Genomic DNA, 52,500 nt, shown 5'->3' on the forward strand with positions numbered 1-52,500 from the left:
AAAGTGGAGTCCCTTATAGAGATGGGGGGGTGGGGGGGAGTGAAGAAAGCTTCTGGTATTTTGGCCTTCAGAAATGAGAGGATTGAGTGCAGGAGGTGGGAGGCCACGAGGAAGTTGGACGAGGCATGGGTGAGGCCAACTTGGGAACATTGTGTGCTGTTTGGGTGGCCGGAGGAGAGGAAGGATAGGAATGAGACAGCGTGTCGAGGAGAGGGAGAAGAAGGTGGTCTGGCTTTCGGGGTTTGAGTTCCAGTGGAAGGTTGGACAGGCTGGGACTTTATTCCCTGGAGCGTAGAAGATTGAGGAAGATTTGAAAATTGGGAGGGGGGACGGATCGTGTCCATGGGGACAGGCTGTTTCCAAGGAGAGTGGGAGAGATTCAAAGAGGAGGACATGGATTGAGATTGAAGGGGGATTTTCTTCCCTCAGAGGGGGGTGGGAACGTGGAATGAGCTTTGGGCCAAGGTGGTGGAGGTGGGATGGACTGGAATCTTGGGGGGAATGTGGGGCAGGTCCTGGTGTGGAAGTGTGCAGCCTGAAGGGGAGATGGACTGGAGGCCCGAGGCAGCTCTCGGACCCTTCCCCAGTGGGATGAGGTTCTCAGGAGAGAGGGGGCTCCAAAGGGCTGGACCTCGAGCCCTGGGGCTCCATCCAGGGGCTCAGGGTGGTGGAGAGGAGATCCCGTGGAGGGGTGGATCAAGCTCTCGCGAGAGCGACCCCTGGTGGCTGCCATGTTGTTGATCTTTCCGGCCTTTGGAGGAGTTTGTCACGAGCGGGAGGGAGGTTCGTGTCGGTTCCTCACGGGCGGGAATCGGGGCATTTTGGGAGCGAGACCAGGGAGGACGGAGTTTCCACGGGTCGCCCTTTGGGTCTGGAGCGGCCGGAGCTCGCAGGGGAACGGGCAGGGGGATGGTTGTGAGGTGGGGCCGGGGTACCGTGAGGGAGTTTGGGTCGGGGTGGCGTTAGGGTGTGTGGTAGTCGGGGACCCGCGAGGCTGAAGGGAGGGGGGTCGGGGGTCGGGGTCCGTGAGGCTGTGGGGGGGAGGGGGATCCGCGAGGCTGAGGGGGATCGGGGACACGCGAGGCTGAGGAGGGTCGCGGCCCGCGAGGTTGAGGGGGGTCCTAGCCCGCTAGGCTGAGGGGCGTTGCGTCCCGCGAGGTTGAGGGGGCTCGGGGCCCGCGAGGCAGAGGGTGCTCGGTGCCCGCGAGGCAGAGGGGGGAGAGGGACGGGGACACAGAAGGGTGAGGGGGTCGGGGACCCAGAAGGGTGAGGGGGTCGGGGACCCAGAAGGGTGAGGGGGTCGGGGACCCAGAAGGGTGAGGGGGTCGGGGACCCAGAAGGGTGAGGGGGTCGGGGACCCAGAAGGGTGAGGGGGTCGGGGACCCAGAAGGGTGAGGGGGTCGGGGACCCAGAAGGGTGAGGGGGTCGGGGACCCAGAAGGGTGAGGGGGACCCGCCAGAGGGGTGTGGTAGATCTGCCAGAGGGGTGTGGGAGATCTGCCAGAGGAGTGAGGGACATGCAAGGCTGTGGGTGGCGGGGATCCTGCGAGGCTGAGGGGGACGGGTATCCAGAAGGTTGAGGGACACGCAAGGCTGAGGTTCTCGTGGAACCAGAAGGGTGAGGGGAATGAGGTCTCAGAAGGGTAATGGTGATCAGGACACAGAAGGGTGAGGGTGATCAGGACCCAGAAGTGTGAGGGTGATCAGGACCCAGAAGGGTGAGGGTGATCAGGACCCGGAAGGGTGAGGGTGATCAGGACCCAGAAGGGTGAGGGTGATCAGGACCCAGAAAGGTGAGGGTGATCAGGACCCAGAAGGGTGAGGGTGATCAGGACCCAGAAAGGTGAGGGGGGACGTGGACCCAAAAAGCTGAGAGGGGACAGGGACCCAGAAGGCTGACGGGGACCCAGAAGGCTGAGGGGTAAGTGGGGACCCAGAAGGCTGAGGGGGGAAGGGGACGTGGACCCAGAAGGTTGAGGAGGTACGGGGACCCAGAGGGCGGAGTGGGGGACCGGGACGTGGACCCAGAAGTCTGAGGGCACCTGCGAGGCTGAAGGTGGGGGTGGGAACCCGCGTGGTTTAGGGGATCCGTGTGGTTGAGGGGATCGGAGCACTGCGAGTGTGAGGGGGACCCGTGAGGGTGAGGGAGTCCCGGCCCCATGGATGGGAATGAGCAGGAAGGGGTGCTGGTCAGTGGGACGAGAATATCAGTTCACCACAGACTGTAAGCTTTCAGTTCTGTAATTAGACGTCATTAACTATGACACCGACAGCCCAACCCTCTTTCTCCCAGTTCCACTGCAGACATTGGAAGACGGTCCTGTTTAAAATAATCCAAATACCCCTTGGCGCGGACCCGCCGAAGCCACAGATTAGAATCTGCACCTCAGATGGTGATGTCTTCAGATTTTTCTTCAAAATATTGTTTACATTGTAAAACCATTTGGAAAGTGCGTTCACATATATTGTAATGTTCAATTCAAAAGGAAAAACTAGCACTAAGCAAGGTTCAAAAAAAACACACAGGAATAAAGTGCCAGCATCCTGGAGATGGATTTCACAGTGACTAAGGACAAGATTTGTTCTTGTCTCTAGGTGTGCACACACGAGGATGAGAGCAGTGTTTGAGATGCTCTAGCCAGAAAGAATTCCGATCCATATCCCCACGGTTTTATTCCTCGGGCTGACGGCAAGGTTCAGACTGAAATAGCAGAGAATGAGAATCCAGGTAAAAGGACAGAAGCCCAGATCAAGCAACAATTTGAGCAGAAGGATTTAGTTCCACCGGTAGAGAGAGAGAGAGAGAGAGTGTGGAAGGACACTGTCAGAATGCCCATAGGATTTAACCTGTTTAAAAGCAGGTGGCACAAATCTGTGCAGAGGGGCACAATTTAAAGGCGATTGCAGATGTTTGATTGGGAAGCTGCAGGAATTCAGCCCATCAGAATGAAGAAAATGCAATATCCAAAGACAGAAACCTTGGGCTTTTCTCTGGAGTGATGCAGGAAGCTCATAGAGTGAATGGATTTGAGGCAGAGCTTTGTGGAGGAGCAGTCAGTGCTGAGGAAACACAAGGCTGCTGAAGGACTTGTAGAAAGAGAACGTGCAGAAGGCTGCGGATGCCTGGAGCGCATGGCCGGGCAGGATGGTGGAGTCTGGAATAATAGGGACCTTTAACATTTAGACAGGCACATTGATGTGAGAAAAATAGTGGGTTATGGGTGTGAGGGGGGAAAGGTTCAGTTTGTAATAGGTTTGAGCTATTGTCTTGTGACACCAATACCCCTGAGCAAAAAACTCTGCAAAAGTATGGACACCGCCCTGGACATCTCAGGTAAAAACCCTCCACCATTGAGAACATTTGCAGGGAACGCTGCTGTCAGAGAGCAGCAGCAATCAAGGATCCACATCACCCGCTCTGTTCTCACTGCTCCCATCAGGAAAGAGGTATAGCCGGGTTCAGGAACAGCTGCTACCCCTTCACCACCAGACTCAACACACATTCAGAGACCCATTTAAAGACTCTTCCTTTTGCACTTTGAATTTTTTCTCTCTCTATTGCAGTTTGTTTTCATATCCACATTTTCAGAGATTACAAGTAGATGAGTCCAGTTGGGGAGACTTGGTTTTGGTCTATATAATGGTTACATTCATCCCCTTTTATTGTTCATTTATATTAGTGTCTGGGCCCCTATGTGGTCCAGGTACAGTTGACAGACCTTTACCAAAGGGTCACGTTTATGTGATTTTTTTTTTCCCCGTAGGTAACAGCAGTTCATTTCCACAGCCCAGCGTGCTATCGGACATCCAGTTGATCGTGATACATCTTTTCGCGAAGGCCAGTGCTATTTTTATAAATGAGATTAGATATTTGGTCAAGTTGTCGCTTGTTTCCATGAAGATACCTGGAGTATCACGTGGAGGCCACTCCTGTGATCGTGGTTAATTTTTCTGCGCTTTCTTGCCAAAATGGCCTCACTTTCACGCACGACCACGTAGAAAAGTTTAATGAAGCTCATCATCCCATTAGCCTTCATTTCGGTTGAAGCACTGCATGCAGATTTTACAAAGCAGTCTGAAACCCTTTTTCCACGGGAATCCCAGTTCATTGGCCATGCAGTGTCTCAGGTTAGGAAGCCCATGGTGCCATTTCCACTGGGACACAAGACTGCTTTTCCACTGAACACAACTCATCCCCGGGGAGCGGAGTGTTCTGCCTTCGACTAGAAACAGGTGATTCTCTGCTGTCTCTGTTCCACTGGTTTTACCATCAGGCCGACATCGGCAAACGCCGAGGATATGAGTAGGGTTAGAGGTGGCGTGAAATGACATCATTTGACACTGGCATTTGGACAGTGTACCTTTTCCACTGGACCCTGTCCCAGTAAATTCCCGGGATTGGCCATGAGGGGCTGTACTTTTGAAGTTGAAACACTTTGCAGAGCAAAGTCTTGGAATTTAATTTCTTCAACTATGTACGCTATTCTGGCGCTCCATCCTGTAGGATGTAGATGGTTTCTTTCATAGCACCTGAATCAATCCCTGACTAATCACAGAGCACTTCTGGTGCAGGGATTGCTTCAAGTGGAATTTGAGTTTGAGAGCATTTTGAAAACCACAGGTCTAAGTTATAGGGAAAGGTTAAGCAAGATTTTTATTCTGCGGAGCATAAAAGGTTGAGGTTGGATTGGGTTGAGGTATTTAAAATTATTGGTGTATAGATTTGAGGTGGGTTGAGAGAAAGGGGCAGAAGTTTAGAGGAAATGTGAGGGGGGACTTTCACTCAGAGTGGTGGGTGTGTGGAATGGACTTGCAGATGAAGTGGAGGAGGCAGGCTCAATATTAGCACTTAAGGAGAAGTGGGATATGCATTTGGACAGAAAAGGAATGGAGGGTCAAGGGGCGAGTGTAGGTCAATGGGATTAGGTAGGACAAAGTGTTCGGCGTGGACTCGAAGGGCAAAGTTGGCCTATGCGATGCTGTAATGGTTAGAGAGGTAAAAAGTGTATGTGAACATTTTGGGTCCAGTGACCATAGATTAGTTTCCAATCAATTATGGATAAGAGTGGGGTCTGCTGCAACAGCACCACTCAATCAATGCACCGGACACAGTTAATCAGGAAAGATGTTTATTCAGACTTGTTCCTCTCTTAGGTCTCTTGCCCACGACCTTACCAGAGAGAGGGGGATCTTTTTCTCTTCTATCCATTAGTGACTGGTGTCGCCCTCTATTCTGCTAATATTTCAAAACAGCACTGAGCCCACGTTAAATGTTCCACTTGAAACTCAAACATGTTACAGACTAAACCAAGCCAGTCATCTTTGCTAAAATTAATGATGAGGGAGAAAATGAAGGGAATAGAAAGCAAGGGAGTAACAGGGAGAGGATGCAGAAAATAATGCAGGCTGAATGAGAGGGAAAAGAAATCAGGCTCCAGATGATTAAGGAAGACGAGGCGAAAGAAGGAGACCCTAGGACACTGCCACCCTATGCTGAGAATGAGGACTCAAAAGATTCCTTGTGGGCAAGGCTATCTGCATGTGCTCCCCAGCAGCCACCGTGACCAGTCCTGCATCTCGCTTGGTTCAATAAAAGGTGGTTTCAGACTTGGCTCTGACGTAAACAATTTGCTCATTTTCAAACCAACTTTCCTCCCTCCGTCATTGACGGCCGTGACACTGTGCACGAGTGAGGAAGATGGGGTGAAAGACCTTGAACAGAAAGTTACCTGCAGTAATTGGAAACCTGCCTTCAAGACAGCTTCAATCATGTCAATGTTTCACCAATTGTTGGACTTTACCAGCGATGAAACAGCGTCCCACTCCCACAGTGTTTCCTGTTACTAACTTGGACAGGAGTAAAAAAATGATTCACACAAAGAATTATAAACCAGGGGAAAGATATACTCTGAAAACAACAAGAAATGTTGTTCATATCCCACTGTGCTCCCGATAGAAGTCAAAATCCAATGGGCTTTATGAACTAAAACACAAATGGAACTTAACCCAAGATTATTCCCCCACCTCCCGTCCTATTAAATGTTGAATCCTGTTGTGTGAAGAAGGAGTTGCCTGGAACGTTAGCCCATCCCAGAAAGCTCACCAGACTTGGACTGCAGATCAACACTTAAGGATGACCATCTGCAGCTTCATTTAATGCAATGCTTATTTCCCCCCCCACCAAAAATCTTCAGCATTGCTTAATTGAAACTGGTCTAATTCCAAATAAGATCAGCAATACTTTTGGACCGAGTACAAAAGAGAGAGAGCTGAGGTACCTTCGAAACCCAGAACCAAATACATGCAACATTCAGTGGCAGCTCTCCTTGCATCTAATCAAGCACTTTTGAGCCACTATGAACTCTTCCCCAAGAGAATTCATCCGACCATCCATGACTGTTTTACTGTCAACTCGAAAGCCGAGAGGGGATTTGGTAGAGTATTTAAAATTACAAGAAGGATGGATAGAGTTGATGTGGATAGGCAATTCCTTTGCAAGTGGGAGAGATTGAAACAAGAGGTCTTGTTAGAAGTAACATGAGGGGGGAGCTTCTGGGAGAAATAGTGGCAGCAGGGTCCATTTTGTCATTTCAGAAAAAATTGGAGGGGAGGGGAATGCAGAGAGGTGGTACTGGAGGAGAGTATTTAGTTCAGAGCAGACGAGAAGGGCCAAATGACCTGTTTCTGTGCTGTAATTGTTATAGGGGTAAAATGTGTGGCAGTAACTTGGAAGTTCGATGCGTATTTGGGAATGGGTCGATGGCCACACTGAAAGAGGTCATTGTATCCAACTTTTTTTTTAAGTTTTTTTTTATTTTTCACACCATAAATCACATTAGCCATGATATACACTATTTCTTTTTCACACATATATAGTGACTTTTTCTCCCCCCCCCCTCCTCCCAAGCCACCCCCCCCACCCCCACCTCTCATCCATTTTAGGTATACAATCTAGGTTGCATTAAGCCAGTCAGACAATGTTGTCATTCAACAAAAATACACGAGAAATTCTACTGAGTCCATTCTTTTCTTTCCTTCTCCTTCCATCAACTTAGGTAATGTTTGTCCCCGGTAGGTTTTCGCTATTGTATTTAATGTAAGGCTCCTATACTTGTTCGAATATTTCAATATTATTTCTTAACCTATATGTTATTTTTTCTAATGGAATACATTTATTCATTTAAATTTAGTAGTTTCTTCCTTTTAATTTGGTTTTGTATTCCATTAATATTTAAAGTCATATAGTTCAGCGTAGCCCTTTTATATTTTGTTTATCTTCTCTTTCCGTTTTTCCATCATTACCTTTCCTCCTTTTCCATTTCTGTTTTCTTATTTTCAACTCTTTATAAGACAACATTCCTACAACAACCAACATTTTCCTTATTCTCCTATTTCTATCTTATTTATCCCCAATCTCCCCTTCACCTCCTGAGTTGTCCTTTATCCCTTGTCGGACAACCACATCTCCCCTCTCCATTTGGATTTGCGAATCCACTCGCAAGCGTCAACTGATTTTGCAGTGACCGCTATTTCCCCCCACCCCGCCTCCCCCAGAAAAGATTTCACTTTTCATATGTCACAAAGGTCACTCTTTTAATTCCCTCCTTATTCTCTCTATTTCATTACCTTCCCTTATTAATTCTTGTCTATACTATCTATATTTTCCTCTAAGTACAGATACATTCATGTATGCTCATTGTCTCTATTCACTCTTATACCTCTTTACCCGCATACATATCAATCGTGATCATTTTTACTCTCATTACCCGTCTTCATCCCTCAGTCTATTTTTGTCTTTACCCACATACATATCAATCGTGATCATTTTAACTCTCATTACCCGTCTTCCTCTCTCAGTCTATTTTTGTAGTTGTTCTGCAAATTTTCGTGCTTCTTCTGGATCCGAGAATAGTCTGTTTTGTTGTCCTGGAATAAATATTTTCAATACCGCTGGATGCTTTAGTATAAATTTATACCCTTTCTTCCATAAAATCGCCTTTGCTGTATTGAACTCTTTCTCTTCTTTAGGAGTTCAAAACTTATATCTGGATAAATGAAGATTTTTTGCCCTTTATACTCCAGTGGTTTGTTGCCCTCTCTTACTTTTTCCATTGTCTTCTCCAGTACCTTTTCTCTTGTAGTATATCTTAGGAATTTTACTACAATAGATCTTGGTTTTTGTTGTGGTTGTGGTTTAGAGGCCAATACTCTATGTGCCCTTTCTATTTCCATTTCTTGCTGTAGTTCTGGACATCCTAGGGTCTTAGGGATCCACTCTTTTATAAACTCTCTCATATTCTTGCCTTCTTCATCTTCCTTAAGGCCCACTATCTTTATGTTATTTCTTCTGTTATAATTTTCCATTGTATCTATTTTTTGAGCTAGTAGTTCTTGTGTCTCTTTAGTTTTTTTATTAGATTCCTCCAATTTCTTTTTTAAGTCTTCTACCTCCATTTCTGCTGCTACTGCCCGCTCTTCCATCTTGTCCATTTTCTTTCCCATTTCTGTTAAGGTCATCTCTATTTTATTCATTTTCTCTTCTGTGTTGTTTATTCTTTTTCTTAAATCCTTAAATTCCTGTGTTTGCCATTCTTTAAATGACTCCATGTATCCTTTAATAAGAGAAAGTATATCCTTTATCTTGCCTTTCTTTTCTTCTTCTATTTCACTGTACTCTTCCTCTTCTTCTTCCTCTGGGTTGGCCATCTGCTGTTTCTTTGGTGCCCTTTCCTTCTCTTCTTTCTTGTTTCTATTGTCTTCTGTGGTCTCTTCTTGCTGCAGGTGTTCTGCAGCTGTCGTTGCCGGCTGTGGAGATTGACTCCCCAGCTGGTCCCCCCCTCCCGTCGGTGTGTTTTTTTTCATTCGCATCGCGCATGCGCGGTTGCGCACTTTTACTCGGCTCAGCGAGCCATTTTTGTAGTCCATTATTTACCGACCTGAGGGAGCGGGTTTCTCTCTCCGCAGCGGGCCTCTTCGGACAGGTAAGGCCTTCACCTTTTTCCTCCTTTGTCTTCTCTTCCTCTCTTCTTACCGTTGCTTTCGATTTTTCTTTTTTTGTCGCCATCTTCTTTCCACCTTTATACTCACTTTTCTGTAACTTTTATTTCTGTGCCTTTGTGTTTTCCTTTGTTTTTCCCGACTTTTCTGGAGAGGGCTGGAGTTCACCGTCCGGCCACTACTCCATCACGTGACTCCTCCCGTCATTGTATCCAACTTGAAATAATTACATCGAATTCATGGAACAAATTTGAATTTCTTTGAAGATTTCGGATGTGTATTTACCAATTGTAGGAATTAAGTTGTAATCACCCAACATGAACCTTCCGACTCCTAAAATCAAGAAAATTAAGATGTTAGATTTTATTTGAAAGGTTTGGTAAATTTTTATAAATACTATCCAGATATATTTTCTTTTTTTCTTTACATCAGCAAAAATTAAATGAAATGCTTCTTGCAGTCAAGAGCAAAAGAATTCCCTGCAGCCTCCAAACCAGCCCTTGCCCACAAATACCCCCCCCCCCCCCCCCATTCTGGGATCAACCCATCAACAGCCTTCACTTCAGAGCCAAACCTCAGGCACAAACATCCCAAAACCATCATCCCAAGACAAGAGGTGAATTTTTTAAATCACTATGCATTCATTTGATGTTATTTCAAATAAAACAATTTGTTTTAAATGCAAATGTGAAATTAAATAATTTTTTTAAAATAAGATAAATGAAGAATTGTTTCAGGAATTAGCAATCTTCCACTACTCCCATGAACCCCAGACACCAGAATTGAATGAAAAACTAAACTGGCCAGATTGACTGAGTAAACACAGCTAAAGTTGGCCAAAAGGTGCTGATGCCATCATTGATTTAAATGCAAGTGACACTGTGGACTGCATTGGGACAGAGATGGTCCATGGACAGCCAATACGGACGCCTTGGGGAACAAAGCCTGCACTGCCAGTTGGGATGAATGAGATGATGACATAAGCAAATATTAGACACCCCCCCCCAAAGAGAGACCCAGCCTTGATTTTTATTTTTTATATTGAGAGAGAGATCCCAGACATCACCAAATGAACTGAGACCCCACCGCATGTTATCAGTTAAAGGCAACGTATTCCTCTCTAATGGAAATTTTACTACCTCTATTACAGGAAACAACCTCCCTGCCTCATTTGCCATTGGAACGTTAGGCCCGCTTGTCGTCACAGGGCCAGAAAACGCTTGAGTCAGAATACTGATCATCGTTTGAGGAGTGACGAAGGAATTTGTGAGCACGATAAGAATCCTGTTTCCCTCTGGTCAGAGATTGGATGGAGAGTCCTCAGCTCCACATCCCTGCAACACACTCCCCTTCGCCAACAACTGCCTCACACTCCTATTCACCCCACCAGCTCTGTGCATGCCCCCTCATTCACCTGCGATTTTCCCCCCCACAAACCCCTGTTAACCTGCCACCTCCACTGAAGAGTGGGTGAACACACAAACCCCTTGCAGACGGGGCCAGATTTGATCCAGAGTCATTGACTTAACAGGACCATAACACCACCTGTGGCATAAATATTCCCAAACCAATGCTCTAGGGCACTGGGAGAGCAAACAGCTCAAATTCTGCATTTGAGAAGTTTGAACTGCTGCACAACCATCAGGATCAAAGAACTTCCCACTCCGCTTCGCTATCTTATACTTACTCCCTTTGGATTTGATATTGCACTTGATTTCATTAGTTAGCCACGGCTGCCATTTGCATCTCCTAGAGCCTTTCCTCCACTTTGGAATAAATTTGTCCTGAATCCTGTGAAAAATGTCCAAAAATACCTGCCATTTTTCCCGAGTTTCCTCCCAGCTAGTGTATCTTTCCATTTTATTTTGGCTAGCTCCTCCCTCATAGCTGCATAATCCCCTTTATTTAACTGCAGTACAGATGGTTCCGACTTCCTTTCCTTTTCCCTTTCTAATTGCAGCTCAAAAGTAACCATACCATGGTCACTATTCCCTATGGCTCCCCTACATCGAGGTCACTTATTAACTCTGTGTCGCTGCACAGCACCAAGTCCAGAATCGACTTCCCCCTGGTATGTTCCTCCACTAGCTGCTCCAAGAAAGTATCTCGTAGACATTCAATAAACTCACTCTCTTGTGTTCCTGCCCCCGTCTGATTATCCCAGTCCACCTTCATGTTGAAGTCCCCCATAACTACCGTATTGCTACCATTTTGACATGCCACTCTTAATTCCTGATTTATACTGCCACCGATATCTGAGCTACTTTTCGGAGGCCTGTAAATGACCCCCATTATGGTCCTCATGCCTTTACAATTTCTTAATTCTATCAAAACAGACTCTACCCACCTGTTTCAATGTCTTTCCTTTCAAACGCCTGAATTTCATTTCTTACCAACAGAGCTACCCCACCCCCCCTTCCCAACTTTCTGTCTTTTCTATAGGACGTGTACCCGGGAACATTGATTTCCCAATCCTTTCGTGGGAATTCGGTCGTGTCCACAGGAAAAAGGGAATCTCAGGGTTGGATGTGATGTCGTGTATGTTCTCTGCCAATCAATGGGAAATCTCCAAATCTTCAATCTTGGTGCAAGAGCCCACGAGGTACAAACCAACCATCTCCTGTCCAAGCTGCAGATTGCAAGGGCTGTAAAGTGCTGCCACCGCCTGTTCACACTGAGTACTGCATGCATGAAGCTAGGGAGAGAGAGAGAGAGAGAGAGGTATAATACCACCACCTGGTGTCCAGACTCGCGAACTACAGGATACATGATTTTTATTTTTCATGGGAGTGTTGGAGAATGAGAGGAGACTTGATTAAGGTTAACAAAATAGAGCAAGATGGATAATATGGAGCTCCAATGAACAGGGAGGTCTCACCTGTGAAGGAGCAAGTGTGAGATCTCCCAGTTCATTCTTGCTCAGGCAGTGGTGGCCAATTCAAGACAGCTCCAATTAGGGGAAGAGAATATGCTGTTTCAGGTCATGGGTTTGAAACGGTTTCCCCAGTTGTGCCATTCAGACTCAAGAGAGCAGATGCTTGCAGACAGGAAGGAAACCTAGTTTTATTGTGGAGAATTGCTTGTTTTTTAGGGTGAAGGTTGTTTGTGGTCTGAGATTCCTAAATATTTTACAATGGAAGCAGCACTTTTCCTTGTGCCTGATTGCTACATAGCGGGTAAAATGTCTCAAATCTATCGCTCAGCCAGTACTTTTGGTCATTGATTTGGAGAGAGAGTGATGGCTTGGCAATATTTATAGCATGGTGAGTCCAAAGCTCTCAAAGTGACAGTGTGGAAGGAGTTTGTCTGTTCTTTGTGTTTTCTGCCACCCTTGAGAACTTAAAAAGTGTCCGTGAATTGTGGTATTGGTGAGACACAAGCTTGTTTTGCCCTCTTTTTGTTCTGTATGTCTATAAAGTTTCAGTTTAGGGATAAAATGTCCAGACACTTCTGTTCAAAAGTCTAGTAACCAAATCAGATTCTCTCGAGTTCTTGTCATGGATATGCATCAAGAAGCCTGTTTAGCAGCAGTCGTGCTGCATTAGAGGTGCACTTTTCAAAAATAATGAGTTTGAAACCAGAAAAAGATCAGGTCGTGCCCAAAGGTTCATCTGTGCTGTTGAATTGAATTGATGCCCCCAGGTCCAGAATGTGCACTTCCACCCCATGGTCTTGAGCTTCCCAAATCGCCAATGAACTTACGGCCCCCTTGAGCTGTGGAGTGTGGGAGGAAATCCACACAGACACCGAGAGGATGTAGAAACTTCTTGCAGTCAGTGCTCACTTGATCCTGGGGTGACTCGTGCTGGAGAGGTGGGACTACTGTCCTGCCTTCACCTTGTGATGGCTGATTTTTGTCTGTTGGTGGATGGACATCTGACATGATATTCCCTTGGCCTTGAGGGAAAGAAGAGTAGAAATTGCAAGGGCTCTGACAGAAATATTTAAAACCTGTTTGTCCACGGGTGAGGTGCCAGAGGAATGGATGTAATCTAATGTTCCTTTGTTGAAAAACGGCTTCAAAAGCCAACCAGGTGAGCCTGACAGTGATAGGTTAATTATTGGAGGGTAATCAGAGAGTACCTCGAAAACAATCTGTTCAAATAGCTGGCCTTGATCAACCATAGCATAGAATACGGGAGTCGGGCAGTGAGGTTGAGACTAGACAAGATATTGGTGAGGCCCTGTTGAGAGTACTGTGTGCAGTTCTGGTCACCAAATGAGAGGAAAGCTATCAACAAAGTCGAGAGGGTGCAGAGAAGATTTAAGTCAATGTTACCTGGATATCAGCAACTAGATTACAAAGAAAGATTGAGCAAATGAAGTCTTTATTCTTTGGATTGTAGATGGTTGAGAGGGGATTTGATCGAGGTCTTTAAATTACTAGGAGGATAGAACGAGTTGATGTGGATAGACTTTTTTCATTGCGGGGAGCAGGGATTGAAACAGGAGGTAAAAGTTTGGAAGTAACATGAGGGGGAACTTCTTTACTCAGAGTGGTGGCTGAGTGGAGTGAGCTTCTGGGAGAAATAGTGGCGGCAGGGTCCATTTTGTCATTTCAGGGAAAATTGGAGGGGAGGGGAATGCAGAGAGGTGGTACGAGAGGAGAGTATTTAGTTCAGTGCAGAGAAGAAGGGCCAAGTGACCTGTTTCTGTGCTGTAATTGTTATAGGGTTAAAATGTGTGGCAGTAACTTGGAAGTCCGATGCGTATTTGGGAATGGGTCGATGGCCACACTGAAATAGGCCGTTGATTCCCACTTGAAATAATTACATCGAATTCACGGAACAAATTTGAATTTCTCTTTTGAAGATTTGGGATGTGTATTTACCAATTGTCGGAATTAAGTTTTAACCACCCAACACGAACTTTCTGTCTCCTAAAACCAAGAAAACCAAGATTTTATTTGAGAGTTTTGGTCAATTTTTATAAATACTATCTAGATGTTTTCTCTCTTTATTGTTTTCTATTGGGCAGCTGTGGGAGGGGTTACTTTTGAAATCACTATGCATTAATTTTATCTTATTTTCAAATAAGAAATTTAAGTTTTTAATGCATATGTTAAATTAAATGTAAAAATGTAACAAATAAGATGAATGAAGAATTGTTTCAGGAACTGGCGATCTTCCACGAGTGCCGTCAACCCCAGGAAGCAGGAATGTGTGAATGAAACACAAAACTGGCCAGAAGAACTGAGGAAACACAGCTAAAAGTGTCCAAAAAGGTGCTGATGCCATCTTGATTTTAATGCAGGTGACACCGAGGAATGCGTTGGGGCAGAGATGGTCTATGGACAGCCAATACGGACGCCTTGGGGAACAAAGCCCGCACCACCAGTAGGGATGGATAATGGTGGGTAATGAATAAGCATATATTAGAGACACCGAGAGAGAGCGACACACACATACCCAGACAGACAGACAGACACAGACACAGAGAGACAGATACAGACACACAGAGAAACAGACAGAGACAGAGAAAGAAACACTGACAGTGAGAGAGAGACATACAGAGACACAGACAGAGACACAAACAGACAGAGACACAGACAGAGACACACACAGAGACACACACAGACAGAGACACACACAGACAGACAGATAGAGAGACACACACACAGACAGAGAGAGAGACACGCACACAGAAAGAGACAGAGAGACACACATAGAGACAGAGACAGACACACACACGACACAAAGAGACAGACACACACACACAGCCAGAGACAGAGACAAACACACGACACAGAGAGAGACACACACACACAGATACATACACACAGACATAGATAGAGAGAGACACACACACAGAGACATAGACACACAGATATAGAGACACACACAGAGACACAGACAGAGAGACACACAGACAGCGACACAGAGAGAGAGACACACACAAACAGAGAGAGAGAGACACAGACAGAGAGACACACACACGGACACACACAGATACAGAGACACAGAAAGAGACACAGACAGAGAGAGAGAGAGACACACACATACAGACACAGAGAGACACACATTGTGACACAGGGAGAGAGAGACACACACAGACAGTGACACACAAAGAGACACAGACAGAGACACACAAACAGACACAGAGACACACACACAGAGGGAGATACACACAGAGAGACGCAGAGAGAGAGATAGACACAGAGAGAGACACAGACACAGAGAGAAACACAGACAGAGAGACACTCAGACACAGAGACATACAGACACAGAGACAGGCACAGAGAGACATACAGACACAGAGAATCACACAGTCACAGATACACACACAGACCGATTGACAGACAGAGAGACACACAGACAGAGAGAGAGACACACACACAGAGACAGACACAGAGAATCACACACAGACACAGAGAGACACACAGAGACATAGAGAGAAACACACAGACGTAGTGACACACGCACACAGACAGACAGAGACCCCTTGGTTGTGCCCTTCACCTTCGCACTTAACTCCCTCATCTCTCCTGGCAGGATCTCATCACCTTTCCTACCCGTGGACTATGACATCTGTCTGCTCATCCTCCTTCCTGAGAATGGTGTGAACTCTACCCTAGAAACCCCACAGCAAAGAAAAGGGACCCTTCAGCCCTTCTCGTCCATGGTGAAATATCATTCTGCCAGTCTCATCGACCTGCACCCAGTCCCTAACCCTCCTGACTTCCCACATCCATGGATCTCTGCAATTGATTCTTAAAACGTAAGAGTTTGAATGTTAAATGGTACACCATTGAGGAGTGTTGTCAAACAAAGGGATTGAGGAACTGTGGTACAGACCTGCCCGAAAGTGGAGTCCCATGTGGAGATGGGGGGGTGGGGTGGGGGGAGTGAAGAAAGCTTCTGGTATTTTGGCCTTCAGAAATGAGAGGATTGAGTGCAGGAGGTGGGAGGCCACGAGGAAGTTGGACGAGGCATGGGCGAGGCCAACTTGGGAACATTGTGTGCCGTTTGGGTGGCCGGAGGAGAGGAAGGATAGGAATGAGACAGCGCGTCGAGGAGAGGGACAAAGAAGGGGTTGGCTTTCGGGGTTTGAGTTCCAGGGGAAGGTTGGACGGGCTGGGACTTTATTCCCTGGAGCGTAGAAGATTGAGGAAGATTTGAAAATTGTGAGGGGGGACGGATCGTGTCCATGGGGACAGGCTGTTTCCAAGGAGATTGGGAGAGATTCAAATAGGAGGACATGGATTGAGATTGAAGCGGGATTTTTTTCCCTCAGAGGGGGGTGGGAACGTGGAATGAGCTTTGGGCCAAGGTGGTGGAGGTGGGATGGACTGGACTCTTGGGGGGGAATGTGGGGCAGGTCCTGGTGTGGAAATGTGCAGCCTGAAGGGGAGATGGACTGGAGGCCCGAGGCAGATCTCGGACCCTTCCCCAGTGGGACTGGGCTGGCAAGAGATCCCGTGGAGGGGTGGCTTAAGCTCTCGCGAGAGCGACCCCTGGGGGCCGCCATGTTATGGATCTTTCCCGCCTTTGGAGCAGTTGGTCGCGAGCGGGAGAGGTTCGTGTCGGTGCTTCACGGGCGGGAATCGGGGCATTTAGGGAGCGAGACCAGGGAGGAGGGAGTTTCCACGGGTCGCCCTTTGGGTCTGGGGCGGCCGGAGCTCGGAGGGGAACGGGCGGGGAGATGGTTGTGAGGTGGGGCCGGGGAACCGTGAGGGAGTTTGGGTCGGGGTGACATTAGGGTTTCTGGTAGTCGGGGCCCGCGAGGCTGAGGGGGGGCGGGGGCCGCGAGTCTGAGGGGGGTCGGGGCCCGCGAGACTGAGGGGGGTCGGGGCCCGCGAGACTGAGGGGGGTCGGGGCCCGCGAGGCTGAGGGGGGTCGGGGCCCGCGAGGCTGAGGGGGGTCGGGGCCCGCGAGACTGAGGGGGGTCGGGGGCCGCGAGACTGAGGGGGGTCGGGGGCCGCGAGACTGAGGGGGGTCGGGGGACGCGAGACTGAGGGGGGTCGGGGACCGCGAGGTTGAGGGGGGACGGGGACCCCGAGCTTGAGGGGGGTCGGGGCCGGCGAGGCTAAGGGGGGTCGGGGCCGGCGAGGCTGAGGGGGGGCGGGGCCCGCGAGGCTGAGGAGGGGCGGGGCCCGCGAGGCTGAGGAGGGGCGGGGCCCGCGAGGCTGAGGAGGGGCGGAGCCCGCGAGGCTGAGGAGGGGCGGGTCGGGGCCCGCGAGGCTGAGGGGGGGCGGGTCGGGGGCCGCGAGACTGAGGGGGGACGGGGACCGCGAGGTTGAGGGGGGACGGGGACCCCGAGCTTGAGGGGGGACGGGGACCCCGAGCTTGAGGGGGGTCGGGGCCGGCGAGGCTAAGGGGGGTCGGGGCCGGCGAGGCTGAGGGGGGTCGGGGCCCGCGAGGCTGAGGGGGGTCGGGGCCCGCGAGGCTGAGGGGGGTCGGGGCCCGCGAGGCTGAGGGGGGGGTCGGGGCTCGCGAGGCTGAGGGGGGGGTCGGGGCCCGCGAGGCTGAGGGGGGGTCGGGGGCCGCGAGACTGAGGGGGGTCGGGGGCCGCGAGACTGAGGGGGGTCGGGGGACGCGAGACTGAGGGGGGTCGGGGACCGCGAGGTTGAGGGGGGACGGGGACCCCGAGCTTGAGGGGGGTCGGGGCCGGCGAGGCTAAGGGGGGTCGGGGCCGGCGAGGCTGAGGGGGGGCGGGGCCCGCGAGGCTGAGGAGGGGCGGGGCCCGCGAGGCTGAGGAGGGGCGGAGCCCGCGAGGCTGAGGAGGGGCGGGTCGGGGCCCGCGAGGCTGAGGGGGGGCGGGTCGGGGGCCGCGAGACTGAGGGGGGACGGGGACCGCGAGGTTGAGGGGGGACGGGGACCCCGAGCTTGAGGGGGGACGGGGACCCCGAGCTTGAGGGGGGTCGGGGCCGGCGAGGCTAAGGGGGGTCGGGGCCGGCGAGGCTGAGGGGGGTCGGGGCCCGCGAGGCTGAGGGGGGTCGGGGCCCGCGAGGCTGAGGGGGGTCGGGGCCCGCGAGGCTGAGGGGGGTCGGGGCCCGCGAGGCTGAGGGGGGGGTCGGGGCTCGCGAGGCTGAGGGGGGGTCGGGGCCCGCGAGGCTGAGGGGGGGTCGGGGCCCGCGAGGCTGAGGGGGGGTCGGGGCCCGCGAGGCGGAGGGGGGGTCGGGGCCCGCGAGGCGGAGGGTGGGGTCGGGGCCCGCGAGGCGGAGGGGGGGGGTCGGGGCCCGCGAGGCGGAGGGGGGGGTCGGGGCCCGCGAGGCGGAGGGGGGGGGTCGGGGCCCGCGAGGCGGAGGGGGGGGTCGGGGCCCGCGAGGCGGAGGGGGGGGTCGGGGCCCGCGAGGCGGAGGGGGGGGGTCGGGGCCCGCGAGGCGGAGGGGGGGGGTCGGGGCCCGCGAGGCGGAGGGGGGGGGTCGGGGCCCGCGAGGCGGAGGGGGGGGGTCGGGGCCCGCGAGGCGGAGGGGGGGGGTCGGGGCCCGCGAGGCTGAGGGGGGGTCGGGGACCCGCGAGGATGAGAGGGGTGTGGGAACCCAGAAGGGTGAGGGGGACCTGAGAGCCTGAGGCAGACCCGGGAAGCTCAGGGGGTTGAGGACTCAGAACGGTGAGGGGGTCGGGGAACATTGGATGGGAATGAGCGGGAAGTTTGTGATGGATGTGAGGGGGCTGGGGATGGGGACCTGCATGTGGAATGGGTGGTGGGGCCAATAATAGAAAGGTTCCACTTTTCCACAGGACTCTCTGTTCCTCAAGTAGATGCGGCAGTGATGTTCCCCCCACCCCATCGAGCGCCAGGATTCCAGGCGTGGGGGTCGATGAGGGATCAGGGATGCTATGAGGGCGGTCGACAGTCTGACCCGTTTGGCGACCCCTGACCTCAACCATCATGTTACTAAAAGGAATGGATGAAGGTCTGGCAGAGGATGAGGTTTGTCTTCATTTTGGTGAGGCATTTGATAGGCTCCACAGACTTAGTCATAAGGCTTGGGATCTATGGATGTGTGGATTCAGAAATGGCTTAACTGCAGAAAGCATTTGGATATGGGCATGGATGGGAGGGGTATGAAGGGATATGAAATGGGTGCTTGTCAGTGGGATGAGAAAATCAGTTCACCACAGACTGGAAGGTTTCTGTGCTGGAATGAGACGTCATTAACAATGACACCGACAGCCCAATCCTCTTTCTGCCAGTTCCGCTGCAGACATTAGAAGACGGTCCTGTTTAAAATAATCCGAATAACCCTGGGCGCGGACCCACCGAAGCCACAGTTTAGTTCCTGCACCTCAGATGGTGAAATCTACAGATTTTTCTTTAAAATATTGTTTACATTGTAAAACAATTTGAAAAGTGCATTAACTTTAGTGAATACCCACACTCCTGTTCGGCTCCGAATCATGGGTCCTCTACCGGCATCACCTACGGCTCCTAGAACGCTTCCACCAGCGTTGTCTCCGCTCCATCCTCAACATCCATTGGAGCGCTTTCATCCCTAACGTCAAAGTACTCGAGATGGCAGAGGTCGACAGCATCGAGTCCACGCTGCTGAAGATCCAGCTGCGCTGGATGGGTCACGTCTCCAGAATGGAGGACCATCGCCTTCCCAAGATCGTGTTATATGGCGAACTCTCCACTGGCCACCGTGACAGAGGTGCACCAAAGAAAAGGTACAAGGACTGCCTAAAGAAATCTCTTGGTGCCTGCCACATTGACCACCGCCAGTGGGCTGATAACGCCTCAAACCGTGCATCTTGGCGCCTCACAGTTTGGCGTGCAGCAACCTCCTTTGAAGAAGACCGCAGAGCCCACCTCACTGACAAAAGGCAAAGGAGGAAAAACCCAACACCCAACCCCAACCAACCAATTTTCCCCTGCAACCGCTGCAACCGTGTCTGCCTGTCCCGCATCGGACTTATCAGCCACAAACGAGCCTGCAGCTGACGTGGACTTTTTACCCCCTCCATAAATCTTCGTCCGCGAAGCCAAGCCAAAGAAGAATGTTCAATTCAAAAGGAAAAAATAATGAAAAAATCTTAATTCAAAGCCCGAGCGCTAAGCAAGGTTCAAAAAAAAACACACAGGAATAAAGTGCCAACATCCTGCAGATGGATTTATCAGTGGCTAAGGACCAGATTTATTCTCGTCTCTCGCCGTGCACACACGAAGATGAGAGCAGTGTTTGAGATGCTCCAGGCTCCGTGTTACAACGTATACCCAGCCAGAAAGAATTCCGATCCATATCCCCACGTTTTTATTCCTGGGGCTGACGGCAGGGTTCAGCCTGAAATAGCAGAGGATGAGAATCCAGGCAAAAGGACAGAAGCCCAGACCAAAGCAAAAATTGCAGCAGAAGGATTTAGTTCCACCGGTAGCGAGAGAGGGAGAGTGGAAGGACACTTTCAGAATGCCCATAGGATTTAACCTGTTTAAAAGCAGGTGGCACAAATCTGTGCAGAGGGGCACAATTTAAAGGCGATTGCAGATGTTTGATTGGGAAGCTGCAGGAATTCAGCCCATCAGAATGAAGTAAATGCAATATCCATAGAGAGAAACCTTGGGCTTTTCTCTGGAGTGATGCAGGAAGCTCATGGACTGAATGGCTTTGTGGCAGAGCTTGGTGGAGGAGCAGGCAGTGCTGAGGAAACAGAAGGCTGCTGAAGGACTTGTAAAAAGAGAACGTGCAGAAGGCTGCGGGTGCCTGGAGCACATGGCCGGGGAGGATTGTGGAGTCTGGAATAATAGGGACATTTAACATTTAGACAGGCACATCGATGCAACAAAAATAGTGGGTTATGGATTTGAGGGGTGAAAGGTTCAGTTTGTAGTAGGTTTGAGCAGGTGTCTTGTGACAGCAATACACCTGAGCAAAAAGCTCTACAAAAGTATGGACATCGCCCAGGACATCTCAGGTAAAAAGCCTCCACCATTGAGAACATTTGCTGGGAATGATGCTGTCAGAGAGCATCAGGAATCAAGGATCCACGTCACCCGCTCTGTTCTCACTGCTCCCATCAGGAAAGAGGTATAGCCAGGTTCAGGAATAGCCCTTCATCACGAGACTCAACACACATTCAGGGACTTTTCCTTTTGCACTTTGAATTTTTTCTCTCTCAATTCCAGTTTGTTTTCATATCCAAATTTTCAGAGATTACAAGTAGATGAGCCCAGTTGGGGAAACTTGGTTTTGGTCTATGTAATGGTTACTTTTATCCCCTTTTATTGTTCATTTATATTAGTGTCTGGGCCACTATGTGGTCCAGATACAGCTGACAGACCTTTACCAAAGGGTCACGTTTATGTGATTTTTTTTTTTCCGTAGGTAACAGCAGTTCATTTCCACAGCCCAGCGGACATCCAATTGATCGTGATACATATTTTCGCGAAGGCCAGTGCTATTTTTATAAATGAGATTAGATATTTGGTCAAGTTGTCGCTTGTTTCCATGAAGATATTGCTCCAGGTCTCACGCGGAGGCCACTCCTGTGATCGTGGTTAATTTTTCTGCGCTTTCTTGCCAAAATGGCCTCACTTTCACTCACGACCACGTAGAAAAGTTTAATGAAGCTCATCATCCCATTGGCCTTCATAACTATCCTATCAACCTGAGCGGCAACCTTGAGGGATATTTGGATTTGAACCCCAAAGTCCCTCTCTTTATCCTCACTCATGTAACCGACTGGTAACCTTGTACCCAGCCTTCTGGTTTGTCCTTCCAAAATGCATCACCTCACACTTACCTGGATTGAAATCCACCTGCAACTTTTCTGCCCAAATCTGCATCCTGTCTGTATCCTCTTGTATCCTTTGACAACTTTACAGACCCAGACTTACTGACCCAACTTCTGCCTCTTCATGCAGGTCATTTATAAAAATCAACAAGAGCAGGGGTCCCAGAACAGATCCTTGTGGCACTCCACTCCTCTCTGCTTTCTTCCAACAAGATAATTTTTTATCCACAGCCAAAGTTACCCTGATCCTTTGCCAAATTACTTTCTGATGAGTCTCGTCAAATTCTTGCTAAAATCCATGTAGACCACATCTACCACACGACCCTCATTCATTTCCTTTGTTACCCCACTCAAATAAAACTCATTTAGACTCATGAGGCATGACCTTCCCATCACAAAGCCATGCTGACTGTCTTTGAGAAGTCTGTACTTCTGCAAATGCTCATAGATCCTACACTGGTCTATAATTCCCAAGATTCTCCCCATTACATTTTCTAAACAAGGCGACTGCATTTGATGGTTTGCGCTGGATTTTGGGGGCAGGGGGCTGGGTGTTTGTGGGCAAGGGCTGGGTTTGGGGGCTGTAGGGGACTCAGGGAATTCTCTTTTCCTCTTGACTGCAAGGAACACTATGTCTAACTTCCTGCTGATGTGACTCTGTCTGCTTTATGACTGACTGAAGTGAATTTTGTGTAATATTGCACTTTATACCATGACCATCAATTGAATTTTGATCTTGGCATGTTTGGAAGAATGTTCTTAGTGACAGTGACCCAGGTTCAAATCTGTCACCATGTAAGGGGTTTGAGTGTTTTTTTTTCTCACCCTTGTTGAAGTCGAGTTCCTGTCAAGGTACAAAAAGGTACAGAAAAAACCACAAACTCTAAAACACAGTCTTTATTGAGTCATGCCAGCAGGAATGAGGGGTACCAGTGGTGGGTGAACAGACTCACCTCACTATCAATGTTTGAACGGCAGTTAAAGAACACAGTCACATGGTAGAGCTTTTAAGACATTTTCCTGCCAACAAATTGGATAACATTTCTTGGAAGGTATTAGTACAGCTTCTGCTTTACATTTTGCACATCCTCTTCCTCAAGACATAGAAAGGATTTGTTGTTGGCAATTTAATCTCATGTGCCCGTTATAATTAAGAACATCCTTCTGGTCTACAAAATTTCAACAGAAATCTGGAAGGGTTGCTCACAGTACCCATTGGTAATCATTCTCTGCCTGTCTGATTTCTGGTTTACAATTTACACATGTAAATGTCTAGTTTCATAGTAATTTTTAATTCTTGAAGTTGACAATGGTGGCTAACAGTTCAAAGCAGAAACTGCCATTCTGGGACTGAGTGGTGCTCAAGGCTTCTTGCAGCCTTTGGATCAGGCCTGATGAGCCTCCTTCAGGTGGCCAGAATACCCCCGATGTAAAGTCACATATTCTACCCGAATGCGGCTGTATGGAGGCCATGTGAAAGAGCCTGATGTGGATCGGAGGAGTACTTACCAATCTTCCTTCGGGAGGTATGATCTCCGTGTCTGAGCAATTCCCCCGAGGACCCTGAATGCAGCCGCCTGATGATAATCAGCCAGGGACCCAAATCCCCGCGCCTGACAGCCCCCCTCCTCGTGCCCGACAACCCACCCTTCCCGCGTCCGACAGCCCCATTCACCTCACCCGAGAGCCCCCATCACCGCGCCCGACACCACCCATCACTGCTGCCTGACAGCCTCCCCTGCCCCAACATCCTGAGCCAGCCGCACCTGCCCTGATGCCCTCCGCTGACAGGAACTGGAGTGCGCTCTGAGGCGCCTCTCCGACAGCTGTCCCTTTCAGGCTGCCACCTGAAAGAACATTCCATAGGGCTGTTTTTGCTTCTGCAGACTGATTCTTGACGTAGAATGTAGCTGAAAGTGGCTCCAGCTGTAGTCAATTCGCACTATTGTTTTAGAGATGAGGCAGGCATTAGGATATGAGACTCAGTCGAGGAGTTGAGAATTGATTCCTGTCTGAAATGTCCTTGGTCACTCTCTCTCCTAGCTTCCTGGCAAAATCTGTGTGATGATGTCTTCATCAGAATTATCAGAACAAGATCCAGCTAATATTCTGCACCCTTCATCAAATTGGAAAGTGAATGGGGGGATTTGTGTGGTCAGGGCTTAGTATGACACAGAATGATGCAGACACAGGAAATGTGAGCAGGCTCTTACCACTTTAATGAGGAGATATATATACAAGAGGATGTGACTTTAGGGTGAAAGTGGAAAGGTTTAGGGGGAACTTCGAAACTTAATGAGTGGTGGGAGTGTGGAACAAGCTGCCATCTGATGTGGTGGGTGCAGGCTCAGTCTTCAGTTTGAAGAATAAATTGGATAGCGACAAGGATGGAGAAGTCTCGAGTGTTATGGAAATGGGTGCAGGTCAGTAGGACGAGTGGAATGATGTCTTCAGCACAGACTTGAAGGGCTGAATGGGGTGTTGTCTGTGTTTTTCTGGTTCTAATTAATGCCAAGACATTTTGGGCACTAACTATACATCCACACAGAGGGAACCCTGACTGAATCTTTACATTTAAACATAGAGCAGAGTAATTGGCCAAAGGAGCTCTGACCACATAAATAGTCCCATTAACCACCCACCACCCCCCCCCATCCCCCCCCCCCCACACACACACACGTGTCCAGAGTTTGAAGGGTGGGTGAAAAGCAATGTTGGTGTGGGGTGAACATACAAGCAGACCCGTGCAGACGGGGCCAGATTTGAACCAGGGTGACTGACGTGGCAGGACCATTGCACCACCTGTGGCATAAATATTCCCAAGTCATTGCCCTAAACCAATGCTCCAAGGCACTGGGAGAGCAAACAGCTTAAAGTATACCCAATTCTGCATAGTTTGAACTGCTGTACAACCATCAGGAACAAAGAAAACCCTAGTTGGTCTTTTTGAAATTTTCAGCTATCATAGAGCACAAAAGGCTTTCAAACCCACAGTCAAAGAACAAGTCCCCAAAACAAACAGATCTCTGTCATGAGTCAAGGCTCCTCCGACACTCCCTGAGCTGGAAGCATTGGTTACTGTTTTGACCCCACGAACTAATAAACAACATTGATGTTGTCTTGACCACAATGACAAAGGTTGGAGCCAGCCCTTGTTTCAATGTCCAGCAATATTCAGCATTGATACCTCACACCTGAAGGATCAGCCAATTAACTGTTGGCCAGTTTCCAGCTCAGGCCTGGCTCCTGTCTCCATCAATGTGGCCAATAGCGAGAGAGCATCAATTCAGGGGCTGTTAATCAGGTGACAGAAATTCATGGGTTTAAAGCAGGTGAGTTTCTTTCTTCCCCTCCCCCCCCCCCACTCTTCTCTCTTTCCCCTTCCCCTGCTGCCCTCCTCCCCCCCGTGTTCTCCTCCCACTTTCCCCTCTTCTCCCCTTCTCCTATTCTCCAACCCTCTTCACCCCCCTCTTCTTCCCCTCTTCTCCTCCCCTCCTTCCGCTCTTCTCTCTTCCCCTCCCCCCCACCCCGCCCCCACCCCTGTAACCTGTGGCTTTCATCCTGAGATGATGCTGCCATCAGAGGAAGGTAGGAAGCCTGGTTTTACTGTGGCTCCTTTTTCTGGGGTTATTTGAGTTGTTGGAATTTGAAAGTTGAAAGGAATTTGGTGTTCGTGGAAGCCACCGTATGTGGGTAGTTTGCAATCTGGTGTTTTCCATGTGGCTCAGAACGATGGAGCTAGAGAAATGTGTTGGTTTCGTGTGTGTGGTTTACGGTGCATGCAACTTCAGCTCTTGTCTTGGGATGATGGTTTTGGAATGTTTGTACCTGATTGTGTCTGAGGTTTGCCTTTGAAGTGTCGGCTGCTGATGGATGTAGGTGGGCAAGAGCTGGGTTTGGGGATTGCATGGGAAATGGGGAATTCTCTTGCTCTTGAATGCAAGAAGCACTTCATTTAACTTTCTGCTCATGTAACCCTATCTGCCTTATGCATGAATGAAGTGGTTTGTGTAATATTGCACTTTATTACAGGACAATCAATTGAATTTTGATCTTGGCATGTTTAGCAGAATGTTCTTAAAGTGGCAGTGACCCAGGTTCATATCTGTCCCCGTGTAAGGAGTGTTTTTATCTTACCCTTCACAAAATGGGAAGGTGAATGGGGGTATTTGTGTGGTTCTGTTGTGTATGTTTCAAGTTCCTGTCCCTGTGGATGTACATTTTTTTGTGTTCACTCGTAGTAACTCAACCAATTTCTGTAGCGACGCAAATGCTGGAGAGGCTCAGCATGTCAAGCAGAGAACTTTATATAGTACAGATACTTGCCTCATAAAGGGCTCAAGCCTGAAATGCTGGTTGTGTGTTTATCTGAATACTGTCTGGAGCAAACAAACCAGGGTATCCAATCAGAATTGGGTGGGGAGTTTTGTGCATTAAAGTCCTATCAATACAACATTTAAAAAATTTTAGGTTCATCTGTGTCTTAAATCTTTAACGTTATACGTGCAGGACAATAACAGGCCCTTCACCCCCAATTAACCTCCAGTCTCCAGAGAACAGTACAGCACAGAAACAAGTCCTTTGGCCCTTTGAGTGTGTGCTGAACTATTATTTGGCCCATTCCCACTGACCTTCAACCACTATACCATTGCCATTCACATCCCCATCCAAATTCTTCATAATTAAAATTGACTCCTCATTCACCATCACCCAGCAGCTCATTCCATATTCCCTCTACTCTGAACAAATTCCTCCAATTTTCCCTCTCAACTTTTCCCATTTCACTCTTATCCCAAATCCGCTAGTTTGTCTCTGAGTGGATAATGCTGACCTACATTTACTGTCTATCCATCTCATAATTTTAATTTCTGGTCGAGGGCCCAGAAAGGGGACGAGGGCCCAGAAAGGGGACGAGGGCCCAGAAAGGGGACGAGGGCCCAGAAAGGGGACGAGGGCCCAGAAAGGGGACGAGGGCCCAGAAAGGGGACGAGGGCCCAGAAAGGGGACGAGGGCCCAGAAAGGGGACGAGGGCCCAGAAAGGGGACGAGGGCCCAGAAAGGGGACGAGGGCCCAGAAAGGGGACGAGGGCCCAGAAAGGGGACGAGGGCCCAGAAAGGGGACGAGGGCCCAGAAAGGGGACGAGGGCCCAGAAAGGGGACGAGGGCCCAGAAAGGGGACGAGGGCCCAGAAAGGGGACGAGGGCCCAGAAAGGGGACGAGGGCCCAGAAAGGGGACGGGGCCCAGAAAGCGGACGGGGTCCCAGAAGGGTGAGGGGGGACGGGGACCCAGAAGGGTGAGGGGGGACGGGGACCCAGAAGGCTGAGGGGGGACGGGGTCCCAGAAGGCTGAGGGGGGACGGGGTCCCAGAAGGCTGAGGGGGGACGGGTTACCCAGAAGGCTGAGGGGGGACGGGGACCCAGAAGGCTGAGGGGGGACGGGGACCCAGAAGGCTGAGGGGGGACGGGGACCCAGAAGGCTGAGGGGGGACGGGGACCCAGAATGCTGAGGGGGGACGGGGACCCAGAAGGCTGAGGGGGGACGGGGACCCAGAAGGCTGAGGGGGGACGGGGACCCAGAAGGCTGAGGGGGGACGGGGAAGGGGACCCAGAAGGCTGAGGGGGGACGGGGAAGGGGACCCAGAAGGCTGAGGGGGGACGGGGAAGGGGACCCAGAAGGCTGAGGGGGGACGGGGACGGGGTCCCAGAAGGCTGAGGGGGGGACGGGGACGGGGTCCCAGAAGGCTGAGGGGGGACGGGGACCCAGAAGGCTGAGGGGGGCGGGGACCCAGAAGGCTGAGGGGGGACGGGGACCCAGAAGGCTGAGGGGGGACGGGGACCCAGAGGGATGAGGGGGGACGGGGACCCAGAGGGCTGAGGGGGGACGGGGACCCAGAGGGCTGAGGGGGGACGGGGACCCAGAGGGCTGAGGGGAGACGGGGACCCAGAGGGCTGAGGGGGGACGGGGACCCAGAGGGCTGAGGGGGGACGGGGACCCAGAGGGCTGAGGGGGGACGGGGACCCAGAGGGCTGAGGGGGGACGGGGACCCAGAGGGCTGAGGGGGGACGGGGACCCAGAGGGCGGAGGGTGGACTGGGACGTGGACCCAGAGGGCGGAGGGTGGACTGGGACGTGGACCCAGAGGGCGGAGGGTGGACTGGGACGTGGACCCAGAAGGCTGAGGGCATCTGCGAGGCTGAAGGTGGGGGTGTGAACCCGCATGGTTTAGGGAATCCGTGTGGTTGAGGGGATCGGAGAACTGCGAGTTGAAAGGGGACCCGTGAGGGTGAGGGAGTCCCGGCCCCATGGATGGGAATGAGCAGGAAGGGGTGCTGGTCATTCGGACGAGAATATCAGTTCACCACAGACTGTAAGCTTTCAGTTCTGTAATGAGACGTCATTATCTATGACACCGACAGCCCAACCCTCTTTCTCCCAGTTCCACTGCAGACATTGGAAGACGGTCCTCTTTAAAATAATCCAAATACCCCTTGGCGCGGACCCGCCGAAGCCACAGATTAGAATCTGCATCTCAGATGGTGAAGTCTTCAGATTTTTCTTTAAAATATTGTTTACATTGTAAAACCATTTGGAAAGTGCGTTCACATATATTGTAATGTTCAATTCAAAAGGAAAAACTAGCACTAAGCAAGGTTCAAAAAAAACACACAGGAATAAAGTGCCAGCATCCTGGAGATGGATTTCACAGTGACTAAGGACAAGATTTGTTCTTGTCTCTAGCTGTGTACACACGAGGATGAGAGCAGTGTTTGAGATGCTCTAGCCAGAAAGAATTCCGATCCATATCCCCACGGTTTTATTCCTCGTGCTGAGGGCAAGGTTCAGACTGAAATAGCAGAGAATGAGAATCCAGGCAAAAGGACAGAAGCCCAGACCAAGCAACAATTTGAGCAGAAGGATTTAGTTCCACCGGTAGAGAGAGAGAGAGAGAGAGAGAGAGTGGAAGGACACTGTCAGAATGCCCATAGGATTTAACCTGTTTAAAAGCAGGTGGCACAAATCTGTGCAGAGGGGCACAATTTAAAGGCGATTGCAGATGTTTGATTGGGAAGCTGCAGGAATTCAGCCCATCAAAATGAAGTCAATGCAATATCCAGAGAGAGAAACCTTGGGCTTTTCTCTGGAGCGATGCAGGAAGCTCATAGAGTGAATGGATTTGAGGCAGAGCTTGGTGGAGGAGCAGGCAGTGCTGAGGAAACACAAGGCTGCTGAAGGACTTGTATAAAGAGAACGTGCAGAAGGCTGCGGGTGCCTGGAGTGCATGGCCGGGCAGGATGGTGTAGTCTGGAATAATAGGGACCTTTAACATTTAGACAGGCACATTGATGCAAGAAAAATAGTGGGTTTACGGGTGTGAGGGGTGAAAGGTTCAGTTTGGAGTAGGTTTGATCAGTTGTCTTGTGACACCAATACCCCTGAGCAAAAATCTCTACAAAAGTATGTACACTGCCCAGAACATCTCAGGTAAAAACCCTCCACCATTGAGAACATTTGCAGGGAACGCTGCTGTCAGAGAGCAGCAGCAATCAAGGATCCACATCACCCGCTCTGTTCTCACTGCTCCCATCGTGAAAGAGGTATAGCCAGGTTCAGGAACAGCTACTACCCCTTCACCACGAGACTCAACACACATTCAGGGACTCATTTAAAGACTCTCCCTTTTGCACTTTGAATTTTTTCTCTCTCTATTGCAGTTTGTTTTCATATCCACATTTTCAGAGATTACAAGTAGATGAGTCCAGTTGGGGAAACTTGGTTTTGGTCTATATAATGGTTACTTTTACACCCTTTTAATGTTCATTTATATTCGTGTCTGGGCCCCTATATGGTCCAGGTACAGCTGACAGACCTTTACCAAAGGGTCACGTTTATGTGATTTTTTTTTCCCGTAGGTAACAGCAGTTCCTTTCCACAGCCCAGCGTGCTATCGGACATCCAGTTGATCGTGATACATCTTTTCGCGAAGGCCAGTGCTATTTTTATAAATGAGATTAGATATTTGGTCAAATTGTCTCTTGTTTCCATGAAGATATTGCTCCAGGTCTCACGTGGAGGCCACTCCTGTGATCGTGGTTAATTTTTCTGCGCTTTCTTGCCAAAATGGCCTCACTTTCACGCACGACAACGTAGAAAAGTTTAATGAAGCTCATCATCCCATTGGCCTTCATTTCGGTTGAAGCACTGCATGCAGATTTTACAAAGCAGTCTGAGACCCTTTTTCCACGGGAATCCCAGTTCATTGGCCATGCAGTGTCTCAGGTTAGGAAGCCCTTGGTGCCATTTCCACTGGGACACAAGATTGCTTTTCCACTGAACACAACTCATCCCCGGGGTGCGGAGTGTTCTGCCTTCGACTGGAAACAGGTGATTCTCTGCTGTCTCTGTTCCACCGGTTTTACCATCAGGCCGACATCGGCAAACGCCGAGGATATAAGTAGGGGTGGAGGGGGCGTGAAATGACATCATTTGGCACTGGCATTTGGACAGTGTCCCTTTTCCGCTGGACCCTGTCCGAGTAAATTCCCAGGATTGGCCATGAGGGGCTGTACTTTTGAAGTTGAAACACTTTGCAGAGCCAAGTCTTGGAATTTAATTTCTTCAACTATGTACGCTATTTTGGCGCTCCATCCTGTAGGATGTAGGTGGTTCCTTTCATTGCACCTGAATCAATCCCTGACTAATCACAGAGCACTTCTGGTGTAGGGATTGCTTCAAGTGGAATTTGAGTTTGAGAGCATTTTGAAAACCACAGGTCTAAGTTATAGGGAAAGGTTAAGCAAGATTTTTATTCTGCGGAGCAGAAAAGGTTGAGGTTGGATTGGGTTGAGGTATTTAAAATTATTGGGGTTAAGATTGGACGTGGGTTGAGAGAAAGGGGCAGAAGTTTAGAGGAAATGTGAGGGGGGACTTTCACTCAGAGTGGTGGGTGTGTGGAATGGACTTGCAGATGAAGTGGAGGAGGCAGGCTCAATATTAGCACTTAAGGAGAAGTGGGATATGTATTTGGACAGAAAAGGAATGGAGGGTCAAGGGGCGAGTGTAGGTCAATGGAATGAGGTAGGAGAAAGTGTTCGGCGTGGACTCGAAGGGCCAAGTTGGCCTATTTCGATGCTGTAATGGTTAGAGAGGTAAAACGTGTATGTGAACATTTTGGGTCCAGTGACCATAGATTAGTTTCCAATCAATTATGGATAAGAGTGGGGTCTGCTGCAACAGCACCACTCAATCAATGCACCGGACACAGTTAATCAGGAAAGATGTTTATTCAGACTTGTTCCTCTCTTAGGTCTCTTGCCCACGACCTTACCAGAGAGAGGGGGATCTTTTTCTCTTCTATCCATTAGTGACCGGTGTCATCCTCTGTTCTGCTAATATTTTAAAACAGCACTGAGCCCACGTTAAATGTTCCACTTGAAACTCAAACATGTTACAGACTAAACCAAGCCAGTCATCTTTGCTAAAATTAATGATGAGGGAGAAAATGAAGGGAACAGAAAGCAAGGGAGGAACAGGGAGAGGATGCAGAAAATAATGCAGGCTGAATGAGAGGGGAAAGAAACCAGGCTCCAGATGATTAAGGAAGACAAGGCGAAAGAAGGAGACCCTAGGACACTGCCACCCTATGTTGAGAATGAGGACTCAAAAGGTTCCTTGTGGGCAAGGCTATCTGCATGTGCTCCCCAGCAGCCACCGTGACCAGTCCTGCATCTCGCTTGGTTCAATAAAAGGTGGTTTCAGACTTGGCTCTGACGTAAACAATTTGCTCATTTTCAAACCAACTTTCCTCCTTCCGTCATTGACGGCCATGACACTGTGCACGAGTGAGGAAGATGGGGTGAAAGATCTTGAACTGAAAGTTACCTGCAGTAATTGGAAACCTGCCTTCCAGAGAGCTTCAATCATGTGAATGTTTCACCAGTTGTTGGACTTTACCAGCGATGAAACAGCGTCCCACTCCCACAGTGTTTCCTGTTACTAACTTGGACAGGAGTAAAAAAATGATTCGAACAAAAAATTATAAACCAGGGGAAAGATGTACTCTGAAAACAACAAGAAATGTTGTTCATATCCCACTGTGCTCCCGACAGAAGTTAAAATCCAATGGGCTTCATGAACTATATCAGATCAACTCAAAACACATACGGAACTTAGCCCCAGATTATTCCTCTGCCCCCCGTCCTATTAAATGTTGAATCCTGTTGTGTGAAGAAGGAGTTGCCTGGAACGTTAGCCCATCCCAGAAAGCTCACCAGACTTGGATTGCAGATCAACACTTCAGGATGACCAGCCGCAGCTTCATTTAATGCAATGCTTATTCCCCCACCCCCACCAAAAATCTTCAGCATTGCTTAATTGAAACTGGTCTAATTCCAAATAAGATCAGCAATACTTTCGGACCGAGTACAAAAGAGAGAGAGCTGAGGTACCTTCGAAACCCAGAACCAAATACATGCAACATATAGTGGCAGCTCTCCTTGCATCTAATCAAGCAATTTTGAGCCACTATGAACTCTTACCCAAGAGAATTCATCCAACCATCCATGAGTGCATTACTGTCAACTCGAAAGCCGAGAGGGGATTTGGTAGAGTATTTAAAATTACAAGAAGGATGGATAGAGTTGATGTGGATAGGCAATACCATTGCAAGTGGGAGAGATTGAAACAAGAGGTCTTGAGTTAAGAGGCAAAAGTTTTGAAGTAACGTGAGGGGGAACTTCTTGACTCAGAATGGTGGCTGAGTGGAGTGAGCTTCCGGGTGAAATAGTGGCAGCAGGGTCCATTTTGTCATTTAAGAGAAAATTGGAGGGGTGGGGAATGCAGAGAGGTGGTACTGGAGGAGAGTATTTAGTTCAGAACAGACGAGAAGGGCCAAATGACCTGTTTCTGTGCTGTAATTGTTCTAGGGGTAAAATGTGTGGCAGTAACTTGGAAGCCCAACATGAACCTTCCGACTCCTAAAATCAAGAAATTTAAGATGTTAGATTTTATTTGAAAGGTTTGGTAAATTTTTATAAATACTATCCACATGTTTTTTCTTTTTTTCTTTGCATCAGCAAAAATTAAATGAAATGGTTCTTGCAGTCAAGAGCAAGAGAATTCCTGCAAACCAGCCCTTGCCCACAAACACCCCCCACCCCCCCCCCCCCCCCCCCATTCTGGGATCAACCCATCAGCAGCGTCCACTTCAGAGACAAACCTCAGGCACAAACATCCCAAAACCATCATCCCAAGACAAGGGGTTAATTTTTTTAATCACTCTGCATTCATTTGATGTTATTTCAAATAAAAAATTAGTTTTTAATGCATATGTGAAATTAAATAATTTTTAAAAAAATAAGATGAATGAAGAATTATTTCAGGAATTATCAATCATCCACTACTCCCTTTAACCCCAGACACCAGTACTGAATGAAAAACTAAACTTGCCAGATTGACTGAGTAAACAGAGCTAAAATTGGCCAAAAGGTGCTGATGCCATCATTGATTTAAATGCAAGTGACACTGAGGACTGCATTGGGACAGAGATGGTCCATGGACAGCCAATACGGATACTTTGGGGAACAAAGCCCGCACTGCCAGTTGGGATGAATTAGATTATGACATAAGCAAATATTAGATACCCCCCCCCTCACAGAGAGACCCAGCCTTGATTTTCATTTTTTATATTGATAGATCCCAGACATCACCAAATGTACCGAGACCCCACCGCATGTTATCAGTTAAAGGCAACGTATTCCTTTCTAATGGAACTTTTACTACCTCTATTACAGGAAACATCCTCCCTGCCTCATTTGCCATTGGAACGTTAGGCCCGCTTGTCGTCACAGGGCCAGAAAACGCTTGAGTCAGAATACTGATCATCGTTCGAGGAGTGACGAAGGAATTTGTGAGCACGATAAGAATCCTGTTTCCCTCTGGTCTGAGATTGGATGGTGAGTCCTCAGCTACACATCCCTGCAACACACTCTCCTTCGCCAACACCTGCCTCACACTCCTATTCACCCCAACAGCTCTGTGCATTCCCCCTCATTCACCTGTGATTTCCCCCCCCCCACAAACCCCTGTTAACCTGCCTCCTCCACTAAAGAGTGGGTTAACACACAAACCCCTTGCAGACGGGGCCAGATTTGATTCAGAGTCATTGACTTAACAGGACCATAACACCACCTGTGGCATAAATATTTCCAAACCAATGCTCTAGGGCACTGGGAGAGCAAACAGCTCAAATTCTGCATTTGAGAAGTTTGAACTGCTGCACAACCATCAGGATCAAAGAAAACCCTAGTTTGCTTAGTTTTCAGCTGTCATAGACCACAAAAGGCTTCCAAACCAAAATTGAAAGGACTAGCCCCAAAAACAAACAAATCTCTCATAAAGCTCTAACACTCCCCTATCTAGAAGTATCATCTCCTCAAACATCTCAATGCCACAGGTGAGAAAACTGTTTTAACTCCCATCTCCAAATTAAAAAGGTGCTATTCCCTTAATTGCAGCTCTCTTGAAGGGTGGAGATGGGCCTTGTTTAAAGGGCCAGCCACAATTTACTGAGATATTTCACACCTGAATTAATTGTCCTCCTGATTCCAGCTCAGGGTTTAAAACAGGAGAGTTTCCCCACTCTCGTCACTTGCAGGTTTCAGGCAGAGATGAGGTGATGCTGCCATCAGAGGAAGGTAGGAAGCCTGGTTTTACTGTGGCTGCTTTTTCTGGGGTGGTTCTTTGAGTTGTTGGGGTGAAAGGAATCCGGTGTTTGTGGAAGCCCCTGTTTGTGGGTAGTTTGCAAACTGGTGGTTCGTGGGTATTGAGCCAGAGAAATGTGTTGCTTTAATGTGTGTGGTTTACGGTGCCTGCAACTTTAGCTCTTGTCTTGGGATGATGGTTTTGGGATGTTTGTGCCTGAGGTTTGGCTCTGAAGTTGTCGGACTCTGGCTTTCCCTTACTCTTAATTTAGTCTGTATGTGGTCTGAGTCCAGCGTGTTCTTTGAATGAAGTGATAGGAGAAGGTATTCGGTTCAACAGTCAATTTATTACACAGCACAAGAATAAAACTTAACAGAGCTCTGGGTCAGTCGTTAGTTCATAGGTCACCTGCACAGTGAGCTATTCCCCAAGACTGACCCCTATTGTCCAGTTGGCTCAGTTTATATAGATCAACCTTATCATACAGAACAAAAGTTGGCTTCCTTTGCTAGATCTTTTTGCATAAGGGTAATCACAAGTCATCTCCTGTTTTGCAGATACCTGGGGTGTAGCGCTCCCATCTTGATCCTCCAGGCCAGACTATCCTGTTGTTTTGATCAGAAATTAATTCATCACCCGATATTTCTAATCACCTTTCTGTTCTTGTCTGGCCAATTTCTGCTGTTCTCTTTAACACCTCCTCATGCCTTAATCTTCCTCCTAGACTGGTTTTCCATTCCCTTGGTTTCTTGCAGGCCATTCTTTGTTCTGGTCTGGCCTGTGTCTCCTGTGCTACTCACCACCTCCTTCAGTTGGAGCTTTCCTCCTAAATCGTTTTATGAATTTTCTCTCCCTGTATTTGGGAGCAGACAATTTTGCTCAGCCAACTTCGCTCCATGCTGTGATTGCCACTTAATCACATTCCTCTTTTTCCCTGAACCATGCAGTACATATCAACTTATTAATTAATCATTTCTTTCATAATGTTTTAACCCCTAGATTCCAACAAAGTGTAGGCTGCTGATGGTTTGATCCCAGAATTGGGGTGGGGAGGGGGGCGGGGGATGTTATTTGTGGGCAAGGGCTGAGTTGGAGGCTGCAGGGAATTCTTTTGCTCTTGACTGTAAGAAGCATTTCATTTAATTTTTGCTGATGTAACCATCTTACCTTACGTGTGTGTAATATTGCAGGACAGTCGGTCGAATTTTGACCTTGGCATGTTTAACAGAAAATGACAGTGACCCAGGTTCAAATCTGTCCCTTGTGTCAGGATTTCCCCCCATCACCTTTTACAAAATGGCAAGGTGAACAGGGGCATTTGTGTGGGTCAGGGTTTTTTTTTAAATTAATTTTTAAGAGTTAGTTATATTCTTGTTAATTTTACAAGAATATAATTCAAATCCCGATACATGTGGTTGATTAATACAAATTGAGATCTACCCAGACCCACCCTCTCCACATCCCATATGAGGGACCAGAGATCTTCAACAGATGTTTTATTTAACCATAATATTGTGAATATTTCAAACCTTCACTTCAACCCACCTTTAGGAAATGTGGGGTCCAAAGATAGAATGTTCATCTTGTGAACGATACATTATTTTCCTGTGGTGAACAGTTCCGAACCTCAGCCAGTTTGCAAGATATGGCCACGCACTTTCTAGCTGTACAATTTGCAGCAATTTAAACCTGGTAAATATTCAGTTTTAATTTAAATTTAATTCCTTAACGTCTCTTTCTAATGGATCCTGTGGGAATTTTTTAAAAAATACTTATTTCAGCCAAGCTGCCCAACTTGAGGACATTGCCAAGTCAAATGCAGAAAAGTACAAATGACTTGTTAACATTTGAAACAAATCCGATTCCATGTATTTTCTTTTGAGGTGTCTGGTGAATAAAATTGTATTGAACCAGTCTATCTCATTTATAATGATCAGTCCATTTTCTATGTTCAAATCTCCATCCCATCTTTGCCTCAGTTTATGAATTCCTAATTTCTCAGCTTTTGCAGTCATTTCTACATTACTGAATAAATTTATATTCCCATGACCTGTTTCAGATGGTCAGGGCTTGTTATGACCTGTTACTGTTCTATCTGCCACTGTATTTTACATTTTGCATATCCTCTTCCTAAAGACAAGGAAAGGACTTCTTGTTGGTCATCTAATCTCATGTACCAGTTAGGGTGAGGGAACACAAAAAAAATCAACAGGAGTCTGGAAGAGTTGCTCACAGTTCACGTTAGTAATCATTCTCTGCCTGCCTGATTTCTGGTTTCCAATTTACCCAAATGTCTGAATTTCATAGCAGTCTTAAATTCTTCACTTCAAAGCAGAAACAATGCCATTCAGGGTCTGAGTGGTGCTGGGGGCTTATTGCAGCCTTTGGATCAGGTCTAACAATTTGCACCATTGTTTTGAAGATCAGGCAGGCATTTGGATATGTATGGCTCAGTAAAGGAGGTGAGAATTGATCCCTGTCTGGAATGTGCTTTTTAGCTCTCTTTCCCAGCTTTCTGGCAAAGTCTGTGTGATGGTTTCTTCATAATTCCCAGAACAAGATATTCTACAGCTAATATTCCACACACTTCACCAAATGGGGGTAGTTGTGTGAAAAAGAAGTTCCTGTCTGTGTGGATGGACAGTTTAAGGGTGAAAAAATGACCTGATGTCCACATATAGTAACTCAACCAAATTCTGTAAGGACACAAATGCTGGAGAAGCTCATCTGATCAAGCAGTGAACCTTTATAGAGTACAGATACTCGTAGCCCTGTTAAAAGGCTCAAGCCTGAAACACTGGTTGTGTATCTTTTTTTAAACTTTATTTATGAACATATAAAATACATAGTAAATAAAATAAACCAACTTCCCAAAAAAAACTATATTCCATCCCCCCTCCCCATAATTACCCCCCCCCCCCAAACTCCCTCGACTGAGGGAGAGAAAAATCATATCAATTCGTTGCGGCTGAATGAAAACACCAAACCTAATTTTCCACGTCATCGCAATGCATTTACTGGCCACTGCTAATACTAACTGAATAAACTCAATTTGAGGTTTATCCATTCTTAATCCCGTTGTTCAAGTTGTAATATACCGCATTAGAAAAAGCAGTGGATCGAACATAAAAAGAGTTTCTTTAAAGTAGTTTCAAATAAATCCTCAAAGGCTTAACTTTATCACACAACCAGACAGACAAAAAAAAGTATTAATTTGAATCCCACAATGAAAACATTAGTCTGAATTACTAAATCCTTATCTTTTTTTTTCCTGGAGTTAAATACAACTGATGTAAAAAAAAATTATAATTCACCCAATTATATCGCACATTCATCAATTTAATCCACCATCTTCACACATAGTAAGTAGTCCGTTCTTCTTGGGTTAATTCTAAAGAAGAATCTCCCATTTAATCTAAAGTTGGTTTAGCCATTTTCTGTTGTCACAAACATTTCTGAAATAGATCCCTTTTTTTGCCCCATTTACAATTTTCAATTTTAGTTAACTTGGGTATCTTCAATTCCCGCCCAAATCCACCTGTGACAGCACTTGCATGGAATGACACCCGTTTACCATGTCCCTCTGTTCAACCTCACTCCTCAGTGCCCGACCGTTCACCGTGTCTATCTTTTCTTGGTTTGCCCTTCAAAATGTGACACCTCACACTTGTCTGCATTAAATTCCATCTGCCCTTTCTCCAGCTGGTCCAGATCCTTCTGCAAGATGTCCTGGCTGTCCACAACTCCTCCGTTCTTGGTGTCAACTGCCAACTTGCTAATCCAATTCACCACATTATTGTTCCAGCACCTATCCCTGAGGCACATCTCTCATCACAGGCCTCCAGTCTGAAGAGCAATTGGTCTCACCAACTCGCTGGCTTCTCCTGCACAGCCGTTGTTTCACATCCAAAATACAGAGGACATAAGGATGGATGTTAAAATTCTCAAAGGTACATTAGTTAAAATGGTGTCAAATCACAAGGAACAGAAGTTGGCCATTCAGCCCACTGTGTCTGCTATCCCCTGATCTAAACAGTTCTCTCCTCTCATTCCAAGTTATGGCTTTTTCCCCTGATCCCTTGATACCCTGACTCATTAAACATCTATTAATTCCGCCCCCCCCCCCCACCACTTAAACTCTCTCAACAATCCAGCAACAAATTCCATGACCTTCTGGTGAAATAAATTTCTCATCTGCTTTAAATAGGTACCTTCCAATTCTAAGACAATGTCTTTTTATCCAAGGGAAACATTATTCACATCTTCTGTCCAATCCTTTCAGCATTGGAAAGGTTTCTGAAATCTCCTCTCCTTCTTCTATACTCCAATGAAGAGTGGAGATATATCATCCTGGTAAATCTCTGCTCTCTCTCCAACATCAGCACATCCTTTTTAAGATAAACTTCGCAGTTCTCCAAATGAGGTCTCTCCCATGCCCCATCAACACCTCCCTACCCTAGAAACAAAGGCCAACATAGAATTTGCTTTCTTTTCCTGCCGATCCAACCTGGTGGTTCCCCATTCACTATGTTTTCCTGAACGAGAACCCCCCAAGTCCCTTGACACTTGAAATAATTACATGTAATTTCTGTAACAAATTTGAAATTTTTGGAAAGATTTGGGAATCCTATTTATAAACTGTAGGAATTAAGTTGTAATCGCCCAACCTGAACCTTCTGACTCCTAAAATCAAGAAAATTTGTTAGATTTTATTTGATAGTTTTTTAGTAATTTTTTTATAAATACTTTCCAGATGTTATCTTTCTTTTCTATTGGGTTGTTGGGCAGGGGGAATTAAAAAAAATACTATGTATTAATTTTTCATTATCTTTGAATGAGAAATTTACGTACGCATTTAATGCATGTGAAATTAAAATTTTCAAAGAGAAGCTTAACATAACGTAATACATTTTGCTTATTTTCAAGAGTTGTGGAGAGTGAGGAGGGTTTTCATGGAGTAGAAAAGGATTTGGACTGTTTGGAAAGATGGCAGATGGAGTTTAATGTAGGTAAGTGTGAGGGGCTTTATTTTGGTAAGAATAACCAAGACGTATGCAGTGAAGGGGAGGGCATTGAAGAACAGAGGGATCTTGGAAGAATGGTTCAATGGACAATAGGAGCAGGAGTAGGCCCTTCTGCCTGTCGAGCCTTCAGTGACCGCCATTTCACAGGTCATGGCTGATCACTACTATCAGTACCCCTTTCCAGCCTTATCCCCATAACCCTGAACTCCTTTGCCCACAAGAGTCTTATCTAACTCTCTTTTGAACATAATCAGCGAATCTGCCTCTACCACTCTCTGTGGCAGAGCATTCCACAGATTCACACTTCTCTGGGTAAAACAATGTTTTCTCATCTCCGTCCTAAAGGGCCTACCCTGTATTCTTAAACTATGGCCTCTAGTCCTCGTCTCCCCCATCACTGGGAACAAGTAATCCGACTTCACCCTGTCCATCCCCCTGATAATTTTGTATACCTCAATCATGTCCCCCCTCATCCTTCTAAACTCCATCGGATACAAGTCTAGTTTTTCTAGCCTTTCAGCATATGTCAACCCCGCCATTGCTGGAACTAACCTTGTAAATCTGTGCTGCACATCCTCTATAGCTAGTATGTCCTTCCTCAAAATTGGAGACCAGAACTGGACACAATACTCCAGGTGGGGTCTCACCAGGGCCCTGTACAACTGCAGAAGGGCGTCTCTGTTCCTATACTCCAATCCCCTCTTTATGAAAGCCAACATGCCATTTGCCCATTTCACAGCTTTCTGAACGTGCTTGTTAGCCTTCAGTGACCGGTGAACAAATACACCCAGATCCATTTGCTCCTCCCCACTCCCTAGCTTGTCTCCATTTAAATAATACTCAGCTTTCCTATTATTGCCCCCAAAATGGATAACCTCACATTTGCTCACATTTAACGTTATCTTCCATTCAGCAGCCCACACCCCAAACCTGTCCAAGTCCCTCTGCATTTTCCTGACATCCTCCTCACACCCCACACCGCCACCCTGTTTAGTGTCATCTGCAAATTTGCTCATGTTATTAATAATCCCCTCATCCAAATCATTTACATAAATTACAAACAACTGAGGACCCAATACCGATTCCTGCGGCAATCCACTCGTCACATCCTGCCATCCTGAAAAAGACCGGCTTACTCCAACCCTTTGTTTCCTATTTCTTAACCAATTTCCTATCCATGTCAGCACCTTACCTCCAATACCATGCTCCCTGATCTTACCCACTAGTCTCCCGTGCGGTACCTTATCAAAGGCCTTCTGGAAGTCCAAACACACCACATCCACTGGCTCTCCCAAGTCCACCCTCTTTGTCACATCCTCGAAAAATTCCAGAAGGTTAGTCAAGCATGACTTACCCTTAAGGAATCCATGCTGACTAGCGCTTATACTATTATTTCTGCCTAAGTGTTCTGCTATGACTCCTTTTATGAAAGATTCCAATATCTTCCCCACCACTGACATCAGGCTGACCGGTCTATAATTTCCCGTTTTCTCCCTCCCTCCCTTCTTAAAAATCGGCACCACATCAGCTACTCTCCAATCCTCAGGGACCTCCCCCGAATCTATTGAACTTTGGAAAATGTCGACCAGTGCCTCCACAATTTCCATAGCAACTTCTTTCAGCACCCTGGGATGCAGCCCATCAAGCCCTGGGGATTTATCAGCCCTCAGTCCCAACAATTTACTCACAACCTCCTCCTTCTAGATCTGGATATGCATTAGATCCCCTACTTCCCCAGGAAAGTTCCCCAAGTCTCTTGATACCGCATGACCACTACCCCCTAACTGACCATAACCTATATTCTCCTTGGTGAAGACAGATGCAAAGTATTTGTTAAATTCCTCAGCTAACTCATTGTTTCCGGTAATAATTCCACCCTTTTCCATTCTTAATGGGCCAATTTTGGACCGAACCAATTTCTTCCTCTTCACATATTTAAAAAAACTTTTGCTATCCTCCATTATATTATTTGCTAATTTCCTCTCGTACTTCATTTTCCCCTCTCTTATGACTTTCTTAGTTACCCTCTGATGCTCTTTGAAGGTTTCCCAATCCTCTAACTTCCCACTCCGCTTCGCTATCTTATACTTACACCCTTTGGATTTGATATTGCACTTGATTTCATTAGTTAGCCACGGCTACCATTTGCATCTCCTAGAGCCTTTCCTCCACTTTGGAATAAATTTGTCTTGAATCCTGTAAAAAAATGTCCAAAAATACCTGCCATTTTCCCCAGTTGTCCTCCCAGCTAGTGTATCTTTCCATTTTATTTTGGCTAGCTCCTCCCTCATAGCTGCATAATCCCCTTTATTTAACTGCAGTACAGATGCTTCCGACTTCCTTTCTTTTTCCCTTTCTAATTGCAGCTCAAAAGTAACCATACCATGCTCACTATTCCCTAATGACTCCCCTACATCGAGGTCACTTATTAACTCTGCGCTGCTGCACAGCACCAAGTCCAGAATCGACTTCCCCATGCTATGTTCCTCCACTAGCTGCTCCAAGAAAGTATCTCGTAGACATTCAATAAACTCACTCTCTTGTGTTCCTGCCCCCGTCTGATTATCCCAGTCCACCTTCATGTTGAAGTCCCCCATAACTACTGTATTGCTACCACTTTGACATGCCACTCTTAATTCCTGATTTATACTTCTACCGAGATCTGAGTTAATTTTCGGAGGCCTGTAAATCACCCCCATTATGGTCTCATGCCTTTACAATTTCTTAATTCTATCCAAACAGACTCTACCCACCTGTTTCAATGTCTTTCCTTTCAAACGCCTGAATTTCATTTCTTACCAACAGAGCTACCCCACCTCCTCTTCCTAACTTTCTGTCTTTTCTATAGGACGTGTACCCGGGTACATTGATTTCCCAATCCTGCCTTTCCCGCAGCCATGTCTCCGTAACTCCGACAATGTCATAACCTCCCATTGCCATTTGCGCCTCAAGCTCATCCATTTTATTCCTTACACTCCGTGCATTCATACACAATACCTTGATACCATATCTCCATTCTCCCTCCATCTTTGTTCTCGATGCACTTGCCCCTACTCTCCTATCACTTTTAGTTCCCTTTTTCCTTATTGTTTCACCGTCTAACAGAACCACCCCTATATTCACTTTCCTATCTGCTTCCCTATCAGTCCTGTTCCCTTCCCCCTGCCAAATTAGTTTTAAATTTGAAGGTGGATTCCCATGGAGATAGAAGGCTTTGGGTACGCTGGCCTTTATAAATCATAGCATGGAATATAGGATCTGGGGAGGTGATGTTCAGAGTGTTGGTGAGGCCAAGTTTGGAGTATTGTATGCCGTTCTGGACTCCAAATTCTAGGAAGGATATCAATAAGGTAGAGAGAGTGCAAAGAAGTTTGACGAAAATGTTGCCTGGATTGCAGTATTTTGAATACGTAGAAAGATTGAGTAGACTGGGACTTCATTCATTGGAGCGTAGAGGGTTGAGCGGGGATTTGATAGAGGTATTTAAAATTATCAAGGGAATAAGCTGTGAATAGGCTCTTTCCCCTAAGGGGAGCAGAGATTGGAACAAGGGGTCATAAGTTAAGGGGCAAAACTTGAGAAGTAATACAAGAGGATACTTCTTCACTCAGAGTGGTGGCTGAGTGGAATGATCTACTGGAAGAAGTTGCGCCAGGGTCAATTCTGTCATTTAAGATGAGGTTATATGAGTACATGGATGCGAGGGGGTGGGAGGGTTATGGGCAAGGGAAGTAGGTAGGTGGAACTCGTGGAGTTTCACGTAAATCGGTGCTTTAGGTGCCATGAGCAAGTTGGCTCTTTCTTGCACTCGACTTGATTACGTGAAACCTTTCTGGGATAGAATCAAGGAACTTATTAAAATTTAAACTTTCACTTGATCCTAAGGTATTTTTATTGGGTGATATGAAGAAATTGAGTTTAGAATTAAAATTAGATGAGTCTCAAATTGCTCTTTGAGATTGGCTTTAGCTGGGGCTAGAAAATGACGAGTATTCAATGGTGGCATTCAGAAAGGAGGTCTTGTATTCCATTAGAAAAGATAACGTATAATACAAGCCTCGTCTACCAGTGGAAATATTAAACAGGCAGAATACTATTCATAGTCTGAAAATGAGAGGTTTTCTGTATAAAAGAGATCAGGAAGAACTTCTTTAGCCAGAGGGTCGTGGATGTGTGGAACTCACTGCGGCATACAGCAGTGGAAGCCAGATCGCTGGGAGTATTTTAAAAAGAACGACAAATATCTCATTAGTGAGGGCATCAAGGGATTATGGGGGAAAGGCCAAAAATGAGAACTAGTGTAGAGTAGCTTAGTGTAGATTTATGGAACAGACTCGATGGGCCTAGTGGCCTGGTTCTGTTCCTTTGTCTGTGATCACTAATGGAGTTATTTCAGAAATGTACAGAAAAAAAGCTCCTAAATTAGAAATTCATAAATCAAGATTAAAATGGGAATCTGATTTGAAAGTTAAAATATGAAAATCATTAAGTACAACTAAAATTATTAATGTCAGGTCGAGACTGGCACAATATAATCTTTTCTACATCGATTATACTTGAAACCCAATTTAAATAAATTTAATTTGACATTATTAGATTTGTCTTGGATGTAATAAAGTAGGTTCTTTTATGTGGATAAATGTGAGGTGATCCACTTTGGAGGCAAGAACAGGAAAGAGGACTATTATCTCAACGGTATCTGTTTAGGAAATGCAGAGAGACTTGGGTGTTGCTGTGCATCAGTCGTTGAAAGTGGGCACGCAGGTGCAACAGGCGGTGAGGAAGGCATTCATAGCAAGAGGATTTGAGTACAGAGATCCTGCTGCAGCCGTACACGGCCTTGGTGAGACCACACCTGCAATACTGCGTGCCATTTTGGCCTCTTTAATCCGAGGAAGGACATCCTCGCCGTGGACTGTGTGCAGAGAAGATTCACTAGACTGATACCAGGGATGGAAGGACTTGCAGATGAAGAAAGGTTGGATAGACTAGGCTTGTATTCTCTGGAATTTAGGAAATTGAAGGGGGATCTTATAGAAACAAAATTCTAAAGGGTTTAGACAGGCTAGATGCGGGTAGGTTGTTTGCAATGCTGGGAAAAACAGAACCAGGGGTTACAGTTTAAGGATAACCATACTATAACCATATAACCATTTACGGAGCGGAAACAGGCCATGTTGGCCTTTCGAGTCCGCACCAGTTCACTGATTTTATGCGCCCTCTTCAGGCATTGGGGGAAGGTTTTCAGGACCGAGATGAGGAAAGATTTCTTCTCTTGGAGGATGATGGATCTATGGAATTCTTTGCTACAGAAAGTAGTTGAGGCTGGTTCCTTGTCAATGTTCAAGAGTAGGTTAGAATTGGCCCTTGTGGCTAAGGGGATCAGGAGGTATGGAGAGAAGGCAGGAACTGGGTACTGATCGGCCATGATCGTATTGAATGGCAGGGTAGGTTTGAAGGGCCAAATGGCCGAATCCTGCACCTATTTTTCTATGTTTATATATTCTACTTGGGTTTGTCCAAAATATATACATTTTGGTCCAAAATTAAAATTTTGAACACTCCCAATGGATCCTAGAATATTTTTCCTGGAAGGGACTAAAAATATTTGGATTAAACGGGATTTTTACAGGTTGCTTTAGCTGGTTCATATTTGGAGAACCAAGTCACCAAATTTCAGAATCCATGTGATTGAAGAAGTGCAGAGATTGGTTAGGATATTGCTGGGACTTGAAGGTGAACCCACCAGGGCCTACAGCTGGTCCTCAATGTTGTCGACACATTCTTGGAAAGTGTGACTTGAAGTGAAATGAAGGTTTTACCATGGGCTCAATGATCAAAAATAAGAGAAGTTCCTATTGGGCGATCCTGTCTCTCAATCCACCACAATCTCTGAACCTCTGAATTGTAGTTGTGGCCTCCCCGTTCTTTTCTGAGCTGAGACCAATATTGATGTTTAGGTCATGGTTACAGATGGGCTGGAAATACTGAAGAAGTTTCCTCTTGCCTTACTCAGTTGCAGTGTCCATACTGGATGTGTAACCCTGGCCATTGATCAGCAGATCCAGAGAACACAGCACAGTACAGGCCCTTCAGGCCTTGATGTTGTTCTAGCCCATATATTCATTCCTTAAATATAACGTACTAAACAATGGTTCTCAACCTTTTTCCTTGCATTCATATACCACTTTTAGTGGTAAGTGGGTGGAAAGAAAGTTCAAACCCTATTTTAAAATAATCATATGAACAATCTAGAACCGTCATTCTCAACCTTCCCTTCCCACTCACCTACCACATGAAGCAATCCCTTAATGTTCAGAGATTACTTAAGGTGGTAGGTGAGTGAGAAGATAAAGGTTGAGATCCTTTTTCTGCAGGCAAACTAATTCTGAATCCACACAACCAAGGTTCCACAGATCCTTTGCCTCATGACTATCAGAATGAATCTACCCTGGGCAACCCTGTCAAAGGCCTCACTAAAATCCACACACCCCACATCCACTCCCCTGCCCTTCATTTGTTATTTCATTGTTTTCAAACACTTTCTTTCCCCACCACACTTTTAAGTTATCCCTGTCTAATCACGGAACCAACAGTCAAAGGACAAGGCCAGTGCCATTTTTATAAATGAGATTTGATATTTGCTTAAGTTGTCGTTTGTTTCCATGAAATTACCTCAAAGATATTGCTGCGGGTCGTCTGTGGAGGCCACTCCTGTGATCGCGGTTCGTTTTACTGCGCTTTTTTGGTCAAAATGGCCACACTTTCACGCACGACCACGCCGTACATGGAAAGATTAATGATGCCTGGCGTCCCATTGGCCTGAAATATTCTATTAAATTTTATTAAAATTTTCAAAGGAAAGCTTAACATAACGTAATACATTTTGCTTATTTTCAAGTTGTGGAGAGTGAGGAGGGTTTTCATGGACTACAAAAGGATTTGGACTATTTGGAAAGATGGCAGATGGAGTTTAATGTAGGTAAGTGTGAGGTACTTTACTTTGGGAAGAATAACCAAGACGTATGCAGTGAAGGGGAGGGCATTGAGGAACAGAGGGATCTTGGAGGAATGGTTCAATAGACAATAGGAGCAGGAGTAGGCCCTTCGGCCTGTAAAGCCAGCACCACCATTTTACAGATCATGGCTGATCACTACTATCAGTAACCCTTTCCAGCCTTATCCCCATAACCCTTAACTCCTTTGCCCACTAGAGTCTTTTCTAACTCTCTTTTGAACATAATCAGCGAATCTGCCTCTACCACCCTCTGTGGCAGAGCATTCCACAGATTCACATTTCTCTGGGTAAAAAAATGTTTTCTCATCTCCGTCCTAAAGGACCTACCCTGTATTCTTAAACTATGCCCTCTAGTCCTCGTCTCCCCCATCACTGGGAACAAGTAATCCGACTTCACCCTGTCTGTGCCCCTGATAATTTTGTATACCTCAATCATGTCCCCCCTCATCCTTCTCAACTCCATCGGATACAAGTCCAATTTTCTCGCCTTTCAGCATATGTCAACCCCGCCATCCCTGGAACTAACCTTGTAAATCTGCTCTGCACATCCTCTATAGCTAGTATGTCCTTCCTCAAAATTGGAGACCAGAACTGGACACAATACTCCAGGTGGGGTCTCACCAGGGCCCTGCAGAACTGCAGAAGGGCGTCTCTGTTCCTATACTCCATCCCCTCTTTATGAAAGCCAACATGCCATTTGCCTTCTTCACAGCTTTCTGAACGTGCTTGTTAGCCTTCAGTGACCGGTGAACAAGTACACCCAGATCCATTTGCTCCTCCCCACTCCCTAGCCTGTCTCCATTTAAATAATACTCAGCTTTCCTATTATTGCCCCCAAAATGGATAACCTCACATTTGCTCACATTGAACGTCATCTTCCATTCAGCAGCCCACACCCCCAACCTGTCCAAGTCCCTCTGCATTTTCCTGACATCCTCCTCACACCCCACACCGCCACCCAGTTTAGTGTCATCTGCAAATCTGCTCATGTTATTAATAATCCCCTCATCCAAATCATTTACATAAATTACAAACAACTGAGGACCCAATAACGATCCCTGCGGCACTCCACTCGTCACATGCTGCCATCCTGAAAAAAACCCGCTTACTCCAACCCTTTGTTTCCTATTTCTTAACCAATTTCCTATCCATGTCAGCACCCTACCTCCAATACCATGCTCCCTGATCTTGCCCACTAGTCTCCCGTGTGGTACCTTATTAAAGGCCTTCTGGAAGTCCAAATACACCACATCCACTGGCTCTCCCAAGTCCACCCTCTTTGTCACATCCTCGAAAAATTCCAGAAGGTTAGTCAAGCATGACTTACCCTTAAGGAATCCATGCTGATTAGCCCTTATACTATTATTTCTGCTTAAGTGTTCTGGTATTACTCCTTTTATGATAGATTCCAATATCTTCCCCACCACTGACGTCAGGCTGACCGGTCTATAATTTCCCGTTTTCTCCCTCCCTCCCTTCTTAAAAATCGGCACCACATTAGCCACTCTCCAATCCTCAGGGACCTCCCCCGAATCTATGGAACTTTGGAAAATGTCGACCAGTGCCTCCACAATTTCCATAGCAACTTCTGGGATGCAGCCCATCAGGCCCTGGGGATTTATCAGCCCTCAGTCCCAACAATTTACTCACAACCTCCTCCTTCTAGATCCGGACATCCATTAGATCCCCTACTTCCCCAGGAAAGTTCCCCAAGTCTCTTGACTTATATCCTCCTTGGTGAAGACAGATGCAAAGTATTTGTTAAATTCCTCAGCCAACTCCTTGTTTCCGGTAGTAATTCCACCCTTTTCCATTCTTAATGGACCAATTTTAGACCGAACCAATTTCTTCCTCTTCACATATTTAAAAAAGCTTTTGCTATCCTCCATGACATTATTTGCTAATTTCCTCTCGTACTTCATTTTCCCCTCTCTTATGACTTTCTTAGTTACCCTCTGATGCTCTTTGAAGGTTTCCCAATCCTCTAGCTTCCCACTCCACTTCGCTATCTTATACTTACTCCCTTTGGATTTGATAGTGCACTTGATTTCATTAGTTAGCCACGGCTGCCATTTGCATCTCCTAGAGCCTTTCCTCCACTTTGGAATAAATTTGTCTTGAATCCTGTAAAGAATGTCCAAAAATACCTGCCATTTTCCCCAGTTGTCCTCCCAGCTAGTGTAACTTTCCATTTTATTTTGGCTAGCTCCTCCCTCATAGCTGCATAATCCCCTTTATTTAACTGCAGTACAGATGCTTCCGACTTCCTTTCCTTTTCCCTTTCTAATTGCAGCTCAAAAGTAACCATACCATGGTTACTATTCCCTATGGCTCCCCTACATTGAGGTCACTTATTAACTCTGCGTCGCTGCACAGCATCAAGTCCAGAATCGACTTCCCCGTGGTAGGTTCCTCCACTAGCTGCTCCAAGAAAGTATCTCGTAGACATTCAATAAACTCACTCTCTTGTGTTCCTGCCCCCGTCTGATTATCCCAGTCCACCTTCATGTTGAAGTCCCCCATAACTACCGTATTGCTACCACTTTGACATGCCACTCTTAATTCCTGATTTATACTGCCACTGATATCTGAGCTACTTTTCGGAGGCCTGTAAATGACCCCCATTATGGTCCTCATGCCTTTACAATTTCTTAATTCTATCCAAACAGACTCTACCCACCTGTTTCAATGTCTTTCATTTCATTTCTTACCAATAGAACTACCCCACCCCCTCTTCCCAACTTTCTGTCTTTTCTATAGGACGTGTACCCGGGAACATTGATTTCCCAATACATTTGTGGGAATTCGGTCGTGTCCACAGGATAAAGGGAATCTCAGGGTTGGATGTGATGTTGTGTACGTTCTCTGCCAATCAATGGGAAATCTCCAAATCTTCAATCTTGGTGCAAGAGCCCACGAGGAACAAAGCAACCATCTCCTGTCCAAGCTGCAGATTGCAAGGGCTGTAAAGTGCTGCCACCGCCTGTTCACACCCAGTACTGCATGCATGAAGCGAGAGGGAGAGAGAGAGAGAGAGATCTAGGTATAATACCACCACCTGGTGTCCGGACTCACGAACTACAGGATACATGATTTTTATTTTTCATGGGAGTGTTGGAGAATGAGAGGAGACTTGATTAAGGTTAACAAAATAGAGCAAGATGGATAATACGGAGCTCCAATGAACAGGGAGGTCTCACCTGTGAAGGAGCAAGTGTGAGATCTCCCAGTTCATTCTTGCTCAGGCAGTGGTGGCCAATTCAAGACAGCTCCAATTAGGGGAAGAGAATATGCTGTTTCAGGTCATGGGTTTGAAACGGTTTCCCCAGTTGTGCCATTCAGACTCAAGAGAGCAGATGCTTGCAGACAGGAAGGAAACCTAGTTTTATTGTGGAGAATTGCTTGTTTTTTGGGGTGAAGGTTGTTTGTGGTCTGAGATTCCTAAATATTTTACAATGGAAGCAGCACTTTTCCTTGTGCCTGATTGCTACATAGTGGGTAAAATGTCTCAAATCTATCGCTCAGCCAGTACTTTTGGTCATTGATTTGGAGAGAGAGTGATGGCTTGGCAATATTTATAGCATGGTGAGTCCAAAGCTCTCAAAGTGACAATGTGGAAGGAGTTTGTCTGTTCCTTGTGTTTTCTGCCACCCTTGAGAACTTAAAAAGTGTCCGTGAATTGTGGTATTGGTGAGACACAAGCTTGTTTTGCCCTCTTTTTGTTCTGTTTGTCTATAAAGTTTCAGTTTAGGGATAAAATGTCCAGACACTGTTCTGTTCAAAAGTCTAGTAACTAAATCAGATTCTCCCGAGTTCTTGTCATGGATATGCATCAAGAAGCCTGTTTTGCAGCAGTCGTGTTGCATTAGAGGTGCACATACAATTTTCAAAAATAATGAGTTTGAAACCAGAAAAAGATCAGGTCGTGCCCAAAGGTTCATCTGTGCTGTTGAATTGAATTGATGCCCCCAGGTCCAGAATGTGCACTTCCACCCCATGGTCTTGAGCTTCCCAAATCGCCAATGAACTTACGGCCCCCTTGAGCTGTGGAGTGTGGGAGGAAATCCACACAGACACCAAGAGGATGTAGAAACTTCTTGCAGTCAGTGCTCACTTAATCCATGACTCGTGCTGGAGAGGTGGGACTACTGTCCTGCCTTCATCTTGTGTCGGCTAATTTTTGTCTGATGGTGGATGGAGGTCTGACATGATATTCCCTTGGCCTTGAGGAAAAGAAGAGTAGAAATTGCAAGGGCTCTGACAGAAATATTTAAAACCTGTTTATCCACGGGTGAGGTGCCAGAGGAATGGATGTAATCTAATGTTCCTTTGTTGAAAAACGGCTTCAAAAGCCAACCAGGTGAGCCTGACAGTGATTGGTTAATTATTGGAGGGTAATCAGAGAGTACCTCGAAAAGAATCTGTTCAAATAGCTGGCCTTGATCAACCATCGCATAGAATACAGGAGTCGGGCAGTGAGGTTGAGACGAGACAAGATATTGGTGAGGCTCTTTTGTGAGTACTGTGTGCAGTTCTGGTCACCAAATGAGAGGAAAGCTATCAATAAAGTAGAGAGGGTGCAGAGAAGATTTACGTCAATGTTACCTGGATATCAGCAACTAGATTACAAAGAAAGATTGAGCAAATGAAGTCTTTATTCTTTGGATTGTAGATGGTTGAGAGGGGATTTGATCGAAGTCTTTAAAATTACTAGGAGGATAGAACGAGTTGATGTGGAGAGACTTTTTTCATTGCGGGGAGCAGGGATTGAAACAGGAGGTAAAAGTTTGGAAGTAACATGAGGGGGAACTTCTTTACTCAGAGTGGTGGCTGAGTGGAGTGAGCTTCCGGGAAAAGTAGTGGCGGCAGGGTCCATTTTGTCATTTCAGGGAAAATTGGAGGGGAGGGGAATGCTGAGAGGTGGTACGAGAGGAGAGTATTTAGTTCAGTGAAGACAAGAAGGGCCAAATGACCTGTTTCTGTGCTGTAATTGTTATAGGGTTAAAATGTGTGGCTCTGAATTCAGAGCCAGCTCTTCAGCGCTTGACGTCCTGCTTTGCGGAAACTGCCAAAATGTTTGGCCTGGAAGTCAGCCTGAAGAAAACTGAGGTCCTCCATCAGCCAGCTCCCCACCATGACTACCAGCCCCCCCACATCTCCATCGGGCACACAAAACTCAAAACGGTCAACCAGTTTACCTATCTCGGCTGCACCATTTCATCAGATGCAAGGATCGACAATGAGATAGACAACAGACTCGCCAAGGCAAATAGCGCCTTTGGAAGACTACACAAAAGAGTCTGGAAAAACAACCAACTGAAAAACCTCACAAAGATAAGCGTATACAGAGCCGTTGTCATACCCACACTCCTGTTCGGCTCCGAATCATGGGTCCTCTACCGGCACCACCTACGGCTCCTAGAACGCTTCCACCAGCGTTGTCTCCGCTCCATCCTCAACATCCATTGGAGCGCTCACACCCCTAACGTCGAGGTACTCGAGATGGCAGAGGTCGACAGCATCGAGTCCACGCTGCTGAAGATCCAGCTGCGCTGGATGGGTCACGTCTCCAGAATGGAGGACCATCGCCTTCCCAAGATCGTATTATATGGCGAGCTCTCCACTGGCCACCGTGACAGAGGTGCACCAAAGAAAAGGTACAAGGACTGCCTAAAGAAATCTCCTGGTGCCTGCCACATTGACCACCGCCAGTGGGCTGATAACGCCTCAAACCGTGCATCTTGGCGCCTCACAGTTTGGCGGGCAGCAGCCTCCTTTGAAGAAGACCGCAGAGCCCACCTCACTGACAAAAGGCAAAGGAGGAAAAACCCAACACCCAACCCCAACCAACCAATTTTCCCTTGCAACCGCTGCAATCGTGTCTGCCTGTCCCGCATCGGACTGGTCAGCCACAAACGAGCCTGCAGCTGACGTGGACTTTTTTACCCCCTCCATAAATCTTCGTCCGCGAAGCCAAGCCAAAGAAAGAAGAAGAAAGAAAATGTGTGGCAGTAACTTGGAAGTCCGATGCGTATTTGGGAATGGGTCGATAGCCACACTGAAATAGGCCGTTGTATCCCACTTGAAATA

At 47.1% G+C, this 52,500-nt stretch overlaps 2 long non-coding RNA genes across 4 annotated transcripts; both read left to right on the forward strand.

Moving 5' to 3' along the window:
* Positions 1 to 10,193: 10,193 nt before the first annotated feature.
* On the forward strand, positions 10,194 to 14,192 carry LOC138750607 (uncharacterized). The gene is made up of 3 exons (XR_011349416.1): positions 10,194 to 10,262; positions 11,439 to 11,598; positions 14,110 to 14,192. It is a non-coding gene; the product is annotated as an uncharacterized lncRNA (long non-coding RNA).
* Positions 14,193 to 15,530: 1,338 nt separating this feature from the next.
* On the forward strand, positions 15,531 to 29,638 carry LOC138750604 (uncharacterized). 3 transcript variants are annotated; one of them, XR_011349410.1, is made up of 4 exons: positions 15,531 to 15,713; positions 18,701 to 18,872; positions 21,262 to 21,327; positions 29,580 to 29,638. It is a non-coding gene; the product is annotated as an uncharacterized lncRNA (long non-coding RNA). The 3 variants fall into 3 exon arrangements; XR_011349411.1 differs by lacking the exon at positions 15,531 to 15,713 and adding an exon at positions 16,486 to 16,511; XR_011349408.1 differs by lacking the exon at positions 15,531 to 15,713 and having other exon boundaries at positions 18,627 to 18,872.
* The last annotated feature ends 22,862 nt before the right edge of the window (positions 29,639 to 52,500 follow it).

This window comes from Narcine bancroftii, unplaced genomic scaffold (genome assembly GCF_036971445.1).
Source record: "Narcine bancroftii isolate sNarBan1 unplaced genomic scaffold, sNarBan1.hap1 Scaffold_192, whole genome shotgun sequence".
Classification (NCBI taxonomy): Eukaryota; Metazoa; Chordata; class Chondrichthyes; order Torpediniformes; family Narcinidae; genus Narcine; species Narcine bancroftii.